Here is a 70,024-nt window from a genome sequence, read left to right as displayed (position 1 = left end):
AAAAGTAATGAGTTAACGGTAGAACTTAGTCTGCTTTGGGAAAATAGGGCTCAGAGCATGTGCCTATAGTGTTATTCCAGATTAGCCTGTGCAGTCCGCTCAGGCTTATCAGGGACAACACTTTCGCCTTTTATGTTGTTGTTTTTTCGTTTAAAGAAAGTCTCTTCTAAGAAAAAAATCAAGTTAAGACGGAAAGTGTAGTCCCTGCTTAGCACGTGCAGACTGCAATTGCTAATTTTGAACGACACTTTATACAAATGCATTAAGCCCCGTTTTGTCAGAGCCTGGCTTAATTATGAAGGAAAACATTACAAACTTACCTGGTCTATTATAACAAACACTATGGACTTTGTCAATAAGACTATTTTTGTCAACTTTATATAATCTCACTTATTCCTGATATACTAATTTCAGAAATGTAAAATATTGCAACTATTTTATTGTTGAATATTGCATATCCTATGTGAATACATCAGTGATTAAAAATCTCTAAAATACATGTACTACACTTACTACTGTAGCTACAGAACTTTGAAAAACTGTTGTCAGCAAATTAAAAGTATAACACAAAAGGACCAAACGCTTAAATGTTATCTCAGTAACTTCCAAAAAACAAAATTAAACATGGTGCAACTTGCATAAATAATAATTAAAATATGTTGTATTAAAACAGTTAAAGCCTTCAAATAATTCTGGTCACAAAAAAATAAAAATCTCCATGAAAGCCATAGCTAAATTTATCATAGTACCGTACATGTTTAAACCCTTTCCCCTGTAAGAAGCAAGGTGAAAATGGCTTTTGTAACCAGCATAAAACTAGAGTAGCCTTTGAGTAACTCGCAGTCTGTTCAGGTGTTTATGCTGTTTGATGCTCATCAGTTACTAAGGGTTAGAAATGAAGCCTTTAAAACTTGAATTATTATTTATTGAGAAAGGTTTTTAATTATATGCAACTTTCTAAGGGACTACAAATGCGTCAAAATACGTATCTAAGTGGTAAAGGGTTAAGAGCTTGTTGCAGACTAACCTCAGGTTATCATAGTAGTCGACGTGTGATTTGAATTCAGGCACCTCACTATCTTCCGGTTCCCAGGGGGCCATGTCGTAATCAAGATCACTCCACCTCACCAGGTAATACCGGGCACCGCGCTCAGTCCTGTAAATCAAGGGACAGGTGTGTGACTAGAGAAAATCCTGTTAAAAGTGTCACTGGACTGCACATGCTAATCTGGGACAACACATCACACATAAATTGCTCAGTCCTACAAATTAAGAGCGTGTGTGTAACTAGCAAAAAAACAGTTTTTGTGGAAAGTGTCGTCCCTGACTAGCTTTTGCAGACTGCACAGGCAAATCTGGGACAACCACTTTACGCACATGCATTGCTAAGTCAAGCAAATAAAGAGCCAAGTGTGTGACTGGTGTATCAATCAAGAGCCAAGTGTGTGACTGGTGTATCAAACAAGAGTCACGATAACTTTGTAACTGGTGTATCAGCTGGATGTTGTAGATAAATTTAATTTTGTTGATATGAACATTTCTGTGGATTCATAAAACCAGGCATATTCATTTTATCTAACAATTTATGGATTTTGTGTCCGACGATTTAATATACAAGTTTCACAGTATTTGTATTTTAGATTAAACAGTAAACTGTGTTAAGGTCTAAATCAAGCACATGAATACATGATATAGGCTTCATGTTGCATGAAGTGCTTGAACGTACGATTATGACTTAAAGTAAATGACAATTCTGTGAATTTTACATGACAAACTAATCAAAATACAATCAACAAATTCCAGAGATGGGAACTTTTTAACAACTTTGGGCTGAATATACCCCTACCCCTTTACTATTTTATTCAATACTTTTCACATGTATTCCATTAAATTTACCACCTGTGAAGCAAGTTTGACAATGAATAGCAGGAAATCAGGGGAAAGAATGATAAATCGCAGCCTAAAATAACTAACATCCCAAACCCTTCTTCCTTCTTATGATAATAAGTTACACCACATAATAACTAACACTAAAATAACTTCTTCTTGCTTATGATTTATTATTAATCCCGCCCCAAAATGTTGAAAACATCTCCGTACTTATGATTGATGATCCTATGTATCTGGAGCCATTCCGGTCGCACTTCGTATTTGTAGAACCTGTCCTCAAGGTTGTCGTTGCTGTTGTCATGCTTGCAGTCCTTCCCGCCCCAACAACTGCCGTCCTCCAGAGGCGGTGGCTCATCCATGTCATTCTTGCGGATGTACATACGCATCAGGTGTAGCTGATACACGTCCAACAAAGGAATAGTCCAGCAAATATGTATCAGAGAATCAGATTATCCAGTGACAGTGATTTTTTACCCGTTTGCTAAAATACCTGCACCTCACCAATAGGAGAAAAAGAGTGCGAAAACCCTGAAATAGGGTACATTTGTGTCATGAAAAGGACTTATCTTCAACCCTAAGAAAGTGATGAGAAGCAAACACATGTCAAATTTTAGGGGTCCCTAGGACTCTAGTAAATAATTTTCAGGGGTCCTGTCAATAAAAATGGGGGTCCCAATATAGCAGGGAGCGTTGTTTCAGTTCCACAGGAACCTTGTACTTGTTTGGCTGATTCCGCATCTTTTGAACTGGTTTAAAAGAATGATCGTAGGTCACCTTGTTTGGACATTTTTGCAGACGAAAAAGGGAATATTTAAATGCATGCCATTTGAGTTACAAGCAGCGAATGTATGCTAAATATGCTGGCTGTGTCACAGTCAATTAGTTAAAAGTATAGTAGTCAATTATTTACGTAAACGATAGCCGAGATTAACACACACCTATAAAATTAAAGATTGTATTTATTTTTATAGTTTAATCTTGATTGCCAGATAATAAGCTATCGTAACCTAATTAAGCTTTTCTTTCATAGCGGCATAAATAGCTGATATTCAATGTAATCTCAATTCGTGACTTTGCACCTAGCAACAGCAGGTGAGCAATAACACAATTGGTCGATAAATCAACAAGCGAGACAACTCGTACATCCTTCTAGAAAATTACGTACTGCAGTTGTCTTTCAGAGTTTCTTGTTGATATTATGAGAACTAATACGTCAAAATGCAAGTTACTCTAAGGCTATTCTGGTTTTATGCGAGTGGTTGCGATTTTCAATAAGCATCTGAGCAAGAAAGGATTTAAAACAAGTCTTGTTTTCAAGCCTGCAACACGTACCTGAAGTTCTGACACCCAGTCACAGTGCCACATGGACAGTCCGCGCCAGCAAACAAAGAATTCACGCTGAGGCTTATGATCCTAGAAACAGAATAGATATAAAAGGTCAATGAAAACAATTGTACTTTTAAACAATGCAAAATACTTTAAAATGCTGCTGACTATGGGCAAAAAATTGGTGATAAAATGGTAAATTTTTATGCAAATGAATATTTATGGAAATCACGCTTCAAAAAATATTCAAAACTGTTTGATTTAACCATTATCCAAGGAATGGAAGCAATATAAAAAACTCAACACGCTTTTTTTGTTTTAAGATGGACATATACTCACAGCTTAAGACTTTGGCTCAAGATGGTGTTCATGTGTGTGGTCCATCTCCTCCATAGACTTCTCAAGCTGGGGAGGCTTAGTCCAGCGCCATGTCAGAATCTTGGCCACCTGCAATGTTACATGAAACAGTATGAAAGGGATCTAAGCCATTCAAAGGGTTAAGAGAACCTTGCTGCCGTAGTGAAACATAAACTGTATTTAGCTGAAATACCAAGCTTATTATTTCTTTGCAATAGGGCTTTGAGCAAACTAAGAATTTGTTGTCAGGTTAGGAAGTCCTCACAGTCTTCAATCTCAGTTAAAATATAAAAAAAAACATAAAATGGTAAATATCGCCGCTGCTATCCAAACACAGGGGAAAAAATCACCCAATGGCAAAAATATCTTTCCTCAATAATTAACCGAACATTTCCCAGAAAGCCAATGAAAAAAATATGAACAAAACATCATCATTAAATTGAATAAATATATATTTAAGTAGAACTTTATTATATATACCAAGCTTCAGTTGAACATTTTAATTTGTATTTAACTGAAAAACTTTGAATAACAAAATAATTAATCCCTCTTGAATTATTTAATTTCCCCAATTCCTGGTTAATCATTCCGGTTTTTTCCAAATCCAAAGGCCAAAGGCTGTGAAAAAATAAGCAATATAAATCACTGCAACAACCAACCTTTCCTTGAGAGGAGGACAAGAGCATCGTGGGCAGATCCATTCTCCCTGCGGTACCTCCTCGACGGGCGGTTAGAGACAGTGGAGGTGGTAGGAGGAGGGGCACTGGTCACAGCACATCAGCTCTCCCCCGTCCTTGCACACACGACAGAACTCGTTGTGGTCATCCTCCTCCACTTCCTGCTGGGGACCTTCATTCTCCTGGAGATGGAGAAAGTAAGATTAGTGTGTGACATTACATTTATTGTATGGGTATACTTGAAATATTTAAAGATATCAGTGATATACAACCTTTTAATTGGGGAAAATTGAAGGAAAATTGGAGTTAGAAAGTATGTTCTTAAGGAAGCCAGTTTATTATCGCAGCAAAAAATATCCCCATGCTTGCTACTCTCAACCCAGGTGTATAAATGGGTAATAACCATATCTGTAAGAGAAACCCCCAAAATACATAAATACAATAACAATAAATGAAATACAACTAACAAATCCATCCAACAACCCAATCAACCAGACTGCCCTCTCACCTCATAGCCATCGGCATCAGGATCACCCCCAAACGAGCGGCCCTGTTTGAGCCTCTTCTTGCCCTCTGCAGCTTTGTTTGTAGCTTTAAATTTGGTTTCTCCTCTCGCTCCTGCTCAGCGATCATGCTGGCCTCCTCCAGCTGGCGTTCAAATTCCTCGTCCGATATATTGTTTTCCCCGTCTCCTTCGTACAACACACACATGCAGCAGATTCATATTCTGACCCTTAAGGTTTACAAAGTTACCAACGTCAAACATTGTCTTCTTACAAAAACTTTTATATTTGGTCATTAACCAACTCTATTTCTTCATTATTATATAAAAGATCATATGAACTGTGTTCTGGTAAAATGGGATGTAATGCATATGCGTAAAGTGATGTCCAAGTTTAGCCTGAGCCAAGGCTAATGAGGGACCACACTTTCCGCTTTTATGAAAAAAATTTTTTTTTAAAGATTAAACTAAAATTATTAATAACAAGTGCGTAGTGGAACCAAAAGTCATAATCAGAGCTAAAGTAACACTTACTGAGCTACCTTTTCTTCGTCTCTTTTTTGTAGTCAGTTTGCTTTTGATTGGTACCACTGCCTTTCCTTTCTTTTTCTTACCACTGGATTTACTTTCCTGTGAAAATGTTGGAAAACTCTAGTGATAAATATTGTCCCTCCACATTTCGATAACTCATATGGTTTAAACCTCTTAAATTAAATATTTCAACTCCATATTAAAGGAAACATAGTATAATAAACATGGCAATCAAAATTCTGTATAATTATTGAAGTCATGAAATTATGGCCAGATATTAAAGAGTTGAACTTAAATATCCATTTTCTTTTAATACAGCTAATGCTGATTCTTAAACCTAACTATTCACTAAGATCAAGAAATAAACACATGTAATGATGTAAATCTGCTACACATTTACAAACTTTAAAAAACTGAAGACACAAATAAGATGGATTTTATGAATAAAGTAACAAGCATTTGCTTAATTTCTTCAAGCCAAATAAAACTATCCTGGTTATAATAAAGACGTGAAATTCTACAAAGCCATCAGATGATTAAAGTTGTGTGCAAGCTGGGTTTGTTACTTTATTGTAAAATTTTGCGCGAAACTCAGCCTATTCCCAATCTTAAAATAAAATATTTTTCACAAAAGACTGGCTAAAATTCCTTAGTTTTTCAAAATAACAAGAGCTGTCTCCAAAGGATGACACATGCCCCCGAAGATGCTCTGATAATTGGAAGATGCTTAGATGGAAACATTAGTCTAAAACAGGATATTTGTCTTTTATTTATGATATCAGTACCATTACAAATGGTTTATTTATTTGGCAAATATTTGACATTTTGCCCATATTTGTGATATTATCATCTTATTTTGACTAGTTATCAACTATCAATTCATACGAGTTTACATGAAAGAGAGTACATGGGAGCTAGTCAAAACAGCCCCAGCCAAAATGGCCCCTAGTCAAAAATAGTCAAAACGGCCCCACTTTGGTCAAAACGGCCCCAAAGACAGTTTTTAAGTTGGTCAAAACGGCCCCATTGTGTAACAAAGAACTTTGTTCAATATTGTATTTATTTGAAGATATGCATGTTGAATTATCAAACATAACAATTGTTGTTAAACATAATAAGTATCAAATAGTTTATAATAATTGTCAAGAAAGAATGAAAAATGAGATATATAAGTAAGATTTCTTTGAAAAAATGAGTTAATTCTATTTGTATCAAGTACATTCTAACATAATAATTGACAAGAAAGATATTTATGAGTAAGAATATGAGCATTTTTTTATAGTAAAAAATAATAATTATCAAATAGTTTCTTATAGTTGTCAAACATTATAATTGACAAGGAAGAAAAAAAAAGAGATATATAAGTAAAGATTTCTGTGAAAAAATGTTCTATTTGTATCAATTACATTCTAATAGTTGTCGAACATAATAATTGACAAGAAATAACGAAAATGTTTCAGTGTTTGACACTAGCAACACTGTAAAACAAATGCACAAACGCCCATCTAAATCAATATCTTGATTGCTTTCAGTCATTAATAAGTTCATCACTCATTCATTTCAACTTTCTCTGGTCTCTTGTGTACCACTGGTCTGTAGAACATACTGCACCTCTTCAAGAGGCCATTCGTGGACATCGTCCCGGCCCTGTATCTGAAATAACAAAATTAAAACCATGATACATTTCGTAAAACCATACTTGAGAGAATTAGTTACAAAGATATACAAATTCTGAGGAGGTCTTTTCCCTTCTGTGAGCCACCGCGTATCAGCGTGAAGGTTACTGCCACGTCCTCAACATGGTCCCTCCGTACTGGGGTATCAAGTAGAGACGCTTCTAAATAAATGGACGGTTGCACAAAGGGCAGTGATAAGCGAACAGAAGTGTCCGGAACCTCCTTAAAACATAAAACATATTGATATATTAGTAATTAAATAATAGTGTAGTCGGTAGTATATTTCATTACAAGTGCTAAATATTGAATCAATTAAAATTATAACATACGTCTTTAAATTTCATTCAGTTTATCATTGCTATATGAATGAAAAAAAAATGAATAAATGAAAATGATAACATACATCTACGTCGTTGTTCACTGACGATTGAACATCTGTCATCTCTGCGTCGACGTTGCTGTTCACTGATGAGTAAACATCTGAAACATCTGTCATCTCTGCGTCGACGTCGCTGTGCACTAACGAGCTTTCCTATATATAAAAAAAAAATTGCGGGAAATAAGCGTATCATTCATTTTATAACTTCTCGGACCGAACTATATTACTACAGCGTTTGAAATTTCACATAATCACCACATAATAAACCTTTACGAGTTGGATTATTGCAACTAAATCAAACCTTGACAAAATTGTATTGGATTTGGAAACTCAAATATAAAATTTGTTTAATTTATTTTGTCACAATACATTCTATTCACATTAATTTTTATCTTTACAAAATTATTACATGACCAAGTTTTAGAAAAAAAATGCTATGATCAATAATAAAGGAGATTTTGACTTTTCTCATTCTTGTTATCTTTACACTTAACAAGAACCACGTGTCCCTTTAGAGAATTTTCACTGCAAAAAAAAACGAAACAACTTTTACAAAATTATCTAATTTTGTAAAAGCTTTTTCGTTTTTTCTACGATGCATACTGAGAACACATGATTTTTGCCCACCACTGGGGACACCACTTTGCAAGCATGATAAGACCTTCAACTTTTTCTTACATATATAAAGTTGTTGATTTCCTACCTATCCAGCCATTTATTTTTAGATTAACCAATAAGGATAAAACATTGAATTTGACAGCTAAATCAAGGCAACATGAATAAAAATTGCGAACTATTTCACAACTTCATCATGTGCATAAATATTCATAGTTTTTATTTAAGACTCAAAGGAACAATATAGCGTATAGACCGTTATATTAATATCATTATTGTCATTTAACATCACGTCCATTATAGTGTTGACAACACTAACATGGCGTGGTAGAGTAAAACAATTTTCTACCAGAAAATGTCTCGAATTTTAGTTATTCGTGTTAAAAACTCGGATTCAGACTCTTAATGTTAGTGAAAGGGACGCAAGACCAAGAAAAAATGTTTTTTATTTTTTAGCAACCGACCACTAGGGACAGTGTGACCCATCACTGAGGACAGTTTGACCCACACCTGAGGACAGTGTGACCTGTCACTAATGACAATGTTTGACAGGTCGACATGTCTATTTAAAAATGTCTTAAGTTAAAACATGGAAATATGCATATGCAGTTGCAGAGTTGACAATGAAGCCAGCTACTAACGGCCGCTTAACATATCCTTATGTGTGTTGGTTTGGTTGCTGCTTTCTGTCATCTATCTGGCGTATACTGGTAAGCGGGTTTGAAGGACGCCAACACAACACGCCGATGGCTCCGACCCTAAAACTTTTCAAGCGCGTCTATGCAGCGCTTGCAGAGATGAAGATGCCAAAGATGTGCTGCTACGGCGTTCCAAACGCACTCTCTTCAGTGCCTAGTGCAGACTTCATATTCGATGTATAAGAAATAAGGTCCAAATAATCGCGGCGACATGTCACTGCGCAATAAGTTGCTGGCGGCTGCACAACGAGTACCTTGGCGTTCGTCATATATCTTTAGGTCGTGAGTGCGACGTGCAGACGCCTATATACTGTTACTTGGGTTTAATGATTCAGCGACATTAAAAGAACTATTTACGTGAGTATGCGATAGTTATCACGTGCACACACAATAGTTATTATGTGCGTTACGATATAATAACATGCGCTCTTCATAGTTTTACTTGCGCAGGCGATAGTATTAATGATTTCGCAATAGAATTACAAGATCACGCTATAGTAAATGTGTGAGAACGATATAGCTATTACGTGCGCATGCGAAAGCTATTACGTGTGCACGCAAGAGTGATTACGTGCGCATGCGATAGATATTACAGACACACGCGATAGGTGATCAATGGGAATAGGTGTCTGATGATTCGTTAATTTCTACGTTAGCATGGGAAGTATTTATAAAATGAAAATGACGGAACGATAACGCGAGATTACGATGCAATAATGCCTAATCTCGCGTTTTAGATCTTGTTAATAAAAAGGTCAAAGCTTTGAAAACATGATGGGAGATTGCGATCGTAACCTATTGTTCTTTTGCGATTTTGAATCGTGTTCTCGCGTAATCGCGTCGTTATTTTGTGTCTTTGAATCGTGTTTTCGCGTTTGGCATTTAATTTAACGTAATACTGTAGCCTAGCCTTAATGCTTTACCCAACGCTATTGAATGCATATAAAAGTTAACAAGAGCTGTGATGTAATCTCCTTGCTGGGAGTTCTTTTAAACAAACGGCAGTGACGAATGCCACTGGGGCCGCCTTGCTCAGGCGCCGTATCTTTTCCGCAATACATTAAACTATCTGAAGGAACAATAATTTAAAATCGCGAACTATATCACAACTTAATCATGTGCATAAATATCCAGAGATTTTATTTAAGACTCAAAGAAACAATATAGCGTATAGACCGTTATATTAAGATCATTATAAATACATCACGTCCATCATATAGTGTTGACAACACTAACATGACGTGGTAGAGTAAAACAATTTCCTAGCTGAAAATGTCTCGAATTTTAGTTATTCGTGTTTAAGTCTCTGATTCAGGCAATAAATGTTTGTTAAAAGGGACGCAGGACCAAGAAAAACTGATTTTCAATTTTTGGCAACCATGCAACCACTGAGGACAGTGTAGCCCACTTCTGAGCACAGTGTGACCCACAACTGTGGACAGTGTGACTTGTCTGCATATATCTTGGAGGTCGTGAGTGCGCCGTGCGAAGGCCGATATGCTGAAACTGAGATGTAATGGTTCAGCGACACTACGAGAGCTATTTCATTAGCGATAGTAATAACTTAAATACGCGATAGTTATCACGTGCACACACGATAATTATTATGTGCGTTACGCTATTATAACGTGCGCTCTTGATAGTATTACATACGCAGGCGATAGTATTAATCATGTTCGCAATAAAATTACGAGCGCACGCTTTAGTTACTATTTGGAAACGATATAGCTATTACATGCGCATCCGATAGCTATTACGTGTGCACGCAAGAGTGATAACATGCGCAATAATATTACCCACCGCTATTAAATGCATTCACAAATTAAAAAGAGCTGTGATGTAATGTACTTGCTAGGAGTTCGTTTAAACTACCAGCAGTGACGCATACCACTGGGGCCGCCTTGCGCAGACGCCGTACCATTTCCGCATAGATTGCAATATATATAATATTTTCTGCACACATAAAAGATTTTATGTCATTGTACGATTTCTTAATTGTTGAACATTATATTGGTTCAAGCCTTATATTTAATTACTTGTGTATAACCTCAGGGTGGGGTCACATGGGCTCTTTTGACCAATCAAATTCAGTGTTGGCCATTGTGGCCCTTTGTATCCTTTTAGACTAACGAGGAATCCAATATGGTCGAAATTAACAACCCACCTCCACCCCTTCTCCGCCATAAGGTTTTGACTCCCGTACTATGTATGTTTTTACCTGTGTGTAAAACACATTTGTTTCTTATTTTACTGTTATACGCATCAAATATTTTTCTTTTATACTTATTTTGGGCGTGTTTTTCCCGCCGTCATCACATTCAAATTCATGTTTTTGTATGTGTATATACGCGTGGCGTGTTTTTACCACCCATTATGCCTTTCTGGAAAGAATCTGTTCTATTTTTATCTTTTTTATGGCATTTTTTACCACCCATTATGCCTTTCTGGAAAGAATCTGTTCTATTTTTATCTTTTTTATGGCATTTTATAATAAATGCCCGTTTTCAATCAACAATATTGTGTTTGTTCTTTCCTTCAAGTCATACGAGTCCGTCCGGTCTATGACCTTTTCATTACCACCGAGGACAATACATAAAAAGGCAATATGATTTAAAATCACGAACTATTTCACAACTTCATCATGTGCATAAATATTCAGATATTTTTATTTCAGACTCAAATAAATAATATAGCGTATATACCGTTATATTATTGTCATTAAACATCACGTCCATCATAGTGTTGACAAGACTAACATGACCTGGTAGAGTAAAACAATTTTCTAGTTGAAGATGTCTCGAATTTTAGTTATTCGTATTTAAGTCTCGAATGCCGACTCTTAATGTTTGTGAAAAGGGACACAGGACCCAAGAAAAGCTGATTTTTATTTTTTGACCCAACACTGAGAACAGTGTGGCATGTCACTAATGACAGCGTATGACAGGTCGACATGTCTATTCAAAAATGTCTTAAGTTAAAACATGGAAATATACATATGCATTTGCAATGTTGATAAGCGAGCTTCTAACGGACGCTTAACATTTCCTTATGTATGTGATTTGGTGGCTGCTTTCTGCCATCTTATTGGCGGAAAAGCGGGTTTGAAGGACGCCAACACAACACGCTGATGGCTCCGACTCTAAAAAATTTCTAGCGCATCCATACAGCGCTTGTAGAGATGACGATGCTAAAAATGCCTTGCTACGGCGTTCCAAACGCGCTCTCTTTAGTGCCTCTCGCAGACGTCATATTCGATGTACTTGAAATAAGGTCAAAATATTCGCGGCGACATGGCGTTCTATGCCTAGTCACGCCGCCAAGCGTTGCTGGCGACTGCATAACGAGCACCTTTACGTTCTGCGTATATCTTGTAAGTCGTGAGTGCGCCATGCAAAGGCCCGCTAAAGTTACTATGTGAGAATGATATAGCTAATACCTGCGCACGCAAGAGTGATAACGTGCGCATGTGATAGCTATTACATGCACACGCGATAGCTGTTCAATGAGAAAAGGTGTCTGATGATTCGTTAATTTTTACGAACGCTTGGGAAGTATTTATTCAATGATTGCTTATTGCATAGGGTACGATTTCATAAACGAAATATTTAATTTCCTAATTGTAAAGAATTGTTAATGTGACACTTCGAGTGCATAGAACATCATTTTCAGTAGTGAATCGCTATGAATCAAATATATATAAAGAAGAAATTCAAATATCGTCAATAACACTGACTTGCGTATAGTTTTCATTTACGTTCACGGTTATAATAAGTGTAAAATTCAAGATCGACTGCAGACGTCTATCGAAAAACGGACCTTATGCTTATAAATTCCTAACGATACCTTTTTGACGATGCTGCGAAGCAGCTCGTCTAAGTTATCAAACCATGAAAAAATTCTTCACAATGGCGACCTATGTAAAACACCGAACCAGTCCGATTGAGATAGCTCGATTTTTCTAATCGGCATACCTCGCTGATTATCATTGATAAAGGTAAATATTAATAGAACAGCATATTCTTGGGAAACAGATTCAATAAGTGTATCAAAACGTTGATTTTAAATTAGTTATTTTACATCCATTTTATCTTTATGGACCAATGAAACAACTATATATTTGCTCTATTGTGTTTGATATTTGTTCTCGATTTTGTAAATAAATTGCGAATGAAAACATGTAAAATTAACTTTTACGCGATCACAAATCTAAAGAATACGAACAATTTCGAACTTGTAAATTGTAAACGCTGCACTGCTATGATATATATATAGATAAAACAACATTTCTTTCAGTAGCTGTGCGTCCCGCTTGCGCAGTGGTCAGCACGTACGCTTTTTAACCTCTACGACACCGTTCGATTCCCGCTCCCGGCGCAATGTTTTTTTGTTTGTTTTGTGGTTACAATACCGGAAAGGTTGGGTTTTCTCCGGAAAATCCTATCCCCCCGCAGCACAAGACCATATCTAAAATTTAAAAGTATTTCAGTAAAAAAAAGTAAATAGCTGGAAATTGCAGCTATCATTTTAAATTGGTCCCAACTGTCGTCAGTCTAAGCTTATTAGGTAGGAGTGCTGGACACACGTAAATTGATGCTTTTATATCCATCCTCTTCAAAGCATCGTCACACCAGAACTGTCATCATTTGATTTTAAAAACGTTTCTACATTTGAAGTACCCGTTTATTCTATTTAAAATATGCAATCAATTAAATGTAAAAGATTTGGAAACATCTGGCATGCAAGAAATGTCCTTCATTTATAAACTTATAAACCTATAAACAGGCTGCATCGTCGAATGAGCAACCAACTGTACAAGAGTTATATATATATATCTGACTATTAATACAATATGAAATAATGTATTTATTCTTGATTTTCAGATACAAGTAAATTATACAATTGTGTACATTAATCAGTAGAATGCAATAATTGTCAAATTCAAAATAATATCAATTTGTAATTCAATACTATAAGCAATTGTATAGAAATAGTGTATAAGTGTAAAAAAGACCGAATAGCCAAAACATCAATTATTATTCAACTAAAACTGTTTTTATTAAATATTTATTTAATTACTGTTGAATCACTTGAATTCGAGAGAACAAACATTTTGCGCAATACATATGAACTTTTGAAAACTGGCCCAGGATATTATACTTATGACAAGGGATTTTAATTTTTAAAAAGCCATTAGACAAACTTCATCTAAGATATTTTATGCATGTTAAACAGTAATTTTATTCTATGCAAAATGATTAGAAAAGTTCACTGTATTTTCTTAAAAACTAACTTGGTCAAAAAAGCATCTAAACTGATAATCTAAACTCAAACATAAACTACTCAAAGAAGTTACTGATCAGAAACGGTACATACTTTTTGTGCACACATTTAGTTATGAAGCTTCATATTGTGTTATTTTAATCAGGCCAGCAGTAGTTGTACAAAATATTGAATGCACATAATTTCATAGTTGTGCAGGTCATTTTATATTGTATATTCATTAAAGCAGTCAACAAAGCCTCATCCTTGAAAAGAAGCACTTTAGTGTAGCATTTAGTTAAGCGACCAGTGTGCCATCACACTGGCATAAGGCAACAACATATTTTGTTTTTGTTTTGATTTTTTCACTCATAATACGATTGCGTTTAAATGTTACATCACTATCCATGAGCTGAATCGTAAGTCTTCAACTTGACGTTTAAGCTCTGCACACTGATGTATTTCAGAAAGTTGGCCTTAATGAGGTCGCCTTTAGTGCTGCTCTAGATGGGGAACTCATGTGAGTGAGTGGTTCCCATCTCCGGGGCCTCTAGCCTTTTCATGGGCGCTTGCAGTGACTCGGTTCCAGCAAGGTCAACTCCTTGCACATTCCACGAGCACTGCACCTGAATTCTGACAAAAATACTATATGAAAATCACATTTTTTTCAGTATTTGCCATTTATTATGACACTGAAAATATGAATGTCGGATTCAGTAGTAGAAACAAAGATGCACACTTGTTGCAAACAAACCGTTTTCTTTTTAAAGTAAACAAGCAATGTGTTTGTGAAACATTATGTCCCCATATATTTGACCTTTGACCTTGAAGGATGACCTTGACCTCAACCTTTCACCACTCAACATGTGCAGCTCTATAAGATACAAATGCATGCCAAATATCAAGTTGCTATCTTCAATATTGCAAAAGTGTACAATAAAATTAGCGATTTTGACACAATTATTTGACCTTTGACCTTGAAGGATGACCTTGACCTTGACTTTTTACCACTCAAAATGTGCAGCTCCATGAGATACACATGCATGACAAATATGAAGTTGCTATCTTCAATATAGCAAAAGTTATTGCAAAATGTTAAAGTTGGCGCAAACAGACCAACAGACAGGGCAAAAACAATATGTCCCCCACTATAGTGGTGGGGGACATAAAAAGGGTAATAATTATAATTAATTGCCAGGTCAGAGTTATGGGCCTTTGTTGTTGACATCTAATGTAGTGTGAAGCTAATGATGGTGACCTTATACTAATTATAAATCACATCAAGTAAAAATATCTATAAATACTGCGTATGTATGTGTGTGTGATTGAGAAAATCATAAAAAACTTAATATCTATTTTAATATGAATATTAAATATCATACACTATGACAACACATGATATTCTTTGCATAATTTATATGTAAATTATGTGAGTTGCTGCTTATATGGGATCCCCACCAGGATTTGAACCTGGATTTCCTCTCCTAATGGAAAGGTGTGTTTGCTTACACTATAAGGATTTTTCCATTATCAGCAATATTGCTTACAATTATTTCAGGCAACAACATTAACTATTTCCATTAGTCTTGGTACATAAATGTGTAATACATGTTTGAAGCTTTTTTAAACGAAATTCATTCATCATCTGCTTTTTAAGGCAGCTGTCACTTATGACATGTACCATAAAGGCTCGCCTTAAGAACTGCTCTGGATCAATAATTCGTGTGGGTCAGAGGTTCCAATCTCCAGGGCAACTAGCCTTTTCATAGGCAATGGCACTGACTAGGGTGCTTCCTATCGAGTCACTTTAAGGGCGAGTCCCAGTTCAAGCAAGATCGCGTCCCTGTTCTTTCCACAACCACTGAACCTGAAATCAGAAAAAGAAACTTTTATAAAATCACATATTTGCTATAGAAACAATGAAATACCTTTATTATGTTAATTGGTTATTGTTAGGGATTGAAAATCTCAACAGATAACCCGTCGTATTTATTTACATGTGATGGAACAGTTGAGGCCATAAGAAACTGCAACAAAATAAAACAAATATTTAAATAACTGCCCATGCTAGAGATCAACAATTGTTTCTTGTTGCACTTCAATCTTATTAAAACATTATAACATTACGAACAGCTCCATTGAATTATGGTCTCGCAGTGACACATGTAAATATAACAACTATTTATTCATTGTCTTATAAAATGTACCTTGAGGGAATGATATGCTGCACTCTTTAAAGGCAAACTATTGGCGGCTTGTCAGATCTGAACCCAAATCTTGGCACAGCAGCTACCTCATGATTCTCGATCACAGCTCTAATGATCTGGCCTCTAACAATGTGCCGGAAGGCTGCCTGGGCTGAAAATGGCAACTTTACGCCAAATCATATGTAGCTGCCCAGAGGGTAACCGATGGAACTATAGATGCAGACTCATGACTGTGCATGTAACAACATAACATAAGAAAACAGATTGAGACACATACATTAATTTTAAAATGTAAACATTGTGACTGCACTGACATCAAACATGTGCATGTGAGATTGATCAACCAGTTCCAAATTAATCAAACTAGCCAGATGTATACGTAAACCTTTTTTCAACATGTTCCACAACAATGAATACCTTGCCCCATGCTGTTTAACGTATGCCGTATACGCTCTGAACACTGGTGTTTTCCAGAAAGGTCGCTGGAAGTAGGTATCCCAAACAACACAATCTTCTTTTCCCCTTCAGTCCATGGCCTTCTGTCACTGGAGACTTCAAATAGAAAATCACATCATTATAATATTTTTCCAAGTCTTGAAAATAATTCATCTTAGTTGTCCTCTCATTTTATAATAAACTTTTTGATGCTCCAACATAAATAAAAAATACTTTATTGAAAATATAACATTGCTAGAAAAATTATTTTATGCTGCGAACCGTAAGTTGACTGTACATTGCAAAACCCAAATGTACCTTTAATGATAAATGCATCATTTCCGTTTTAAGACTTATTATGACTAATTATAATTAAAAGACCTTTAAGGCTACTCTTGTAAAGATCAAACTTCTGACTGTTAGACTGACAGACGGGCATTCTTCTTTCTGCATAACTGCATTATCCAAATTATTCCTATAAAAAATACTTTCCAACAGATGACACAAAAAAATACCTTGCTTAATGTTGCAATCTCCATTTTGTTCTAGTTCAGGTTCTTGCTTATCTGGTGCAGCAACACAGTCACTGTCAATGTGTTCATCAGTACTGTGCGAATAAAACAGTAATATCCAATCTTACTGACCCTAAATAAGGACAGTGTGAACTTATACTCAGGACAGTGTAACCTACAAATGGGGACATGTAGAAACACTATGACAAAAATTACATTTATATACATATTTGTTAACAGAATTAAAACTTTAGACATTCTATTCTGTTGATTTAGGTAATTTAGGGCAAAACAACAAAGCAACCAATCAGTATTTTTGGTTTGAAGTAATCATTCCTCCATGTTACAATAGCCAGCACTCAGTAAAAAATAGTGCTTGAAGTCCACAGGCTAAAAAAATTAAACATTATTCATAAATAATTTTACTGCTGCTTTTCTTGGTTACAATTATACATTAAGTAGTTGGTTAATATAAATTCCTTCTTTATTTGGATCTAACTTGTGAATGTGGGGTTTATAGATCAATTCCCTATCAAATGAACTTGCCTGAGGTACATAAAATCTTTTATTTTCAGAAGGTTTCACACAAAAGAATACCTTGCACAAAAGAATACCTGGATCGATGTTGTTTTGAAGCTCCATCTGTCAGTTCAGGATCTAGGCCATCTGGTTCAACATCTTAGTCATGGACACTGCAGCCATCATGAACTGTATAAAATAACAAGTAATATCTAATCTAACTGTCACCAAATGAGGACAGTGTAAAGTAAAACTGAGAACAATGTATCATTGAATCGGGACATGCAGCAATGCAATGAAGTGTAGTTCTTTGTGACCCATCCAGTTCAATTTAAGTGAATAACTGGCACATATTGCAGATAAAAGTTTTGATGAGCCCGACTCTACAGACAATTTAATCCCTTAGCCAACACTATACATGGCATAAACAAATTAATTCATTGAAAAGCTCAAGGCCTTATAAACATTAGATAAAACTTTTTTACGCATGCCTAATTGTCGAAAGAAAATTTTCTACATAACAAAATGACAAATATCCAAAAAATATGTCACAGATTCAAACAGGAATGTGTCCGAGAGACACGGGTTCCCTGAATTCCACTTACCTCTGAAAGTTCCAATAATGTCATCTGAAAGTTCCAATAATGTCGAAAAATGTATAATTATTACTCGCATAGTTTTTAAATTTAGCTTTCGGTTTTAATTTCTGATTGTCTCAGTGCTAACATATTTGATTTTGTTCCCAAAAGTATATAGTTAAATTCAAAATTCCCTAGACCAGTTTAATTAAATACAGTAATTATAGTCCTAAGCTATGACAGATTTCAACAGTCTCACAATAGTATCCATATTGCCTTCAAAAATTAACACACTGCTTAAAAACCCTAAAGCTCTAATTCACTATGATCCATACAAATTATTTTTACCTCAAAGTCCTCACTTCTTTGAGTATTGCAGACTGCCTGAGCTGGGCAATGTAGTCAAGCGGCTTTTCCCAAGCTGCAACATCAGTGTAGCGAACTTGTACTGAAGATTTAAACATTTACTAGTAAAAGACAAACAAAATACGTATTAATACTTAATGAATAGCTTGAAATCTGTTGAGATGTACAATTGCGTCATATTTTTAGAATTTTTAACTTAAAGGTAAATTGTATCATAAAACAAGAGTTCCGCGGTCGGAGATGACCGCATTGAAGCCGGATTTTTGATTTAAATGACAGGAAAGTACCTTTCGTGTTTTTGTCAATGCAATACTTAAATTACTGAAATATTGTTCAAAGGTCAAAATGAAATGTAAGTACTTTTCAAGGCATGAGCAAACCTTGTGTTATGTTTTGAATGCATATAACAATTTTAACATTTTAACATTGAAGGTCACAGTGACCTTGACCTTCAAATGAATGACATTGAAATGAGCAGTGGTGATCTTCTAGTACTGGCCAACCTTTATGTCAAGTTTGAAGACTCTAGGTACAAGCATACCAAAGTTATAAAATGGAATAAGAACTTTAACATTTTTACCTACCAAAGTTATAAGAACTTTAACATTTTTACATTCAAGGTCACAGTGACCTTGACCTTAGAATGAATGACCTTGAAATGACCAGTGGTCATCTAAGTGTGCTTGCAAACCTTCATGTCAAGTTTGAAGACTCTATGTCCAAGCATACCAAAGTTATAACAATTTTAACATTTTAACATTTAAGGTCACAGTGACCTTGACCTTCAAATGAATGACATTGAAATGACCAGTGGTCATCTTCTAGTACTGGCCAATCTTTATTTCAAGTTTGAAGACTCTAGGTACAAGCATACCAAAGTTATAACATGAAATAAGAACTTTAACATTTTTACATTCAAGGTCACAGTGACCTTGACCTTCAAATAAATGACCTTGAAATGTCCAGTGGTTACTTACTAGTTCTGGCCAACCTTCATGTCAAGTTTCAAGACTCTAGGTCCAAGCATACCAAAGTTATAACAACTTTAACATTTTTACATTCAAGGTCACAGTGACCTTGACCTTCAAATGAATGACCTTGAAATGTCCAGTGGTTACTTACTAGTTCTGGCCAACCTTCATGTCAAGTTTCAAGACTCTAGGTCCAAGCATACCAAAGTTATAACAACTTTAACATTTTTATATTGAAGGTCACAGTGACCTTCACCTTCAAATGAATGACCTTGAAATGACCAGTGGTCATCTGTTAATCCTGGCCAACCTTCATGTCAAGTTTGAAGACTCTAGGTCCAAGCATACCAAAGTTATACCATGAAATAAGAACTTTAACATTTTTACATTCAAGGTCACAGTGACCTTGACCTTCAAATGAATGACCTTGAAATGACCAGTGGTTACTAACTAGTTATGGCCAACCTTCATGTCAAGTTTCAAGACTCTAGGTCCAAGCATACCAAAGTTATAACAACTTTAACATTTTTTATATTGAAGGTCACAGTGACCTTGACCTTCAAATGACCAGTGGTCATCTGTTAATCCTGGCCAACCTTCATGTCAAGTTTGAAGACTCTAGGTCCAAGCATACCAAAGTTATACCATGAAATAAGAACTTTAACATTTTCGAGCACGCCGCCACCCCGCCCGCCCGCCCGCCCGCCCGACAACATCAATCTATAAGCCGAGATTTTTTCGAAAAAAATCCGGCTAATGAGAAATCAAACTTAAGCAGATAACTGTATGCCTGAAAACGTAATACAAATACTGCTATGAGGTTACACATCAGCAAATATGAACTTGAAATAAACATTTATATTTAAGTGGCAACATTCTTTTTTCTTCTTCTTAAATTTAAATTATAAATTGAAAACAATAACAATATTTGAATATTAATTTAGGTTCAAACCAAATTTATTAGGAAAGCAAGCCATTGGAAAGCATACTAACTCATTTCCTGAACAGGTTCAATGTAGGAACGCATCTTATCACAAATTCATACAAGGGTGAATATGACACACATATCTGGAATATATGTACATCAATTCATAATCTGAAAGGTACAAGAAAAACAAATATGCATGTTTACTCAATAACATGTAAATGGGAATATTGCCTGTATTTCTCACTAAATATATGAATGCATTAATTTTAAACAATTCATATTCCCTCTTTCAAAGGATACATGTATCTATTAACAAAGTTATATTCCTTAAAATTGAAAAAAAGTATACAATACCAAAAATTTGTTTGATTAATAAGGCTCATTGGGTTTGAACAATTGGATACAAATAAGTATCCTGTAATAAAAATTTAACACGAAAGATCTGTTATAGAAAGCGTGCATGCCTATTCAGGGTACTAGATGAACATATCATTAATAAAGATTTTCCTTTTACTGCTGATTTTCCTACAGCTGCTCAAAGTTACCTGCAGACAACTTTTTATTATAAGAAAAATTAAATATTTAATATAGCATTTAAAACAAGTCATTTGCCTCAAGCCACAATTCAATACGTACTCTTAAACATACATGTATCATATTAATTTACAAAAAATAATCGTGTCTTTATTTTGAACCTTTGAACCGCGTTTTTGCGTTTTGCGAAACAATGAGTGGCATTAACAGAATACTGCAACATACCCTTAATGCTTCACCCACTGCTATTAAATACATACAAAAATAACAAGAGCTTTGATGAAATCCTTTGCTAGGAGTTTTTTTTTACACACAGCAGTGACGAATACCACTGGGGTCACCTTTGCCCAGACACCGTACCTTTTCCGCATACATTGAACTATCTGAAGGCATTATAATTTTAAATCATGAACTATATCACAACTTAATCATGTGCATACATATTCAGAACAATATAGCGTATAAATTGTTATATTATTATCATAAAACATCACGTCCATCATAGTGTTGACAAAAACTAACATGACGTGGTAGAGTAAAATAATATTCTAGCTGAAAATGTCTCGAACTTTAATTATTTGTGTTGAAGTCTCAAATTCAGACTCTAAATCTTTGTGAAAAGGGATGCAGGACCAACAAAAACTGATTTCTATTTTTTGTCAACCGTTCACTGAGGACAGTGTGACCCACAACTGAGGACAGTGTGACCTGTCACTAATGACAATATATGACAGGTTGGTTCATGTCTATTAAAAATGTCTTAATATAAAACATTAAAATATATGTGTGTTTATATAAACCATGCCGTTTTGCTGTTTCAGGTCAGGTTCTAGGCCATTTGAATCAACATCATGGTCATGGACGATGCAGTCATCAAAAACTGTATACATAAAAAGTATTAAATAAATATAATGTAACAGTCACCAAACGAGGATTACTGCAACATACCCTTAATGCTTTACCCACCGCTATTAAATACCCACGGCTATTGTAATCCTTTATTGTAATTTCACAATGATAATCGATTAAACATGTTTGATAGAAATACCCTACTAAACTATCATTAGCAATTACCAACATATACATGTAATTTGGCAAAACATTTACTCTGGACAAAAAAATGATTTCAGAAAGAAAGCACATTGTAAAGCAATTTTCTAGTTGCAAATGTCTCGAAGTTTAGTTATTCCTGTTTAAGTCTCTGATTCAGACTATAAATGTTTGTTAAAAGGGACGCAGGACCCAAGAAAAACTGATTTTCATTTTTTGGCAACCTACCACTGAGGACAGTGTAACCCACTTCTGAGGACAGTGTGACCCACAACTGTGGACAGTGTGACCTGTCTGCATATATATTGGAGGTCATGAGCGCGCCGTGAAAAGGCAGATATGCAGAAACTGAGATGTAATGGTTCAGCGACATTTAGAGGAGTATTTTCATTAGCAAAACTTATAATGTGAGTACGTGATAGTTATCACGTGCACACATAATAGTTATGTGCGTTACGCTATTATAACTTGACCTCTTGATAGTAATATATACGCAGGGCCTATTATTATATTAAAGTATTAATCATGTTCGCAATAAAATAAAGAACACACGCTTTAGTTACTAAGTGAGGACGATATAGCTATTACATGCGCGTGCTATAGCTAATATGTGTGCACGCAAGAGTTGGAACGTGCGCAATAATATTACCCACCGCTATTAAATGATACAAACATTAATAAGAGCTGTGATGTAATGTGCTTGCTAGGAGTTCTTTTAAACTAACAGCAGTGACGCATACCACTGAGGCCGCCTTGCGCAGACGCTGTACAATTTCCGCATAGATGGCACTTCATGAAGGCAATACGATTTAAAATCAAGAACAATTTCACAACTTAATAAATTTCATAAATATTCAGATTTTTTATTTAAGAATCAAATAAAAATAAAGCTTATATATCGTTATATTATTGCCATTAAACATAACGTCCTTCATATTGTTGACAACACTAACATGACGTGGTAGAGTAAAGCTTTTTTCTAGGTGAAAATGTTTCGATGTTTACTTATTCGTGTTTATGTCTCGGATTTAGACTCTAAATGTTTGTTTAAAGGGACGCAGGACTAAGAAAAACTGATTTTCATTTTTTGGCAACCGACCACTGAGGACAGTGAAACCCACTTCTGAGGACAGTGTGACCCACAACTGAGGACAGTGTGACCTGTCTGCATACATCTTGCAAGGTAGTGAGTGCACCATGCAAAGGCAGATATGCTGAAACTAGGATGTGATGGTTCAGCAACATTAAGAGAGATATTTCATTAGCGATACTAATAACGTGAGTACACGATAGTTATCACATGCACAAACGATAGTGTTTATGTGCATAGCACTATTATAATGTGCGCCCTTGATAGTATTACATATTACGCAGGCGATAGTACTTATCATATTCGCAATAAAATTACAAGCGCACCCTTAAGTTACTATGTGGGAAGGATATAGCTATTACATGCGCATGCGATAGCTATTATTTATGCACGCAAGAGTTGGAATATGCGCAATAATATTACCCACCGCTATTAAATGCATACAAACATTAATAAGAGCTGTGATGTAATGTGCCTGCTAATAGTTCTTTTAAACTAACAGCAGTGATGCATACCACTGAGGCCGCCTTGCGCAGACGCCGTACCTTTTCTGCATAGATTGCACTATATGAAGGCAATACGATTTAAAATCAAGAATTATTTCACAACTTCATAATTTTCATAAATATTCAGATTTTTTATTTAAGACTCAAAAAAATAATATAGCGTATATACTGTTATATTATTGTCATTAAACATCACGTCCATTATAGTGTTGACAACACTTACATGACCTGGTAGAGTAAAACTAATTTCTAGCTGAAGATTTTATTTTAATGTGGTGTGGTATCTGCCAGTATGAACATATCTGAACCGTCATACATCATAAAAATCAAGAGCAGTGTTTGTGAAAACACAATGCCCCCTATTGCACTTTGAAGCCGAACGGCAGCTATTTTAGAAACAAGGTTATACAGTTATACTTTAAATGTAAAGGTCACGGTGACCTTGACCTTTGACCTATTGATCTAAAACCATGTTTGATGGTAGATCTCAATGAGATGCATGCACATGTGAAGTTTAAAGAACATAGGCCCAAGAGTTTTCATTTTATGAGCAAGGCTAAAGTTTTGGGACAGAATGACAGACAGACAGGCCAAAAACAATATACCCCTGATCATTCAATCCAGAGGGCATACAAAGAAGAATTCAGACATAATGCAGTAAATTTGGTTACAGATAATTTTTATCCAGAGGGAGTCTTGAAGTTCACAAAAAAACCTTCACTTTTAAAAACATACAGCGAAGTTAAAAAAAACAACATTTTTTTATATTTGAGAATTGAGTGCTTACATCTGATATGGGGTATGAAGGGGGCATGCCTAGAGGCCTGGGGGAGTCGACAGAGTCATCGTCCTTCTTTTTATAGCCCTTCTTCTTGCTATGAGGCTTTTCCTCAACTGGACCCGCTAGCATCACCCGCCTGTACACCACACAAGTAATAAGTTAAAGGTAGAACTTAGTCTGCTTTGGGAAAATGTGCCTATAGTGTTATTCCAGATTAGCCTGTGCAGTCCGCTCAGGCTTATCAGGGACAACACTTTCGCATTTTATGTTGTTGTTTCTTCGTTTAAAGAAAGTCTCTTCTAATAAAAAATCAAGTTAAGACGGAAAGTGTAGTCCCGGATTAGCACGTGCAGACTGCAATTGCTAATTTTGAACGACACTTGATACAAACGCATTAAACCCCGTTTTCTCAGAGCCTGGCTAAATTATGAAGGAAAACATTACAAACAGACCTGGTCTATTATAATAAACACTATGGACTTTGTCAATAAGACTATTTTTTGTCAAATTTATATAATCTCACTTATTCCTGATATACTAATTTCAAAAATGTAAAATATTGCAACTATTTTATTGTTGAATATTGCATATCCTATGTGAATTAATCGGTGATTTAAAAGCTCTAAAATACTACACTTACTACAGTAGCTACAGAACTTTGAAAAACTGTTGCCAGAAAATTGAAAGTATAACACAAAAGGACCAAACGCTTAAATGTTATCTCAGTAACTTCCAAAAAACTAAATTAAACATGTTGCAACTTGTATTCAAACAGTTTGAGCCCACAAATAATTCAAATAATTCAGGTCACACAAAAAATTAAACAAGAGCTGTCAGAGGACAGCGCGCTCGACTATTTGAGTGCTTGACAGTATAAGCCATCATGGGGTAATTGTAAAATTATTCAATAAGGTCAAGGTAATAGTTCGGGTATATTTTCCACAATCTATTGAACATTTATAAAGACATAAAACAAACTAATAAGACTTTATTTTAAGTTTGATAGCAATAGCTTGGGTGGGAAGTTTGGACAGTCCTTCAAAAATAAAGCAAATAAATATTTATTTTTTTTTAACCATGTTTCAAGAAAAAAATATTCTTTTTGGATTGGGTGGGGGGGGTTGAGAGGAGGGTTTAATGTGGGGTGTGGTCATTTATTAGACGATCTTTCAAAAATAAAAAAAGGAAAAACAAGGCTATTGTCAAGCAATATGGCCCCCCACCGGCTCCAGCATTGTCAGAAATTCCACCATTTTCATAATTTTTATTTATTTTATTTATTTATTTCGGTTGCCATAGCAACCACAATTTTTGACGAAGGAACAAAATGAAATGACGTGCGTAATGTCCATATTGCCATCTATCCATGTTGCAATTTTCAAAAAAATTCTAAAAACTTTTAAAGTTATTAAAAGAAGTTAAGAAGTTTGCAAAATATGAAAGCAATATGTCAAGGGACATTGAAAATATAAGAGGTGGTACGCAAACTTTAACATAGATTTATCAATAATATGCATATTCTAAGTGAAAAAAGGGCCATCATTCTTACAAAATGCTGTGTCATTTCATGCGATCTTGATAACCACGACTCAACAAGAACCCACAACTAAACCAGAAACTACCATATATTATCCTCCAATTACCTTGAGTCGAGCGGTTAAGGAAACAACTAACATAATTTCTGAATTAATTCAAACAATGCCACAATTAACGATGTACCTTTAAAGATTTATTTCATTCCCCTTCAACCCATGTCAAAATTGTTTATTGACAGCATGTTAAACCACGCAAAGCCGATAGTTCCATACACACCCGCAAATGACATACACTACGCGCACATTGTTTACCTTGAGTCGAGCGGTCAAATCTTAAAAGCAAGAGTACCCGATTGCAATAGGCAGGAGGTCTACAAAACTTCGAAAATTCGATTTACTGAACAAATTTAGAGAAACTGAAAGACTAATTTAACTTTTTTCATAACTTCTATTTACCGTTTAAAAAGTTTCTGTTTTATCGGTTGATCTTTTTTTGAGCAACATTGACACGAACAAGTGCTCAAGAGTTGAACAAGAAATAACATTCCAAGTTTGTTCAAATAAAATTTTGGCATATATATGTTACTATTAAAAGACTCGATAAAATTATCATCCACTCGGGACAGGGTTTACCCACTGAACATTTGTATATGGTCATGTAACCTATTTTCGCGATGTGCGTGCACAGTTCATTCCATGCAACAGTTTCAAGGAATCATGAAAAAATAAAATAATTTTTATTAAAATAAATCAAATACATGAAAGTGTAAAGTTTAAACTAGGACAGTGGGCTGCAATTTATGTGCAAGTTTAATTAAGAGTACGGAAAACATGCACGAAATAAGCATAAATTTTGATTACATTATTTTAGTTGAAGTAAGATTTTTAAATACCATTAAACTGGGTTTTTCCTCATTTTAGTCGTGTCTGTAATTATTTTCATGCTCAGTAATATTAGTAAAACAAAATACTCTGAGCGCATGCCTGTGACGTCATCACGAAAGCCTCATTCTTAATGTTAACAAAGTGATAGAAATTGGGTTATGCTCGAAATAAGGGAATTGCACAATAATTTTTCATTTCATCAATAATACATAAGTGGGCTAGATTGAACTTACCGGTACGCAGTTGTTTACCACTATCGACAAAGTGGGGGTTTGGGGGCGGTAGCCCCCGATACTAAGGAAATATATAGGATAAAAAGGAATATAAGGTGTTGCATTAGTTGTTATGTGTTAGGTGTTAAAGGTTAGGGTACGCTGTTTGATGTTCAATCGTTCCCATAAGTGACTGAGTGTGTTTAAACAAACAATAAATAAAATATGCATCAAATCTGATTTTAACCAATTCGCTGACACGTAAATCAAAACCATGTTTGTTACTTGCCTATTTTGATAAAGTCTGTGAGAATTTCTGGAAGTTGAAGACTGTCATTCCAAGAGGGTGATGGTCGTTTCGTCCCACTACCTGTTCGAGCCACTGATATTTGTGTAGGGAGGGATTGGTCGTTTCATCCCACTGATAAGATATAGCCAGAATCTGAGATGGTGTGAATTTTTGCTGGTCAGCAGCGACGGCCACTCATACACCGAAAAGGTATGTACATAATAAGCAATCATACTAATTAAATGTTCACTTTTGCTTCTAAAATATAATTGTAATAATGAGAATACCATTTTAAATGAGAGTACCATTTAACACGAAAATATCATTGTACATGAGAATACTACTACTAGTATCACTATCAATTATTATGAATGATTACTTGTAATATATATAATGTTAATACTTATTGTCTTGATTGTTTCTAGCGCAGTAATGGTGGTCGCACATACTGGCAGTGCAGTGTCAGAAACAAAGCCACAAAATGTTATGCTAACGTCAAGCAGTTCGGTGACATCTACACTGCGTCGTTGGGTGGGCACACTCATCCCGCAAATCCTGGCATGTCCAAGGGAGTTAAGGCGCGTGCAGAAGTTCGGGAACGTTCGAAGAAGGATGTGTTCGCACCTGCGGCACTCATTGTGGAGGACGTCCTCAAGGAAATAATCACGGCAGACGACATCAACCTGCCTAAACCGGCGAACCTGGTCAGGATTGCCAACAGATGTAGACAGCATCTGAGGCCCAGAGACCCAACCGATCTGGACTTTGTGGTAAAAGTCATAATACTCAAAATACTCTTAATAATCTTAATTATCTTAATTCTCATAATGGTCATTATGATCATAGTGATCATAATAATCGCAATAATCGTTAGAATCGTTATAATAGTCGTAATAATCATATTAATGGTAATAATCATAATAATCACAATTATCAAAATAAACATAATTTTTTTTTGTTAAGGTCGACGTAGATTTCATCGGAGATTACTTCTTGGTCGACGACGTGCGGGTGGGAGATGCGCGTCAAGCCCGAAGATGGTTCATCGACGGAACGTTCAAGCTAGTAAAATCTCCCTTTTACCAGCAGTTCAGCGTCCACGCCTTCGTGAAAAAGGGCGACGACACCAAGCAAGTACCGTTGGTGTACGTTTTAATGTTGAGGCATTAAGGAAGACTATGTGAGGGTGCTGTCAGCCATCCACCAACGCCTGGAGAATCCACTCGTCGAGTGGTTCATGCTGGATTTTGAAGCAGGTAATTGAATTAATATTATATCGATTAAATGATTATTTGAAATCAGAACTGACATTATTTAGTGCTTCGATTTTAACACCCGGATGATGTAATAACTATAGCTATACTATTTGTGTTGTGGTTTTCAGCAGCATGGCAGGCGCTTTGCCAGCTGTACCCCACAGCGAAGCTGAAGGGCTGTGTATTCCACTGGAACCAGCGCGTCTATCGGAAGGTGGTGAACGAAGGCCTCGCAACGGCATATGCGGCAAAGGGCGATAAGTTCCTCTTCTTGAGGAAACTGATGCCGTATTTGCCGTGCGAACACATCGTTCCTGCCTTCGAACAGTTGAAGACGCAGGCTGAAGAGGTATATACATTTGTGTTTATTATTATTTAAAATATTATCGTTTAAGTAATCCCGATAGCAATTCACAAAAAACTAATTATAATTAATTTTTATTATAAATTAAAATAAATTAAATAATAATAATAATATATTACATGATGTGCGAATGTTGTTACTAGCTTATAACAATAAATGATTATTCTAGGTCGGCGGTCCTCTTCTTCTTTTCATTCACACCTATACGGTATTTTTCACACCTACCCGGCTATATATTATCAGTGGGACGAAACGCTACTCCTTTTCAACAGTTATATCAGTGGATCGAACTGGTAGTGGGACGAAACGACCATAACTCTTCCAAGATACACTTTCACTTTTGTTATGATTTCCATATATTTTTTATACCTTAAAACATTTGCAACGGTTGTTGAGCAAACGCATCTGATCAATCCATAAATTTTATAAGATAGTACTCATTATTTGAACAGCTATTTGAAAGAGTCACTGAACAATGTAATGTCATTATTATTTTGTCCACTCGATCCACCATATTGGATGTTTGCATGGGGAGCAAGTCAAAACGGCCCCACGTCAAAACGATAGCGATCGACTGTGTGCTAAAACTAAAAAAAATACCAGGTCGTGGATGAAATAAAAATAACTTTATATCGGATCGACATGTTTAATATTTCTAAATCCAGTTGTGTTCCGTCTTTCAAGATAATACAAACAGCCATTAGCTTTTTTAATTTCCGACAATGTTACAAAAATGGATATCTATACTATGGCCGCCATACAAATACATAGATTCTTGTCAAATACTTCCTGTATAGAGAAGGGCTGTCGTAAAGGAGACCCGATCAGTGTTTATATTTTCATTATATGTGCAGATATTATTGCTATAAAAATAAGGGAAAACAAGGAAATAAAAGGCATACCGATACAAGACAGTGAATTAAAAATATCTTGATTTGCTGATGATACATTATAACATCTTGACGGGTCAGAATCATCCCTTTATTGTACGCTAGATATGCTTTATGAATGTTCAAAATATTTTGGACTAAACATTAACTACGGAAAAACTCATTTAATTTGGGGAGATTGTATGACGTACAGTACTTGACCAATAAAAACTAAATACAAACTGACACGGGGAGCTCCTACTTTTAAAGTTCTATGGATTGTTTTTGATGTTAACTAAGAAAACATGATAAAGCTAAACTTTGAGAACAAAACTAAAAGTAATAAAAGAACAATAAAACATTGGAAACGTAGAAATATAACACAGCTTGGAAATATAACGATTGTCAAATATTCTACGCTTACTCACTCACTTAATTGTATCACTACCTACACCAAGAATAGACACCATAAAACTAATTAATAAAAAATCGTAAATGCCATGTTTAATGAAACATACACACTAATGAATTGATGACTTAAGCCAAAATTATATGACTCGTTATAAGATGGTCAGTAATAAATTAAGTAATTTCTTAAAAGGCTTTATAATACAATTTCACAATATAAAGCCAATATACAGGGTATGAACGGATATCATTGGCTGGTATAAAGGATGCATTATTTACAGTTTATTAACTAAAAGTGTTAGTAGAGAAAAATGTTATCCGTTTCACCGCATAAGTACAATAACGTATAGAGGTACCTTTCGATATCATGAAACAAATGTCTTAATAATCATGTGGCAAATAATCAGAAATACATGTACATAATTCCTAAACTCAAACAGATCCCTTTTAATGTAATGGGCCCTACATTCTATACGTTGTAGTCAAACAAAAGTTCACTTAAAACATTTAAAGTTGAATTATTTAGAATAGTATTTATTGCTTAACTACATGGGTTGAGCCTTAAAAAGTCGTTTTTAACGAATATGAGTCACTATACACTTATTTAGCATACTCAATAATTAATTATATGCCTAATCTGTCAACAATTGATACAAATCATTAAATAAACGACTTGCATGTACAAATGTATACCCTTGTCTCAGGGTTAGTACGTAAATTACCCGTGCGAGCAAAATCTAAATAATATTTGAACCGAGCCAGCTGTATTGTGATTGCTCAAATATATATATAGGAAATTCAGCTGCGTACATATACAATCGACCGAGATATGATCATCCACTAATGGTCGGTTGGTCACCTTAATCGGATGTTTTGAATTTCTGCTGTAATGAACATTGCAGTCTGACATTTAGTTGTTGGTCGCTTGTTCAATTTTACTGTTTCTTATTATTTGTGTTCATGGAATAATATATTTTTAAATGTTGCTTTATGTGCTGACATTTCACCGAATATACCGACAAATCACCTTATAGTGTCTTTTTCTACCAATCCAAATACCCAAATTACCTCTTCCCTCTGTGATATTTACGCTTTCCAAATTTTACTCAGCTATCCGCAACACACCATGACCCCTACCTTTTCAAATTCGAATTATCACGTCTATGATTATGAAATACGACACATTATGGTAAATTAGTGGTATTAATATTATTTCGCCGACTAACTGATTAACTGACCAATCGTTTGGCTGACCAATGTACCAGCGCATTTAAACACATATACTTTCGGCTAGTGCTTCATAATATCAATAACGAATGGTTTCAGGAGACATTGCTTTTTAACACTCAACGTGACGAACATGCAAAAACTAACCAATTCATTAATATTCAATAGTAATTACTTCTAGACAATGAGATCATTCTTGAAAATACTTCATATTAGTCGGTTACTAATATAATTATGTTAAAAACAATAATAAATTATATAGTGTGACATATTATCTCAATTTTATTGTCACAAAACTACCTCTTTTATCCATCCAGGTTCATATAAACTTTCTCAGAAAGTTAAAACCGTAAATCAATACGCAGTACACTACACTTGCAAGACACAATATGGATGCAAATGCATCGGTTTAGGTTCATATTTCGATCAATTTTGAAAGTACGCATCTAAAATGTCAAATATGATTATTCGAGCAATAATTAAATAAAGGGATTGGTCGAGTAAAGTATTTCAATTATTTATACAGAAGCGTGTTTAAATTGATTACATGAAGTTTACATTGTGTGCAAGCGGGTCGTTAATTTTATTATTTTTATCCTTGCTTGTTTTTAAGGCATGCCTTGAATATAAATAAAGAGAACACCAGAAGATATACTGTACATGGCTGAATCGCTCAAAATTGAGATCATAATCTTGCAATATCCGGTGAACGTTTCCAGTTAGTGTATAGGTTCTGTATTGATTTTAGCAATTTTACTGAGGCGTGCGCTGTTAAACCATAATAAAATTATACGGCCAACGATGGGTAAAACATACGCATGATGCTAACTTAATTTTCAAAAGGAGTCATTATTTATGGAAGGGAATATCCGCCGGTCCATTTATGTTGCCAAATGACAATTACATATTGCTAAATGACAATTGCATACTGCTAAATGACAATTGCATTTTGCTTTATTTTATTTGTTACAAAATAACTGCGTCTTCCTTGCGTCTTTATGCTTGTTTCTATCAGTTAGTGAAATATTGTTTGCATACTTCTTTTTAATGTTTACTCGGTGTATGTTAATCATGTATTCTTGCGAGTAAATGACAAATGCATTATTTCTGTAAAAATGTTCATGTGGCTAACTTCTTGTTGCTGAACTATTATCATTTCAATACTTAGTAATGCTAGAAAATGGCATATTGATTGTAAGTTCTACTAAGCGAAATGAATACGCACAAGGCATGTGCTTCGGTAGTTTTCGTAAAAGGTTAATATTTATAACGGTGTCGTATTATATATCTACCAGATGAATTACTCTACAGCGTCGTTTCGAACGTATTTTCAACTTTTCTTATTCAGGTAAAGTTTACTTGTTTATTGTACTGTTTTATTAGGTAAATTGCATACGATTACAAGTAATCCCGTTCGGTAATTACGGGGATTTCGGTATTTCTACACACCGAGTAAGGGTGAATCCCCATTTCAAAAGTTGAGTTGTCATTTGGTTTGTGATTTAGTCCAAATAATTAGACGTAAGCTACCCCGCTTACGTCTAAACGGCTACCGTCGTTTTCCTTTAGCAAATTGAGTTCAACTAAAACTTCAGTTTTTCTCGTTAAATCTTTGCTAATGCATAAAATTATCATTAATTAGACATATATGTGAGCGATTACCTCTTAAATGTGTAAAAATTGTGCTTTTAAACCACTTATGTACATTTTTAAAAATAAACATACACAACACACTTCGTGTGTTTGTCGTTTATAGAATTACATTGAATTATCTTGAACGAAATTATTTTTTGAATAGGTTACACATAACCAATTGTTGTTGTACAACAAACCACATCACTTATTAGCTTTCTGTACTCTTTAATTAAATGGAACCTATATGTGTGTGTTAAAACTACCAGTTGTATCACGGAGTGTATATTGTTAGGAGATGAATCGAGTATTTGACCCTTACTGTAGTAAATTCAATCTTATGCAAAAACTATTCATCCGATTTTATTGGTTTATACGTTATCTTGTTGCTTATTAATTCCTCTTTCAAAAATATACGTTTTAGTATATTCACGTTGTTATTAATGGATTTATAGCGAGATAAACACAAGAAATAAACATTTTATGTTTTACCACCGCGCGTTTTACCGTATTGTGGCTATCGATTTTGTACAATTAGCGTACAGCGAAGCGCCGAGGTTATACATTTTGATGTACCCACTCACGTCTTTTGTTGAATTATAGTTTCATTTCTCGGCCGATTTTGACAAATTATATATCATTAGAAAGCTTACATTACGTAGTAAACAGATATATAAATATATATTAAGTTTTTCTTCTGATTTCGACAGCCCGGCGAGTTATAACTTTAACTTTTTCAAATATCATACCGTTTTGGAGTTTTAGAATCTAGATTTACGGTTGACATGTTCGTACTTAATACCAATTTGTAGCGTTTATATTTGGAGTTCAGTTTTAAAAATTACATCTTGCTTAGGAGAATAGAATTCTGTATACGATAGAAAAAAATTGTTTAAAAACGAAAGTAATTAAGGAATGAAGGCGGAAGAAAGTAGCGCTCGTTCCTAACGCACTGAACTGATGCTACGGTCTCGGCGATTATGCTTTTGTTTAGAAACCGGCCATTGAATTTCCTTTGCCATGATTATTATATTTTTTATGATATATTGTAGTATTTTGTTCACGAAACATATTAATAAAGCTTATTATAAATAAATCTTAATAAATTAACTATTTCAGCTCTTGTTTATAACACAGAAAGGGTGTTAAATTTATGATGAAACAGCGTATATAGCGGACCCTCTCGATTTTATTCGGCTTTGCATGCATACTTGAAATAAAATGGGTGTCAAAAACATTCATCGTTTGCTGTTAATTATCAACGAGGGAATTATGTATAATTATATGAAATGTTATTTACCTTAAATTATCAATTTATTAAAGATTCTTGAAAATCACGGTCGGTGTTACGCGGGTCATTTCGTATTTTGACATTAGGGCATCATGTTCAACTATTCAAAATCAGATTTTGTTTCACTGGGACGATGACGGCTTTGATTTAGACAGGCAGACAGATAGTTTATTCAGACTTATACAACAGTACATCGTCTTCAACTCAAATATATAAATTATTTTTAGACGAATTGTTAGGTGATTACACATATAGCAGTGATGATTCTGAGAATGTTGCCATGTTTCTTATCCGTGTAATCTAGAGTCCGTGGTTTGAGCATTTTTATCGCGGTGTTCAATAAAAGATATCTCAATAAACTTGTTTATTGATAGATCTGTGGTTTTATTGCCCCTGTGTTCAGCACAAACCAATTGTCTCGTTATGATCAGATACTGTGCCGACCAATACTAAATAACACTATGGTGTCATACGCCACAGCAGGGACCTATACTTGTGATCATGGAGTCTAAGTGCAAGACTTAAAAAAGTATGTTGTTTCGCTTGCGGTTGTTAAAGCCAAAACGGGGCTCCCAGCTGGCACAGCTGCTGATATTCAGATCTGAATACTAAAACTTATTGAGACCTTATTCTTAACCGTTGCGCGTTTTACGATATCGGATTTTAGGCGGGAATAAAACTCAGTGAAACTATTCAATTTCTTACACAACATTAAGCATATTAACAGTTATTGAAATTAACAATATCAGCGACATCTCTTTAAAGACTAAACACCTTTTCAAGTATCGAATTTAACATGTCAATAAAATATATTAATACCAAAAAAGGTTTCATTTAATATTGTTTAAATGAAAGTGTCGCTTTAACTATTTTCCGTGTCTTATTAAGCCGCGAATCGTTTGCTAAAAACAGTTAACAAAAAGGGCTACACGTTCTAATTCTTAATGAAATACAAAAATAAGTATAACATAATTAATAACGTCCATAAACACACACAGCAAGATCAACGTTTTAATGGAAAACTAATATGACATTCCACGTAAATTATTATTTTCGTCTAAATCGAATACTATATATCAGGGGTGTCAATTTTCCGGATTATTCCGGAAATCCGGATTTGAGCCGCCCAGGGTTGATTTTGAGGTGAATGTAAATCCAATGAGTTTGTTTAAGGCGGGTGGGGGTAGGGACAAAATTCTTTTAGTGCGGGATCATTTCAGAACGAATATTGTTATAGCATCCTCGGCATTCTGGACATTAGCGCTTGGTACCAATTTTATTTATTGATTTCTGATTGGTAAGCGGCTGGCACTGACATAAGCAGGCACTGGCAAAGTAAAGCACTGCAATATCATATTTTAAAACAATATGTTAATCAAATTATATATTGACTGCGTATTTGCTAGGTTACTGGTTACTGGTTTACATTTTCTGCAGTCAAACGATATGCATATTTTATTTCATTTGCAAATGATGTATCGGGACATGTTTTCGGACAGTCGTTTTCGGATACGGTATGGTTTGTCCATTTTAATTTAATTTTGAAGTTCTTAATATCATTTGTTTAGAATGACAAATACACATGCGTTGTTACGGATGGTTTGGTTTATAATATTTCGCATTGTACTCACCAGAAAATGCACCTAGAAAGACTATAAAAAAAGAACAATAAGCTAGGGCTCGGGGGGTTGGGCCCTCCTACGTCCTCAGACTCTCGGCTTAATTTTCCGGATTTCAAATTTTGGACAATTGACACCCCTGATATATAGAGAAACAATGTATTTATAACCGACCAATGAGGTAACATTATGCAACTTTCAATTTACACAGTGCTATATGGCAACAATATGGAATTTGAACAGTGGTAGTGTTTTAAGGTCTGGACTATCATTACTTGTAAGTTTGTATAAACATTTTTCTAATGCAATTAGTAAAATAATGTTTATATTTTATGTTTAATAATTTATTGCATGATTATTCTGTGCTGTTATATGAATTTGATGCCGTTAAAGCTTCCGACATGAATTCATTTTGGAACGATGCTATTGCAAAATAACGTTAAACGATATGAGGTCGATGTAAATCGACCTCATATTTATAGGAGTAGTTTGTGATTAAGGTCTATTTGAAGTTAATGGACGTAATATTGTTTTCAATTACTTGTCAAACGTCCCATACTGTAGTATCATTGTAACGAAGGTGGGTTACGATGATCAAAACGTCTAACTGTTGGCATGTTTTAATTTAACTATTACTTTCATACTATTTTCATCGCATATCTTCGTAACACTGTCTTTATCTAATCAAATCGTACCTAGGTTGGTAAAATTGTATCTTATTCAAATTATTCATTATAATTGTTTTTTTACTAGTTTATCCCCAATACGGCATGGACATTCATATATAGAGCTAATTAAAAGGAATAGCAACGTGAGAAAATAAGTATGCACAGTTACCTCATTAACGAACATTTTTTTTATGTATTTTTGAATTAAATGGTTTCTCTTTTTCATTTCAAATAATTATATTTCTCATACTGTTTTATACTATTATCAATATATGTTGACCATCTTACACCTATTTCTGTATATTGGGTAAGCGATGACTTTGGATAGGTACCAGTTGACCAAAAAAAGGGTAAAAGTTGACCAAAATGGGTTTGAGTTGACCACAGTACGAGTTGAACAGTTAGTTACCTAACAGGTGTCTTCAAACAGACACATTTAATGAAGATTTTTCTTTTATACGTTTAAATGGCAGATCGATCTTGTTTTTCTTTGCATCTAAAATGTGTAGCTCAGTGACTCAGTTAATATTTACGGTTTGTAACTCAGGGGTCCTGGGTTCGATTCTCACATGCGGTGCTGATTTTTTATCATAGGAGTTTCCTCTGGCGAGACTGCAGAGCCCTAGCCTAGTACTGGTTAAACCCAGGAAGCATAATTAAGTGAATCTTTGCCTTAATGTAAGTTAAATACACGGGCATAAACACCATACAAAAAAAACACATAAAGATGTTAGTACATGTAGGGCAATAGTGAAGATTTCCCATACAGATGGTACTTAGATGATTGAAGCAGATAAGATCATATTTCTGTGAAAAAAGTGTAGAAACTTAGATCAGCAAGTGTAATATCTGACTACGTAATAGTTATTATCTCTCGAATCTATCATTATTCTACATACTGGTGACTTGTTTTTATAAATAAAAAAATAATTCACATGAATACATTTTCAGATATGAGCTAACAGCAAAGAGCAGCTGCTCTTTTAAGGCAAGCAGCAAAATTGTTGAATGTCAAAACAAGTGACAGGAGTACACAATACCAGCACCTGCATCAGTAGCCTCTGTCAGAAGCACTAGTGCTGCAAAGGCAATTTTTGCTCCCGACAGTAAAAGAAGGAGGCATGGACATGCAAATACAAGAACTGTGGCAGTGCCAGCACTAGACTATTATACCCAGGAGTAATAAGGTAGGCATCACTAAAGAGGCCCTGGCTTGTGCTAGATATTTTGGAACTACAGTTTATACCACACTAATTCTTTTTTAATGTAAAGATGTCTATTGTATCATAATATTCATGCATATACATCTTATTTTCCTGTGTAAACTTAAAGAAGCCATTTATTATTGAATACTTCCTAATTATTGTTTACAAGACCTTTCTGTACTTTCAATTTGTTCTGGTAACCTCCTACATAATTAATGATGAGGAAAAAATGCTTTTAGCAGTTAACTCTAAAAAGGTTTATGGTTTGAGTTACATAGTTTAGGATATTTCAAACAATTTCGAATTAAAAAAATTAATTCCCAAGTGTACCCGTCCATTGCTGCAATATAGAAAATCAGATTCCACAACACGGCACTTATAAGTACTGTATACAAATGAACATGTGTATCGAGTTGAGTCAGATTCAAACTGCAAAGGTTATACCGGTAACTCTGATGGTATCAGTTATAGAATTAAAATGTTTTTTGCCCTTAAATCCAAGGCCAATAACTTTAATAAGTTATCAGTTATAGAATTGCATATACTTCATGTTTCTTAATAAGGCCTAAGCTCTTGCATAAGTCAAGCTAAATATTAAATTATTTCAACCTTAACAAGGCAAATGTTTTGCATTCACTTCCCTACTGTAAATGCAGGTCCCTGGTTACAACTAATGACCACCTGTTGAAGGAGCTAGATGAGACCCGGGAGAGACACCAGCACAGAGGGGAATCAGATTAACTGAAGCTACAAGCAGCACAAGAAAAACCTTCAGAGACCAGTCTAGATGTTCTAATAATGATAATAGAGTGTGCTTTGTGTTTTATTGCTAAAAATTTGGCTGCTCTGTATCCAATATCTGAAGTGGTATTTTATTAAGATTTAGAAAAAAATAAGGCTTTATGCATGTGTGTGAAGTGTCGTCCCAGATTAGCTTAAGTTGTCCACACATTGTTATCTGGGACAACACTTTCAGCCTAGACTGGATTTTTGTAATAAATACTTTCTTTAAACAAAAAATCTCATTAAAACCAGAAAGTGTCTTCCCTGATTAGCCTGTGCGGACCGTACAAGTTAATCTGCGACGACACTTTAGGAACATGCATTAAACCCCATTTTCCCAGAGCAAGGGTCAATTGTATTTATTTCCTTTCATTATTCGCAACCCCTTTATTTAAGGATCATACTGATTCTAAATGCCTATTTATTAAGCTCAATATTCAGTCATAACCAAAAAGTGTCATAAGATCTTTGTTAAGACAGGACCCTGAATTCTAGCATTTAATGAGGTTATGTGCTTTTCCGCACTTATTCTATGTCTTTTATAAGTAAAAGGTGAACACTAGCAACAATATAATTTGCTACCAAAAATGTTTACCATAAATTACTTCTTTTACATGAAAGAAGTTGACGTGTGTAAAAAAAGTTTGGCAAACAAACTGACAGGTAACAATCAGTTTATTTATTGTGCATCCAGGCATTTACATATAACCAGACAGTAGTGCAATCTCACATGTATATGTAGGTTTTTAACTTATATTGCACCAGTTTATAGATTGTTTTGAAAACAAATGTATGATCATGGTAAAGTTACGTATGTCTAGTCATAAGCAGTATGTGTGTGATACACTAGCAACAGCACCGGAGGAATCATTTTGTTTTCAGATGATCAGTCTTCGAAATTAGCTTTGAAAAGTTACATGCCAGTCGGGCCAGTTACTTAAGAATTTTTACATGCCCAACATATTTTTTACATGCCCAAACTTTTTAATCAAAATTATAACAAATCACAACATTTTAACACTTACATGCTACACATAGTAAAGCAGAACATTGTTTTCAATAGTAGTGAATACAATTACATCTAATCAGTCACTAGAATTAAGACGGTCGATCGTTACACCAGTGCTCTTGAAAAGAGCGTTCTCTGGTGTCCTCGTACCATTTCTTGGCTTCCTTTTTCTCTAAATCATTGTCAATTTTCTATTTTATAAGTGCTTTATCGGGCTTAGCCCCATCAACATACCTAAGATACTGCATAGCCTCTATGTCGACAATGGCATTTGTTTACATTGACAAAAACGGAAGCGTATTACTTGATTGAAATGATCGATTCAAAAAGCATCTTCTCGATTAATGTCTAGATAAACCGTCGATAAGAACCGAATGTGACCGAACTGCATCGGTCAAAAACAATAACGATGACGTGTGCAAGCAGGTGCATGTTGTTAAACCAATGGAATTTCATTGTTTTACAACTTACGGCAAGGTGTTTGTTAGCAAAATTGAAATAAATATCTGCAAATATCAAGAACCGCTTACGATTTTTTTTATAAACTGTCAATAGGCTTCAATAATTTACATGCCCGGCGGGCCACAAACGTGAATTTTTGTATGTGCCCGGCAGTAATTTTACTCGCCACGGGCGATCGGGCGTGTGCTAATTTCGAAGACTGGATGATGTTTATGTAATGTGTGTTTCATCCCAATAGTTATTTAACCAGTATGTCATGTAATACATATATTTTCTAATAAAATTGTAAAAAAGGTTATTCATTATTTAGATTATTTTGACAAGCTATTTCATGATGGATGGCTTCATCTACAGTCATTACAAGACACACAACAACAACATAATTGAGCCTCGTTCTGGGAAAATGGGTCTTAATGTATGTTTGTCGAGTGTTAGTCAGGGCAAATCAGTGATGAAATTTTCGCTAAATGGAATTTTTGGATAAAAAAGTCTCTGCCGGAAAGTGTTGTCCCTGATAAGCCTGTGCTGACGGTACAGGCTAATCTGAGAAAGCATTTGTAGCACATGCATTGAGTCCAATTTTCCCAGAGCCAGACTCAAATGTTAAAGCAATGCCCGTTAAATTAAGAAATATATTCAATGACAAAATAGTGGTTTGCTATTTATTGAAAATCTCATTAGTGTTCAAACAAAAAAGATTTATTCATTATTTACAACAAGCTGCAATTATCTTTCAAAAACAACAACAACAACACAATTGGCATTTCATGTAAAAGCTATTCACACTAGATGATAAATTAAACTGGTTTTTATGATAAACAATACCATACTAAAGAAGCACAGACAGTTCTCACTATTCCATTCATAGCAATTTATATTGAATTCAACAGCAACTAGAAATGGCGCGGCAGAGGCCGACGCGTATCCCCACGCCACGGGAGCAACCCAGCGTTGGTAATGGGGGGCCATGCATAGTTGAGATTGACCGTATTGTCATGAGAGATATTCAGTATCAATTGGAAGTGAATCGGTGAAGGAATTAAAAAGTAAATGTCTTCGTCTGAACATGGCATATCTTTTTTATTGCATAAATCGATTCCTCTTAGAATGGCCTTTAAGAAAAGGTATGGTTATGGGGGTCTCTATGTGCAAAATGCTGCATTTATTTTCGCTTAAAGTTGTTGCTTTTACATTGAATTATAAAGGGAAACTATTTAGTATATTATGACCTCCAAGAAAAACAATAGGCATTATGTAGACGGGTAAGTGTTTTACCCTATCACCGCTTTTTTACGGTAGATTCCAGAGATAGTCGATGTATCACGGTTGATGGCTTATTTTCCATGGACAGGAAAAGAAATAGTTTTTCTTGTTCTTATTCATAGCGATAAAACCTGTTGGCATTATTTAAAAGACAGTGCTAGTTGCATTGTAAACTAAACATATCTGGTTATTAAATAAAGTATGTACATTTGATCTTTCCTATCAGTTATTTGCAAAATAATCAGATTTACATGACAATAAAACTTGAAAGCAGACATGAAAGCATTAAATGAGGAAGAAAATGCTTCCATGCACAATAAATAAACAAGTACTGATGTCGATTTCTTCCATCGTTTATTAGGGTTATGTACTTTAAACCAACTGTCAATTTAACTTGTATATGTTCAGATGAAAACAAATCGTTGCTTTAAAACAAGCTTATTGTGCATTTGAAAGCAATAATTGAACTTGTATTCAATTTTAAATTGAAATATGTTTATTAACTTTATTTAGTTAATTTTATTTATGCCACTGTATCTGATATAAAACTCTACCCACTCTGAGGTAGCGTTCCCCTCTCATCATTCTGTTTATACAAGAAATGCAGTTATAAGGTTAGAGCTCAATTCTAATTTGATAATCACTTTAAAAAAAATCAAATCATTTGCATAAAACTTCCTGAAATATTAGATTGTTGTTTGATATTAACTTAGTCTTTAAATTAAGTGTTATACTTAATTGACCTAAAATGCTCTGTAGCTGTAGTATTTGCTACTAGTAATTCTTATCTACTGGTTTCATTTTCTGTCCTTTTGGGGGACCTTTTAACTTGCTTTCTTCATGAAATTACATTGTTATATTTATCAATGCTTAAATGTTATGGTGGCTCCCAAAGTGATAACTCATGACAATGCAGGCTTTAGTGGCTTGAGTGTTTGTACACACACTCTACATGCAAGTCACTACACAGTACTCACTCTGCAAGTCAGTACACACTATGCAAGTCACTACACAGTATACTCACTATGCAACAAGCCAGTACACACAATACAAGTCACTACGCAGTACTCACTATGAATCAAGCCAGTACACACTATACAAGTCACTACACAGTACACACTATATGCAAGCCAGTACATACTATGCAAGTCACTACACAGTACTCGCTATGCAGCAAGCCAGTACACACTATACAAGTCACTACACAGTACTCACTATGCAACAAGCCAGTACACACTATACAAGTCACTACACAGTACTCACTATGCAAGCTATTACAGCATAATCAATTAATTGTACATCTATACAGTTTTCAAGCTCTTCATTAAGTTCATGAGTATTAATTTGTATTTTTTATGTGTTTTAATAATGATTGTTTAAATCTTCAGGACATGTTTGCTTTATACACTGATGTTTGAGCTTGGGAAAAGCCACTTGACTCCAATACCCAGCTCAGGCAGTCTGCAATACTCAAAGAAGTGAGGACTTTGAGGTATATAGAGAATACTAGCAACAGCAACTAAACGTTAAACTATCTTTCTTAAATGTAAGTTTTGGAATTTACTCATTGAAATCAATTAACTGTAATAATATTGTGAATGTTATTTTTATATTGATGAAATATTTTATCCTTAACATGAAGTACAAAAAACAAGTACCAAATTTTAATTGTTTTGTCCATAGTCTTAAACTAAAAATCCAGATTGAGAAAGAAATAGCCCTCAGTAATGACACATTACAAATCTTTGAACAAAAATGGAATCGGATTAAATTCTCATAATGTTTGTCCACTTATATACATTTCACTCTAACGTTAGTTTATCTTTCTAAAATATTTTTGTATATATATATTTTTTCAATCTTATAAGATCATTGTGAATATACAACAAAACACACAAGTCCAGTATGCTTTCTTCCGACTTTATACAACTCATCATTTTTCATAACTATTCTTCTGTTGTTCTTTTCTTTTCTCTTTAAAAAATATATATTGGCATATCTTGTATAACATGTCCGAACTTTATTGCTTTGTACAATCACGATGCTGCATGATAATATACATGTACACATTGTATGTATTATATTGAATAAAAAAAAAGAATACTAGGTCGGTGCCAAATAAAGCAAAGTTTATTTTGCGAGGCTTAGAAAAGATTTTCGTGCTGAGCAAAATAAACTTTGCTTTATTCGGCACCGACATAGTATTCGATTTATCCCATCAATTTTCTTAGTCGTAAATTATTTCTTTAAAATAGAATAGGAAAATCGAACTACACGGAAAATCCCAAAGTTATTTTAAGCAAACATTGTTTTATTATTTTAATCGTGCCGAGCCTAATACATTACAAAAAGATCAGTAACTTACTTGTTTTTCTGTTTATCATACCTCTACGTCCCCGATTTTTAAGAAATAATGAAAAAAAAACACACTAAACAACTGCAGCTTTAGCGTGAAAGAACCGGGAAAGAACATGCATTGTGTCGTATGAGGTGTTAATAATGACGTCACGAGTACGCGAACTTAATATTTGTAAATAATGTTTTTTTTTGCTTTTTGAGTTGCATTATTATTAGCGCTATGATTGTAGCAATTTTATAGATAATTTGATAGAAAATGACTGTTCCATAACACTATTTAGTGTCTGTTCATGTCAATCTAGTCAATTAAATTTCATAGTTTTGTGTTTAAATTATTGGAGATTATTTAATGCATGTTATATCAATTAAAACGTGGTATTTCTTACAGTACAAGTAATCCAACTATTTTTCTCGTAAAGTGTAACAACTCTGTTTGTATATGAATATTGAAAAGTCATATAGATCTAAACATTTTATGCGGCACAAACTTAGTGTAATGTTGAGTTATTTCTGTTATTCCCTAGTGTAAGAAACATACAATTGTAGATCTATTTCATTGGCAGTAATTTAAATATTTGTTTTGTTTTATTTGTTGCAGTTTCTTACCGATGCAACTGTACCAACACATGTAAATAAATTTGCAACACGCTGCTAGGTTATCTGTTGTGATTTTCAATCCTGAACAATAATCAATTAACATAAAAAGGCATTTAATTGTTTCTATAACAAACATGTGTTGTGTAAAAAGGTCAGTTGCCCTGGAGATGGAAACCTCTGACCCACACGATATCCTGATCCAGAGCAGCTCTAAAGGGGAGCCCTTATGGTACATGTCATTAATAAAGTGACATCTGCCTTAAAAGCAGATGAAGAATGAATTTTGTTTAAAAGAGCTTCAAAACATGTATTTACTTATGGAAATAGTTAATGTAGTTGACAGAAATTATTGTAGGCAATTTTGCTGTTACTGGAAAAATACTTATAGTGTAAGCAAACACACCTTTCCATATGGAGAGGAAATCCAGGTTCAAATCCTGGTGGGGATCCCTTATAAGCAGCAATTCACACAATGTACATATAAATTATAATAAGAATAGTATGTGTTGTCATAGTGTATGATATTTAATATTCATATTAAAATAGATATGAAGTTTTTAATGATTTTCTCTTTCACACACATACGCAATATTTATATGTATTTTTACTTGATGTGATTTATCATAAGTATAAGGACACCATCATTTGCTTCACGCTACAAAAACGGCCTATCACTCTGTCCTGGCAATTAATTATAATTATTACCCTTTTTTACTTTAAAAAGAAAAGGGTTTGTTTTCAACAAGTGTGCATCTTTGTTTCTACTACATAATCTGATATTCATATCTTCAGAATCTTAATATAAGGCAATTACTGAAAAAAAAAAGATTTTCATGAAGTATTTGTGTCAGTTTTCATGTGCAGTGCTCTTGGAAAGTGCAGGGAGTTGACCTTGCTGGAACAGGTGCTCACCCTTCAGTCGGCTCAATTGGTAGAGCCAAAGTCACTGCCAGCGCTCATGAAAAGGACAGACGCCCTGGAGATGGGAACCACCGACTCACATGATCAGTTTCCCATCTTGAGCAGCACTAAAGGCAACCTCATTAAAGCCTACTTTCTGGAATACACCAGTGTGCAGAGCTTATACGTCAAGTTGAAGACTTACAATTCATCTCATGGACAGTGATAAAATATTGAAACAAAAACGTATTATGACTGAAAAATCTAAACAAAAACAAAATGTGTTGTTGCCTTATGCCAGTGTGTTGGCACTAAATTGCTTCTTTTCAATGATGAGGCTTTGTTGACTGCTTTAATAAATATATAATGTAAAATTACCTGCTCAACTATAAAATTATGTGAATCAAACATTGTGTACAACTACTGTTGGCCTCATTAAAAAACTCAATATGAAGCTCCATTTCTAAATATTTTCGCAAAAATTATGTCCCGGTTCTAATCAGTGACTTCTTTGATTAGCTAATGTTTAACGTCTGTTCAGTTTAGTTGCTTTTTTGATCAAGTAAGTTATTTAGCAAATACAGTGTACTTTTCTACTCATTTTGCTTAGAATACAGTTACTGTTAAAAATGAATCAGATATCTTAGATGAACAATGTCTAATGTTTTTTTTAAATTAAAATCTCTTGTCATAAGTATAGTTTTCAAAATTTCATATGTATTGCGCAAAATGTTTGTTCATTCGAATTCAAGTGATTCAACAGTATATAAATTAATATTTAATAAAATCAGCTTTAGTTGAATATATATTGATGTTTTGGCTATTCGGTCTTTTTTACACTTATACATTATTTCTATACAATTGCTTATAGAATTGAATTACAGATTGATATTATTTGACTAATTTTACAATTATTGCATTCTACTGATTAATATATACAATCGAATAATTTACATGTAACCGAAAATCAAGAATAAATACAGTTACTAATTGTTACGAGTTATTACGGATTAAGTTCATATTGCATATTTATGTACATATATATCTTGTATAGTTGGTTGCTCATTCGACGATGCAGCCTGTTAAGCTTATAAAAGAAGGTCACTCGCTGAATGCCAGATATTTCCAAATCTATCATTTACATTTAATTGACTGCATATCTTAAATATAATTAACGGTACTTCAAATATAGAAACGTTTTAAAAAATAAAATGGGTATCGTAAGGAAAAAATAATCATAAGGTCCGTTTTGCGATAGACGTCTGCAGTCGAACTTGAATTTTATTATAATAATAACCATGTAAATAAAAACTATACGTAAATAGTGTCATTAACGATAATCGAGTGTTTTCTCTCTCTATATATATTTCATTCAAAACGATGTACTACTGCAAATGATGTACTGTGCACTCGAAGTGTCACATTAACAATTATTTACAATAATGAAGTTAAATATTTCGTTTATAAAATCGTACCCTTTGTGATAAACAATCATGTTATAAATACTTCAAAAGCTTAAGTAAAAATTAACGAATAAACAGACACCTATTCTCATTGATCAGCTATCGCGCGTGCATCTAATAGCTATTGCATGCGCACGTTATCACTCTTACGTGCACACGTAATAGCTATCGCATGCGCACGTATTAGCTATACCATTCTCACATAGAAACTAAAGCGTGCTCTCGTAATTTTATTGAGAACCTGATCAACAATATCGCCTGCGTATGTAATACTATCAAGAGCGCACGTTATAATAGTGTAACGCACATAATAACTTTAGTGTGTGCACGTGATAACTATCGCGTACTCGCGTATTTACTATCACTAATGAAATAGCTCTCTTAATATCGCTGAACCATTACATCCCAGTTTCAGCATATCGGTCCTGTATGGCGCACTTACGACCTCCAAGATATACACAGAACGCAAGGGTGATCGTTATGCAGTCGCCGGCAACGTTTGGCGCAGTGACTAGGAAAAGTACGCCATGTCGCCGCGATTACTTTGACCTTATATCAAACAGGGTCGCCTTTCAAATACATTGAGTATGACGTCTGTAAGAGGCACAGAAGAGAGTACGCATGGAACGCCGTAGAAACACATCTTTGGCATCGTTATCTCTGCAGGCGCTGTATAGACGCGCTAGAAAACTCTTAGGGTCTGAGCCATCGGCGTGTTGTGTTAGCGTCCTTCAAACCTGCTTATACGCCAATAAGATGTCAGAAAGCATCCACTAAACCAACATACATATGGATATATTAAGCGTCTGTTAAAAGCTTGCTTATCAACATTGCAAATGCATATGTATATTAATATGTTTTAACTTAAGACATTTTTAAATACATGTAAACATGTCGACCTGTCATACGCTGTCATTGGTGACAGGTCACATTGTCCTCAGTGATGGGTCACACTGTCCTCTGTAATCGGTTGCCAAAAAATAAAAATAAGCTTTTCTTGGGTCGTGCGTCCCTTTTCACAAACATTTAGTCTGAATCCGATACTTAAATACGAGTAACTAAAATTTGAGACTTTTTCAGCTAAAACATTGTTTTACTCTACCAGGTCATCTTAGTGTTGTCAACACTATGATTTATTTGATGTTTTTTGACAATAATATAACTTTATATACGCTATATAATTCATTTGAGTCTTAAATAAAAACTCTGTATCTTTATGAAAATGATGAAGTTGTGAAATAGTACGTGATTTAAATCATATTGCCCTCAGATAGTGCAATATATGCGGAAAAGGTACGGCGTCTGTGCAAGGCGGCCCCAGTGGTATTCGTCACTGCTGTAAGTTTAAAGGAACTCACAGCAAGCAGATTATTTCACAGCTCTTGTCAATTTGTGTATGCATTTAATAGCGGTGGGTAATATTATTGCGCACGTTATCACTCTTGCGTGCACATGTAATAGCTATCGCATCCGCACGTTATAGCTATATCGGTCTCACATAGTAACTAACGCGTGCGTTATTGCGAACATTATTAATACTATCGCCAGCGTATGTAATACACACACTATGTAAGTCATGAAATTCATACACACTAGGCAAGTCACTTTACTGGCATAAAACATTGGAAGTTACTACATTTGCATAAAACTTTGCAAGTCACTACAGTGGCACACACACACTATTTATGTTATGAAATTGCCAAATTGGCGTGCATTGATACACACTAGGCAAGTCACTACACTGGCATAAATCTTTGGAAGTTACTACATTGGCATAACACTATGCAAGTCATGAAATTGCTATACATTGATACACACTAGGCAAGTCACTACACTGTCAGAAAAAATATGGGCGTTACTACATTGGCATACAAACTATGCAAGTCACTACGGTGGCACACACTCTATGTAAGTCATAAAATTGGCATACACACTAAGCAAGTCACTACACTGGCATAAAATGTATGGAAGTTACTAAATTGGTATACAAACTATGCAAATCACTACAGTGGCACACACACTATGTAAGTCATGTAATTGGCATACACACTAGGCAAGTCACTACACTGGCATAACAAACTATGGAAGTTACTACATTGGCCTATGTATGTACGCACACTTTTTGGCAGTAGTATAGTGAAGTTCGTTTTTTTTCAGTAAATCTAAGTGCGTTTCGTAATCAAGAGATGTGTTGAGTACCCTATACATATCTAAAACTGAACTTTTATTCATATTGCCAAGTCATTCTTGTTTAAATGAATCTATAATTCTACATTTTAATTTACATAAAAACGATTTTCTACTTACCGTATTTGCATTTTCTAATATATAAGAAAATCCATAATCATTTTACAACTTTTTTACATTAGATACCCAATTTGTATACCCTTTTTTTATTACAAACATTGATTGCTTGATTATACACAGTTTGTATGATAACATTTTCTCTATTAACAACTTTAAGCCAATATTTTACAATACGCACATATATATTTACATACACTGGGTGTCTACCTAATTCTCCATACAGCGCGGTATTACATGTATTGATTTTAACATTTAACAACCTTTTGCAAAATTTTAAATGAATGCGTCAGTCTGTTTACACTGACAGAACGACTTATCGGGAGATCTGCTATGCAGCTTTTTACATCGTGAATTACAATAAAAAATGTATTCACACGCATTTTAATGATACAAAATACTACGGTAAATAATTTGAAATTCAGTGCACAGTAATAAGACACGAAAACATGGTTATATCGTTTGATACGTATGTCGATTGAATAAAAGAACAATCTAAAATATAAAAAAACGCTTGCCATTGATTCATAATAAGCTCGTGAGTCCGCCATATATCGGTAGACGGCTGTATGCGATGGACATCAACTTTTCAAACAGAACGTCATGGAGAAGATTTAGTATTGCTTTGTTTGTGATGTCCATGGCTCTCAAACATACTCCGGAATAACACGATATTACACGCAATGGTTATGAGGGATGGAATACCTTTATCCCGATTTTTCGTTCATGGCCATTACCCTGCTTAAGATTTCATTTTAAAATAAAGATCGCAACTTTGTTAATAGTAACAATTAACACACTTTTTGGAAAATACTTACGTCCATATGGGCACCATAAACTAATATTATATGTCCAGACATTCAAACAATTATTAAACTATAGCACTTCACAAAGAAAAAGAAAAATGTTGTTAAAATAGGTAAAAATAACCATACATTTTGAATAAAATCTATGCCCATTACTTTTCGTTCTAAAATCGAAATTCAATATTCATTTTAAACACATATATTTTACCCAAATTGTTTTGTAAAATTTACAGATTTGTCCTGAGAAGTTTGCAAATTAGTGTTATTTTATGAAAATCTTTATACATAGTTGATATGCGCATGACAAGTTACAATACATAGGATAAGGATAGGCATCAAACAACTGCAAATTAAAAGATTTCTGATCGGGGTGTTGCCAAATGATCGTTAACTAACTAAACTTTGGATAAAAGAAATTAACACGTTAAGATTAATGAAGAACGTAACTATTTTATCCAGTAAATTCAATTACACATTTTAATTATTGGGATTTTTTAAAATAAATACTTTGGCCAGATTGTTATAGAAAAGAATGTTTTCACGCCTTTTTATTTGCAATAAAATATTTAATGGCAAAACATTTAATGGTTATTTTTGTGTGAAAAACAATTGACAGTCATCAGCAGGTATTCGACGCTGGTTAGGATGTTTGAAGAAATTACTTTCGAACCGGTATTAAGAAGTCACAATAATACGTGTTATTTGTATTTTACGTGTGTTCAATATTTATCAATAGTTGAGTTTTCTCTTTAATGTGCAAGAGCGAACAGTCCCTGCAAGTGTGTTATGTAGTCAAGCCTAATAAATGCCATTTGCGCACCTAGTCCGAAATGTGAGTTTACGCTTAGTTCCAGTTTTTACTTACAAATCTACTTGTAAATAATTATGCAAAGATAATGTTAAAAAGCGAAATAAAAATACTTTGTGTAATGATAATCAAATATAACATATACATGCAGTGCTGATTGTGGACCAAGGTTCTATCTTAACGTTTTTCACATTATAAAGTTATGTATGCTTTCCAATTTATTTGCACGTACGTACATTAACTTATTTGAATAGTTTAGAGATTTCAGCTCTCTTTATTAAAGGTACTTCGCACCCGATTTTGCGCCCAAATCCGATTTGTTTATATGTGTATAAAAATAATATATACTGCATCGAATGGATTATCAATATATGATGTACATCAAATGTTTTTTTTTATATAAAGTATTTTAAGAAGAACATTTAGTTGCGAAAAAAACAATTGAATAAAATGAGGCTCGAAATCAAGATCTTTGGATCTGCGGGCAAATGCGTAACCGCTTGGCTTAATTGCTAATAAGTATGACTGTATAAATGTATGAGCTACAATCAAGTACATTAAGTTACATAAGTGTGTTGGTAATCCTCAGTATCCACGACTCAGCGACACAAGCAAATGAATGCCAGATCAATGTTGTCGGATTTTACTTTTCTACGCAAACAACAATCAAAGCGACTCAGGTTGTTTAAATATGATTTGATTATTTTCTTTAAAAAATACTACACGTTTATCAACATCCTGGCATCAAACGTTATCCATATCGGCTTATGGATTACCGGTTCAGCTTAATGGGTTATTTCATCGCCCAGGTAATTGGAGTTGAAAAACGTAGGATGACGTTTTAGGATATGGAATTACAAAAATATCAATGACGTTTTAGGAATCGGAACTGACTAATATAAAAATATCAACAAAATGTCCCCGTTTATCAACTAATCCTGAATGCAACTTATCTTTTTAAAGTTGTGTTTTACCTTGATATAAGAATGCGTGTTGTATTTGTCACGTAATTACACATTGTTCCTTGATAATACACAGTAACAACCAAAGTTCATTTCTGTTTTCATCGAGATTTATTTCTGTTGAATATTTTCTAACACAACGCTTGCTAATGTTCATGAAATACAATTTTACAGCGCGGCGGCCGACATGGCCACCACGTCAAGAAACGTGACAAATCTCTAACCTAAGACCCCCCTTGTCCGTTAAAATATCCCGCTTTTATACTAGTCCTTATATAAAATGCTTATATAAATGTTTATATAAAGGCTTATATAAACGGTCATGTTCTGAAAAATGTTCTGAAAACGTGATGGTCCCAGTAAGTAAACAACCTCCCCATCATCCTTTAAATAGTATCTTAACCCAAATCAACAATAGTTCGTGGCTTGGTCAAATATATTTAATTATTATATTCAATGCATTAGTTAAACCGACCATGATTTTCATATTGTATGTGCTTACAAAAGCCATCATTTGAATACACTGGTTGCTGGGGGTAAAGAATTAGTTCTTATTACACAAAAAATGATTATTTTGCAGGAGAAACAAAAACAAAATATGTACATATTTGACAAACACATTGTAAAACATGTTTATAATCAGTGATATACAGCTCCACATATATTTATATAAAAGACTGTACGAAAATGAATACAAGATAACTGTACGTGTAATAGTACTACATGTTCTTTTTAATTTTTCGAAAGATTGAATTTTTTACAGTGTAGTGTAGCCCGCATTACTTTGAACAATGTTAACATCATCCGTGTAATTCATAACTGGAATACATAAATGGTGGAATAATCTTAAATGTGCAGGCATTTTGCAGATGATTACCATTGATACAATGAGATATCGCTTTTTATTGTTTTAAACCGTAAAAACACAATTGTATTACACAATTCTTCACCATACATACCAAACATGAAACATAACAACACATTTTCACAAGTACAATTTGTTTACAATACCAAAACAGTAAATAAACACAGATGCCTTTTCTAAAAAGCATGTACTTGTTATTGAGATTTACAAAAGATGAACTTGTTATATTTTGGTAGACATTAAAAAAGGTACATTTTTTAAATTCAGTTTTAATTACTTAAACTATATTGTCATGAAATCGAATTAATTCAATCAACAAAGAAGAAAATGTCACAATAATGATTCTATAGCAATTCACATTTGTATTTTACATGTGTATGGGTTTCATAATCATGTGTATGATGAAGCTACATCAACAAATCTGACTATTATTCCCTGTCTTAATGTATGAACACACAACAACAATCATTTAATAATATGGCTAAATTTGTGGAATACTCTTTAAAAATAATCAAATCAGTTCAATTGCATTTAAAAACTGATGTGAAATTTTAATTGAATGGATTAACATAAATGTCACAATAGAGACATATACCGTCACATGTATCACTAATTATTCTTTGTCTGAAAAGTCTGACTTATATTTATTTTTTTCATTAGAATCTACAGAGACACTACTTGAAATACTGCCATACTTGGTGGTCTGTTTTTAAAAAAAGTTGGTCAACCAAGTTCAAATCTTCAAGGAAAATATCATCATGACCCTGGGCAATTTTATATGGATGGTTCTTTCTGAAATCCTAGAGACATATTTACGATGCAAATATTCTCGCCATTGCAAATGAGTTACAAACAAAAAAGTTTTCGAAGGTTACATTACACTAAATCATTTTATATCCTTCAGTGATCCGTGCAAATAAGTGAAAATGGGCTGAATATTTCATTGGTTAATATGATTTATGATCGGATTTAAGGTCGCCAAGCGTTCATTATGAAGTTGTCAATGATGTCCTTTCCTCTTCTGGCATAAAAGAACTTTAGCGATCGCAACCATGCTTGTGAGACTCTTTCCTGTATCCTATGTGTGTCTGCAACATTTTGGTGCATTTCATTGGGGACTTCGTTGAAAGATGAATGTTAAGGGTGCGTTTATAAAGTACGGTGTTTTTGTCGAAATCTCACTGTCGACACCATATTTCCGAGGGTGCTTGCATTTGGGCGATTTTTACTTTCTTATAAAATTCGATAATATATGTGTTTGACAGCATTTATGGAAAGAGGACAGTTTGATCTGTAAAATGATAGCATACCTTGAGATTGTCAATGTAAAGGAAAGTAAAGAAAAATGCTTTTAAAGTTGACAGTTGTATAATGGAACCCTATGGGAATTAGACGTGTGTAATCCAACCGTGATAAGAAAAGTATGGTAGTTCTTGTTGAGTCGTGAGTTCTTTGTGAGTTGTGGTTAAAGAGATCGCATGATATCACATGATAAAATGTTTCCAAATGATGCAGTCGTTACGGAAAAAAAGTGTTGACACAGTCACCATCGTTTTGCTGATCAAAAAATGCGCCAAAAGCAGATCAATATTGTAATTCATCAGAACTAACGACGTTCTTTATATTTCCTCTTTTATTTACTGTTCATATAGTGCTCTTAAGTGACATAAACTCATTTATTTATGAGTATTTTCAATACTACATCGCCTGTTGATTTTTGTTTTCACAAGAAATTTACCTCATTAGTTTATAAAATATAATTCGGAAATAAAAGTTACGTACCACGCTATACAATAAAATAGCATAATGGTTGTCATTTTGACGACTGTGGCGTTGCAGGTTTTACAATACAAAATGTACATGTCTGTATTGTCAAGTCAGATGGAAATTGATAATGAAACAGTGAATAATTGTTCCACAATTATTCCGAATCATTCATCATCAAGTATTTCCTGTATGAAGTTTATATGAATTAAGTTCCGTGTTTGAGTTTTAGCATTTAACGTGTTTCTTTTGGGCGGACATCGTTTCCATAATGGAGTTTATGAGAGTGGCTGTTGGTATAATTACAATTGGCTATATAGTCGGTAAGTATAGAATATATAAGTATACAATTACAGTTATGGTTAGGGGAAAACGGAATATAAACAGGTTTAATGTAAATGCTTATCGGTTGCAGCTCTATCACCATGGATGACGGTCCTAGAGGAACATGGAAAACATATGATGTTGTGTAATGTTTCCGGACTTGCAATCGACACAATCTACTTTGTAGTAAATACTGAACATGTGGCCGAAGTTTCAAATCAGTTCAATAACTGCAATGTTACAACTTCAATGAACAGTTTGCACTGTCGATGCTCTGCCGATTCGGTTATTGCTTGCGTTTTAGCAAATAACGAGAACCAATCTAATTGCTTCACTTGGAGGTGTGATGCAATACATGAGGGTATTTTAGCGCAAAGTAATTCGGTGAATGTGTGCTTGAATGGTACGTATGCCTACGGACTATGGGTATCAATTATAGCGAAACAATATTCGTATGTGTTCAACCATATTTGTTGAAGGCAATTAGTACAAGGATAATTTCCAAAATGTCATTGCTTATAATACAACGGTTAAACCAATTTGTTTACATATGCATCATACTAATTTGTAACGTTGACACGAATGTAATGGTACATGTTCGTGTGATTAGATGCAATAACAGTTCCAGCGTTCGTTGAGCCTTCTTTTTAATGCCAAAGAATATATATATTGTGACGTTTCAGTCGAATACAACAACTCGACGAAAACACCGAAATCAGATTGTTCAGCTGATTCAACCAATGTTTCCATGGATACTGTTATATGGGTTGTAGATAAGATACGTGATTTAAATACAGGCATATTATTTCCAACGAAATTTTACAATTCAGAAAATATAAGTTCGCTGATAAACTCAATTGAAAGAGAAGATAATGGCTCTATTGTCGTTTGCAAAGTTCAAGCACAGGACCAACTGCAATGGAACATAAAAATACTCTGTATGTTAGTATGTTCATGCATTGCTCATTATTTACATACTTCAAAAATAAAACATTTTGTACATTTATATATTTTAACATTATGCATAAACAGTTTTGCGTGTACAGACATGTTTCATAGTCGTGTTTATCGTGAAGCACCTAAATCCGTTTTCAGATACACCAGCACTTTGTTCTGCGTATGTGTCCATTCATTCAACGAATCAAACATGTAAATTGGCAAACGGTAACCCGTTAATAGAAGTTGTCAGGGCGGTCAATGATTCCTCAAAGTGTATGTCAGGTTTAAAGCTTTCAAAACCTGAAGCGTTGACGCTTTGCGATGCTGTTAATAGGGCAGACCTAGGAGCTAAATATTTTGTAGGCAATGAAACCGGCCTCTTCAAGTTGGACATTCTTTGTGAGTACAAATTACAATCCAATTAAACGTTGTAATTTCATTTAAAGGGGCCTTTTCACAGATTTTGGCATTTTTTTAACTTATTCATTAAATGCTTTATATTGATAAATGTAAACATTGGATCGTAAAAGCTCAAGTAAAAAATCAAGAAAAAAATTAAAAAAAGGAAAAGAACATTGCCCGGAGCAGGTTTCGAACCAGTGACCTCTGGAGTCCTGCCAGAGTCCTGAAGTAAAAACGCTCTAGCCTACTGAGCTATTCCGCCGAGTACAAATTCTTGATGTATTTTATACCTTATATAAGCAATCTTCGTAGTTTCACAAAATTTAACGACAAAAACAGAACTCTCCAAATTATTCAATCGTTTCGCGTTGCAACGCTTTATAATTTTTAGGTTTTAAAATCGTCAAAAGATGCATATAATGGCTATATTAGAGCATGGTTAATGTTCAGTATTACTGTTTCCTCACAAATATCATAACTAAAACGAAAAATTACGAATCTGAAACAACTTTTTTCAATTTTGTCAATTTACCAAAGCGTGAAAAGATCCCTTTAAACGCTTGTTCATGTTTTTTTTTTTTGCTTTTTTAGCAGGTTGTATTTAATTAATCGCGTGCATTCACATTTTTTCATTTCACAGTCAGAGCATCAGTAAAGCAATTTTATTTAGAAGATTTGTACAATCAGACGAACATCACGTTCAATGGAACCAGAACAATAACGTTCCAGTGTCTTGGTCATGGTAATCCACCTCCTGAAATGACATTAGTAAAAGACGGTGTGGAATACGGCCGAGGATATTCGCTGATAAAACATACCATGACACTGAATGAATCCCAAGATTGTGGAAATTATACATGCGTAGCTGCTAACGCATTTGGTGACCACAGCAAGGCGATATTTATCAGCTGTAATTTTGAAATAGATGTTCATCAAGGTCAGACCATTCTTTAAAAACGAATTTTCTAGTAAAAAGCATTAAGGAGTAAATTGAGACTAAAGTCAGATTTAGATTTATAGGCTTATAACAAAATACACATGCGCACCTTAAATGTTGAGAAAGTCTGAACACGTGAGTTGCCTATTCGCATGAAAACTGGTTTCGTATGTTTTCTAGCAGGTGAGACAGAGGATACCAATAACACTGATGATATTTATTCAATAGTCTTTGTTTGTGTCGGTGCGTCTGTTGCCATCAGTTTATTTATATTGACACTTGTGGTGTGTCTTGTACACAGAGGTTACACTTGCAATACCGGTGAGTATCAGTCTACGTAAACAAACACTACACACTTTTGTATTTGATATATCAATATAAGTGATAATTACAAATACTATGTATTTTTAAGGCTTTATGTATGTTAACATCGAACGGCGTTTTAAACGATAGAAGTAAACACAATTTGGTGTTTAAACTGTATTGTATGGATGCCAACTATTTACACAATAAAATGTCTAAAGTTTAATTATTGTTTCCTCATTTGTTTTCAGCTATTTCAGAGAAAATCAATGAACCGTAAGACGGGTTTGCTTAATTTACTTATAGTAATATTGTGTGTTTTTATTAAATAAACTTAAACGCACACATTTAGTTTAAAAAATGTGTGAATGCATGATATATGGCACAACAGTAGGTTTTGCTATAATTTACCGCCAAACACCATATATTCGGATTAAGCATACGAACATGTTCATTAAAAATAGTTGATTTGATTTTTCTGTATGCATATGTCTTAGAACGTTTATGACACACTATTTTGCCTTTTTCAGTAACGCACCACATTCAGATACGAATATTGGGGACAATAACGCGTTTGTTGAAGGTAATTTTCATTTGTATAGAGTTTTATGGTATTTTGTAAAAAAGACGGACCTTATGTCCAGACCTTGAATCCTCATACCGTTGGTGCAATCAACTTTTGCTAAGACATGTATAAGCGCGTCATTTTGTATGTAAGATCGAACACCATTGGACATTTTCCAGAGGACAATATACCCGATTCTGATCTTGCAAATGTGGATGCATCGCCAATAGAGATTGCGGATATGGCACATGCGTTCGGAAATGAAATTTATTATGGAAATATCCAAATATTGAATGAGCGTCTTGGGAACAAACATTGGACAGGTAACTGATAAACTGATAATATTCAAACGTTCTTAAATTTTGTGTCTAATTAAACTAAAATGGGTTTCATTGAACAAGTTATCTATCACAATATAACCGTTAAATGATAAAATTTCGTTTATTTTCAGGTCCGGATTGTAAAACTAGGTTTGAAAGAACAACTGGTTCTTAGATATTCAAATATATGCAATGATGAGTATCATCATGCAGTTTTAATCACTATGTTATATATATGTTTTGTTTCTATTACCAATCTTATATACTGAATTAATTAATAATGCACGTTAATCATAACGAAAACAACGTGCATGTATATGCATACAATGTCATATGGATAATGAATAGTAGTGTGTACAATGTGTTTGGTTTATAGTTCCAATGGAGTTAATCACTTATTATAAAATACAATAAACTGTAGTAAAAACGTATCTAAATACATATTGGTACATGTTTTTGTGTATGATAAAACGTATACATTTCACCAAAATATTTTTTTAAAAACGGGATATTAAGGGCATTGATTACTAACGCATACTTTATTTAACATGCTTTAATTGATCTATATAGTTCCAAACATGCTCGTAAATATGCCGTTGAACTGGATGAACTTGAAGACAACCCTTTGTACAGTGGCATCGTAAAGCCCAGTTTATCAGGTACACCGACACTGATATCGTAAATATATGTGGATCTACATGGTAACGAACGATTTCGATAACAAATTAAACAATGGTGTGACGATTATAGACAATTGCTTTAATTTTTATGCTGATTATTTATATGTAACATCCATTCTAACAATCAGTGTATAAATTGTTCGTGTTCTCATCGAATATCAAAAATACGTTTCGATTTATTAGCATCAGGAACTATATTTTTATAGAAACGATAAAATCACAACTTTTATTAGTTATGTTTTAAAATACATTTTGCTTGTGGACTGAAAAGACCTATTCACTGTACAGGAAGTGCACCAACCTAACATATTGCTTAATAATATGTTAAATTGATTACACACCCACGTTTTATTTTATCTTTTCAGTAACCAATTCGTCTTTCAAACACGCACCGTGAGTATCGAATTAAATGCTTTCATAAATGCAATTTAAAAGCACTTTGTTGATGCATGATTCACATTATGTTTTAATGTATGGTGGTGGTAAAACAATACAAGACTGCTACAAAGGTAAAAATATAACGCACATAATCTTCATCACGAATCAGACACAACATAATATTCCTTATATATTTTAGAACAAAATCGTCACCAAATGTGCGGTTATTCGTGTTTGTATAAAGTAATTTTAGTAATTAGAATGTGCCATTTATAACGCACTGAACATCAATTTCAGGGCGCATATTTGTAATCCTCATCTTAGTTCAGAAGCTATCATTAATAGCGTTGTCAAGAAGAAACAATCTAACGATACCACAGTTAGTGTTGGTATTACACAAGACGGCAGCACCGACAATGATGACAGCACACACTCGTGTACAAATGACTGCGCTTACAGCGTTGTCAAACGAAAGAAAACAGCAGGTAAAAATGTAGCTGATGTACAAACAAAGACATTATCAGATGACTGCACGTACAGCGTTGTGATGAAGAAACGACGACCTGACAATGCAACATTACTGGTCGGTAAGAAGCGAGATCTAAAGGAAAGAACTGATAGCGCCGAGAAAGTTGTCGATTCAACAACTGTCGGTACATACAGCGTAGTCAACAAATTAAAAAAACCGGGCCAATTATCGGAGAATGTATTCAATAAGGATAATATGCCAGTAGACTACATATACAGCTTCGTAAATGAAAAGAACATAACAGACGATCCAAACAACAGTATAATGCATACAGCGACAGGCATTATTACAGGTAAGTTAATGCAGTTAGTGTTCACCCACACTTGATAAACAATAATGTTCACATAAACGTAAGTCTCCTTAACTGTTCGCAACTAAAACAAATGATTGTTAAAGTCTTTTTCAAAGTTGCTTTCATAAATTATATACACAGTTATAATGCTTTCAGAAGAGTATGCATCTGCAAACACGTCGTAAGTGAACAGTTTTTTAAACATTTATTAGAGGCCCGTTTTTAAAAACGGGACGTATTATAGTTTCACCCTTGGCGGGCGGGCGGCGGGCGGGCGGCGTCCACAGCAGTGTCCGCCCTCTAATTCAAATAGTTTTCATCCGATCTTCACCAAACTTGGTCACAAGTTGTGTCTAGACAATATCTAGGTCAAGTTCGAATATGGATCATGCCGGGTAAAAAACTAAGTCACGGGATCACTTAGTGCATTTCAGAATTAATCATGGTGTCCGCTCTCTAATTGAAGTAGTTTTCACCCGATCTTCACCTAATTCGGTCAGAAGTTTTGTCTAGATTATACGTAGGTCAAGTTTAAATATGGGTCATGCCGGGTCAAAAACTAGGTCACGAGGTTACTTAGTGCATTTCAGGCATTTAGCATGGTGTCCGCTCTCTAATTGAAGTAGTTTTCATCTGATCTTCACCTAATTTGGTCAGAAGTTGTGTCTAGATGATATGTAGGTCAAGTTGGAATATGGATCATGCCGGGTTAAAAACGAGGTCACGAGGTCACACAGTGCATTTCAAGCATTTAGCGTGGTGTCCGCTCTCTAATTGAAGTAGTTTTTATCTGATCTTCACCAAATTTAGTCAGATGTTACATCTAAATGATATCTAGGTTAAGTTCAAATATGGGTCATGACGGGGCAATAACTAGGTCTCGAGGTCACTAAGTGCATTTCAAGCATTGAGCATGGTGTCCAAAACCTTCGAACGGACGTATCTTGTGACAGTTTGGAGCTCTTGTTATATTTATGCTTGCATGCATTAGTTATGTATGGATAAGTGAATATACGATAGTACATATGCTTGCCTGGTTTCAGTTTACTAATATTATATAGAATTGCATAAAGTGAACGCAATCATGTGAAATATATAATAGCATATGCTATTTATTAGTCACTTTCCGATGTCTATGTTATTTTAACATTTCAATCAACTTGTTATTAAGCTGTGTTATCTTTTATTTTGGCTACGAACCATAAGGCGAGAAGAGAACTGTGAAGACTATATATACAGCGTAGTCAACAAGAAGAAGCGTGAAGAAAAGGGTTCGATTAATATCAAATAGTCATACAAAGTGTTTCCAAGATTGCTTCAATTATTTACGTTCTGTATTCATTAATCATTTTCCCAAATATAAACGGTGATTTTATGTTGATTGTTACACCTAGAAGCGTGTTTTTTTCCAGAGAAGTAATACAATATCGTTTGACAAACGCCGAATTCAATGGCTACCTAGTTTTAGGTGTTTGATATTTTAAGGGAACATTAAAATGACCCGGTAACATGTTAACGTCATGAATTTGTATATATTGTAAATTATTTTAATATGTGTTTTAAAATACATACCAAATAGGACTCCAGCTGCACCAGCAGGAAAAAAACCTGTAGTATACGATGTGGTACTTTATTAATGGCAAGGAACCAGTCGCCAAACAGTGAGGCATAAAACACATGCACTAAACTTGACACATATTTGTGCACATAAAAAATAACATACACGTACATAACTAAACGTGTTGGACAGTATCATGATTTTGTTTTTGCGTACTGGGTTGACAGTGTTTAAAATTACTGTTTGTGCTGAATTTTAGACAGATCATGTATAGAATACAGTGTTATCCAACATTTAACGGTGTACGTATTAACAATTCCACTTGATTACTTTATTATATGTTATTGACATTTGTATAAATGAGTTCTTGACACTTGTATGAATGTTCATTTATTTGCATTCGTGTCTGATAATATCTGCGTTATGCGAGATGCAATTGATACACTCTATATAGTGAGTACAACTTATGGCATGCAAAATGTTCGAACAATGCCATTTGCAATTTACCGCCGTATAAGTATGCTAGTGACATCGCTAAGGAACAAGAATACACTATTTTTATGAAGCATTATATTATTTTTACGATTTTCATTTTTATTATAAGTGTACATACTATGTATATGTCTCCACTGTTCTGGATAAAAACACGCTGTTAAAAAACCTTATCGCAGTAAATAACTACATGTTGCATACATGTTATACAAACATTTAATATCAATTTATTAATAAATATTCGCAACGGAATTTCGCGATTCACTGGGCCAGTTAGCAACGAAACCAAATTAATACGAGACATTGTGCGTTATTCAAATCTAATTGCTAGCTTTTAATTTTACCCAAGGTTCAGACTTCATTTGCGACGTCGTTTGTTCGGTATGCTGTGGATTTGGAAGAGGGAAAATACTTGCCTTTTAACTTCTTTATATTGTTACGTTTAATATATGCATAATGAAACTCTAGAGGAATCATACCTATTTAAAAAACTCTCATAATCATCCGATAATTTAGGGTATCGACGTCTTTCATATCCAATGTTTAGCAATTATAAGCGCAATTATTTACCGATGAATCCGAAACTAGACTGGAGATGCAAATTTCATTTCAATTGATTGCTAAATTGCCGCTGATATGAACAGAAGTGCAATGTTGGCTTTGTCCTTTTGGTGAAACCGACAGTCGACATATTGCTTAACCATGCCATATTAATGTTAGATACTAATCCTGCATAAAAATGTGAAATTTTTGTTACCAGACGTGCATACTTGGGTCCTAATTCTGATGTAACACGTGGCAAATACGTTATCCGCACATAAGTATGGTGTCAATCCAACACATGCAAAATTACACGCGGCAAAAAGCTTTGACACTGACCTCAAGACATATATATGTAATAAAGCAGTTTATAAGTTAAATTTACAGTTAAACATATATAGTTTTTTTTTAATTTGGATTTAGTTACCTTGAGATAATTGCATGTGGTTTAACGTAATAGACTGCACGATTCGTGTCTTAGAGGAAACTTATATTTCAAAGCTAATTGGTGTAAACTATGTCTTAACTTATATGTCTGGCGCCTTTGACGCTCGCGATTTTTAACGAGTTTATCTTGTGTTACCTTTTAACAGTGAAACGGTGAATACCAAGTACAAAATCTAGCCATCATCGTTAAATTATATCTATAAACTATTCGAAAAGGATTACTATGCTTGTTGAATAAAATAGTAGTATTGTCGTTCATAAATATACATGAACTGAAAGATGCGCATTAACTGACAATATGGCTTGGGCTCCTTTTAAACGTCATGTACAATGTGAAATGTACCCGATGTAATCAACATGTGCAATTTCGTAACTCTTAAAGAAACACCTCCACATTATTTATTTATTTTATTTTTTCACCCTTTGGTTCGAGAGACGATTAAATCGGCATGTTACAATGGTCATACTACATTCTTTTATGTGAACCTGTATACATATACAAAAATCAAAATGAACTGTAAGTTCATATCATATTAACACTTCAACGGAAAAAGGTGATGACTCTTAAAAAAGCTTAAAAAGAACTAAATGTAAACGATATATTGGCGTGTCAAATAGCATTTCTTAAGAATATTACTGTTAAGTAAAATGAAACAAAATCCATGTATTGTTTTCGAATCGCCAAATCTTTTTGAGAAAAAAAGGAAAATAGTTGCACCAACATACTCCGTTTTCATGGTTTTTAAAAACGTATGTAATATAATAAGATTTTATCTTTAAGAACATATTGCTTAAAAATATTTCGTCCAATAACAATGTTCGGTTTATTGAAATGTTTATTCCGAGTCCATTAATACGCATCGTCGCTATTGGTAAGCAAAATCAGCAATACTGTGAACTTTCAAATTGTCTAAAAGAACGTATCATGGATCAACAGTTTTATATTTTGAATTTGAAAGTTTTCCGTACATAGTACCTTTTGATACATGAAAAGAATTGTAAAAATATGATTAAGAAAGGAAATATAATATTAAAATAATTATATTAAATAGGTGTATAATTTTCTAGTGTGTTTAAGTGTTTATATGAATAAACTACGTTATACATAATTTATATTATATGGTTTGCATTTGAATACTTATTATCACTATCGACAAAAAAAACCCGTTTATTTTAATGTTACATCTGACTACGAGATACTGGCTGACAATGGTGTTTTTATGTGAGTCATGGATCAAGCTTAAGGAGAGCAATTGAGTCATTGTTAAAAGAACTTGTTGACAAATTGTAAAAATGACAATGTTTCCATTTTTTGTCGCCATTACACAAATTAAAAGAACGCTTTATACAAAGGAGCAAAATACCACTGATAACGTAAAACGAAACTACAAATAAAGCTTCGTTTATCAATTATCATCATCAAAAATTGATAAAATTAGAAAATGTTTCAAACGCAAAACGATTTAATAATTAAGAGTGATTCTTTTGTTCGTTAAATTTTATTACGTCACGTGGATCTCTCATATGAAATGTTTTGTAGTATTTAAAGTTCGGATGGCGAAATATTTAAGCATTGAACTTTTAATACAAAGGACTCTATTTCGAACCAGCTAAGCACAAACTATTCTTCTTTGTTTCTTCCTCAAATTCTATTGTTGTCATTATAATGAAGATCCATAGAGTCGTGGTTACAATCTAGCAATTTAAGGCATTTACTGACACAATACAAACATGTTAAAATTGTGCCTAATAATAATCTTTAGTCGAATAAATCTTCTGATTTAGTGTTAACATTGCGTTGTCATACAGGAGTATCATCATCATCATCATCCTTAATCTCATCCTAATCCTCCTCCTCATCATCATCAACAACAGCAGCAGCAGCATCAATTGCAGTTTCATCATCATCATCATCATCATCAACACCATAATCATCCTCGTCGTCGTCGTCGTCATCATCATCATGAGCAGCAGCAGACGAAGAAAAAGAAGCTGCATCATCATCATCATCATCATCGATGACTATACACCAATGTATAATGACCTTCATGAATATGAATTTGTCTGTTTTTGCATTTCCGCTCTAACGAGATGCTTGAAAATTGCTCATTTCTAATATGGTTGAATGAATGTATTCTATACAGTAAAACCTGTGCATAATCGACCGGTCAGATAAATTGCTAAAGTGGCCGTTGTAGGCATGTTGCCGCTTTTAAATGGTTGTTTAGATAATAGTATCGTTACCCTTTCATAATTAAAGAGATTTCCACATAATTATCCCACGAAAACAAACCTTCACAACACCTAATTATGTGTTTTCTCGGAGTGGGCCGCATTCGGATTCTTAAGTCGCAAAAATACCGATTACACTAGGACGTTAAAGCTTAGAGACAAAAGCGCAGATTGATTTGAGATTATACTTTTCGCACCTCGAAACGACGACCTTGTGACCGCTTAACGCAGTTGAAAATGGCTCGGGGTTAAATATACGGGTCAATGGCCGCTATATCCAGATGACCATTGTACTGAGGGGTTGTGGGTAGGGCAAGACCGACCGCTATAGTCAGGTGAACGCTAAACTCAGGTTACCACTATACTCAGGTGACCGCATAGTCATTTATGACTGTTTTTTCCTTTTTAGACAAGCTTCTTTACGCCTTGTAACAGAAATGTTCGCTATGCAAAATTACTATAAAATTCCCAGGTTGAACGCGAGACGTAAATAACCTGTTTTCTGGTAATTGTATGCATACTGTTTTACAACTCGATCATTATATATTATATAAATATAATTATATCGAAAGAATACATGTTATTTGTATGAGTGAGATTCAATTAATTTAGAAAAAACGTATTTAATTCAAAGATGACTTCTGTAAAATCATTTGCACCACAATGGTACACATTTGGAATATTAATTAGAATAACTTAAAATAACAGAGGAGAATTGTTCTTTCTTGCACCAAGAAAAGCGTTCTATATTTATTGATATATATATTAAACTGTAAGTGTATAATACTTAAAATGCTCGAGTTCTGTAAATGCAAATAATTTCGTTTGTAGGAATCAGTATATTCTTAACCAAGTGAAAATCCCATATAAACAGTACAGATTTTATTTGCTCAAAGCTGTGACCACAAGGAAAGTATAAGCGACATGGTGTATTAACTTCCATCGGACAACAATTATCTTATAGTCTATACAATTACTCATTGTTGCAATTAATTTCCTTTCAATTGATTCGATCGTTTGAATTAATGGTTTGTATCTAAACTTAATGACCTCCTTCCTAAACCTTTTGAAAAAAAAAGAATAAGTTCAATTCTGTATACGAAACAATACAATTGAATAGTTTTATCTGCTTTTTCTACGCCATATATCAGTGCTGTGGTACGTCGACCTTGGCTCGCACATAGTTAGACAATAAACGCCATCGGTCTCTGTTTCGCGCGAACATGTTAAGATATACGGACCCTTAACGTATCTTGAGAATGCTACCGACATCCTTGTTGTTCTGGGACGTTCGAATTTGTTTTTCCCGCCCACTCTTCCGTGTAGAGCAATGTTAGAAATCCTGTTATTGTCTATTGGTTTTATCGTACATGTACTTTTACCATCGTGTCTGTTTAGTTGAGGACCTTTCTGATGTCGTACTTTTACATATCTTATCCATGATGCGAACTCCAAGTATATTTTTGAGTTCTCCCATCTCGAACACTAGCAGATGCCTTTCTCCAGCTTTTCTAAGAGTCCACGTTTCGCATCCGTACATGGCAATCGGGACTATGGGGGAATTGTAAAGTCTCATCTTAGTTTTCTTGTTGATGTTCTTGATCTACCAGATGCTGTCCATGTCGCTCGTTGAGCTCAATGCTATGGCTTTTCTCACTCTGGTGTATTTCTATCAAATATTGTAGTAAAGGTCCGAGATACTTGAAGCTGTCTGTATGCTGTAGTTTCTTTCCTTTGAGAAGGATTCCCTCTTCCACTCTGGTCCCCGCCCAAATTAAAACAACTGAAACTAGGTCAGCCGACAAGCAGCCGACGGTAGGTCTGCTACCACTGGTCGCTTCATTAGGATAACTACTCTTCACTACTTCTCATCGGAAATGATGCACTGTAAATAATCTGCTTAATCGGCTCATTCTGCCTGTAAGTCTCTACATCGTACATTATTATTTAAACTAGCTTAATACGATAACAATGCTTAACAGAATGTTAAAAAGGCTAAACATGCTTAAATAGTGTTTTTTTCATCCTATTTAATTAATAAGCGAAATATGACAAATATGTTATGTATCTTCATCCTTTAAAATACACTTGTTTAATGGGATATATAGATTGAAAAAGCTGCTAAAAAAATGAAAAGGATGTTAGTATGAACCTATTAAACACACTTGCAAAATAAACTAAATAGACTAGACTAGCTATATATGCTAAATGTGATGTATGTTTCAACATATTTACAGTCTTGCTAATTATGCTAAATAAGATTCTAAATAGGCCAAAAATAGAGTACTTAAGGGGATGCATGTTTCAATCTACTTAATAAACTAGCTGTATGAGCCAAATATACAAATGTACTTGAAAAGGCTGCTTATTGGGCTAAAGATACTGAATAGGATGTTTCAACATGTATATAACACGTGCTTAATCAGATAAATGGGCTGCTAAGTAGGCTAAACAACCATAAAGGATGTATGCTTCAAACCGTTTTATTAAGCTTGATACTTAGGCTAAATAGGTTCAATATGATAAAAGGCTAAATATGGTCTATGTTTCAAACTAGTTCATAAAATTTGTAAAGGGGCTTAAAAGCTACCAATTAGGCTAAAAATAGGAGGTTTTCCTACCTTTTACACAACTTGCAAAACTTGCTAAATAGGCACCTAAATAGGCTATAAAATAAAAAGTGTAATAGAAAGTAACTTTCAACCTTCAATAAACTTGCTGAAAAGACTAAATTAGCAGCTAAATATGCTTAAACAAATTACAAAGGATGTATGTTTTAACCCATTTAATAAATTTACTAAATATGCTAAATAGGCCTTATAGGCTAACACGTTCCACTAGGTAAAATTTTGAAAAGTTTACACTTTCAATAGCACACTTCATACAAATATAATAATAGTGCAAATAAACTAAGCACTAGACACTAGTTGAATAGCGAGGGTTGATTTTGTACGTTTGATTTATATTTCAAATTGACCATGTTTCATGGTTTAGAAAACACTCTCTTTGAACTGGTCCGCTCAATGTCAAAACCTAGCCATTCGTGGTCAAAATAGACCCTGGTAAAGCAACAGTTCTACATCATTTCCTACCATATTTTTACCATTTTTAACTGTGGTCAAAACTATTTCAAGGTTTTCATAACACGGGACAAGAATGACAGGGATTATATCAGTGTTTTTGTTACTTAAATGTCTTTTGTTACTTAACGAGGCCGATGTGTTACCATTTTTGAAAGTTTTACTCAGATTTAATCACATGAGCTCTTCATGTCAACCAATTTAGAAAATTTCAAATGTGATCCGAGACAACATGTAAGTGTCATCACTGACAATTAGTTGATACCAAAAGCAGACACGCGATAAATTGATGAATTGTGACTTTTAATTGGTGGTTAGTTGTTAATATTGTAAACATTTTGGAGAGGGCGTTTTAACATATTCTTGAATACAATAAAAATAACATATTTTATATGTGTGAATGTTGTTATAATGCAAGAACATATCGTTGACAAGATGTATTGTCTAGATATGTTAAAATGTATAATTAATAAATATGTTTTCTTACGGTATTCTTCTGCATGTAACTGTAATAACGTGTACTGTATAAATCTAACTGTTACAGTAACAATTGTGTAAACTCATCGGCTATGCAGTGAATTGGAACGCTAATGCATCTGTATAAGTTATACGAAGAATACTTATTTAAGAAAGTTATCATATTTCTTAATATAACAGTTACATCATAACAGGGAAGTAAACAAGATTTACCCGGTTATTTACGCAATCATATGTATCTAATAACATTTTAATATATTCCTTTACATTCATTGAATGTGATAACGATGTTTTCAATGAGTAACTGTACTGAATTGTCCCCAACTTAAACCGGCATTACATATTGGAGTATTCCCTTCGGTCCGTTTCGAGTCATATATTCCATACACTCTTTTCTAAAAAGTATCCCCATAATTAATCATAAACATTATACATATTGATTTTTGACTATTTTTATTTCAAACATAACCCTTTCTTAGTTTGTTAATTTGCTGTACTGACAATAAAGATGAGTGACATAAGCATGGCGAAAATATCACTTTTAAATGACGAAACTGCAGTACATGCAAGTCGAGTTAAGATAAGGACTCTTCATAAAGCATTTTATTATTATAAACGTTTCATTTTAGTTTTTTAAAAATACAAATTTTTACTATTGTTTGCAGAAAACGAACATACTGAGTACATTTGTTGTTTGCGTTGACTTGTGTCTTCTGACACGGAACCCTAGTTCTGTCATTGAAAGCTCTGGGTAACGTTGTTGAGCTATAGTTAGCTTATTCTGTTGTTAAATTATAACGAGAACTTTGGTCTTCTTCACCTTAATAGTTCCATCTCAGACATGTTTCTGGTCTTCATCGACTTAAGACTGAATAATGATAGTTCTATCTGGAATAAAATAGCTCAGAAGCCAAGTAAAGGATGGACATTGCATCTTTGAATTTCTCGTAGCCATTCTAGCCATTTTAATTTATGAAACTATCAGCAATATCTCGTTTCCGGTGTTTATCTCTCGCGGGAAACATCAATGAATAATTTTGTACATTTTATCCAGTGTATTACCGTTAACAGTACCTATACTAGTTCGGTGGTGCATCTACACTAAATGCGGTTTATCTGAATAGTACTCGTCTTTCTCGACAAAACACGACTGTAAAAACACACATTACATAAAAGTAAACTTCAAGCCGGAATGTTATTCCTATTTTTACTTTCGGTGCTGAAAATCGAATATTCGTCTTTTGTGCGAAAGTGGTATGTCAGATAAAACACTGCTTAACGATATTATACCACTGTGACTCCTTAAACACCAATATGCTCGTACATAGCTCTTGAACA

General features: G+C 34.2%; 3 long non-coding RNA genes across 4 annotated transcripts; 2 read left to right on the top strand and 1 right to left on the bottom strand.

Moving 5' to 3' along the window:
- Nucleotides 1-13,982: 13,982 nt before the first annotated feature.
- On the bottom strand, nt 13,983-29,451 carry LOC127858880 (uncharacterized). 2 transcript variants are annotated; one of them, XR_008039163.1, is made up of 11 exons: nt 29,298-29,451; nt 24,394-24,523; nt 21,186-21,840; nt 20,492-20,566; nt 18,510-18,609; nt 17,679-17,772; nt 17,068-17,159; nt 16,535-16,669; nt 16,118-16,281; nt 15,592-15,777; nt 13,983-14,543 (listed from the first exon to the last, which is right to left on the bottom strand). It is a non-coding gene; the product is annotated as an uncharacterized LOC127858880 (long non-coding RNA). The 2 variants fall into 2 exon arrangements; XR_008039164.1 differs by lacking the exon at nt 21,186-21,840.
- Nucleotides 29,452-35,466: 6,015 nt separating this feature from the next.
- On the top strand, nt 35,467-40,327 carry LOC127858884 (uncharacterized). The gene is made up of 3 exons (XR_008039170.1): nt 35,467-35,498; nt 37,594-37,829; nt 38,504-40,327. It is a non-coding gene; the product is annotated as an uncharacterized LOC127858884 (long non-coding RNA).
- A 618-nt stretch (nt 40,328-40,945) lies between these two features.
- LOC127858888 (uncharacterized) lies at nt 40,946-44,385 on the top strand. The gene is made up of 3 exons (XR_008039175.1): nt 40,946-41,563; nt 42,753-42,856; nt 44,321-44,385. It is a non-coding gene; the product is annotated as an uncharacterized LOC127858888 (long non-coding RNA).
- Nucleotides 44,386-70,024: the final 25,639 nt, after the last annotated feature.

Source organism: Dreissena polymorpha, chromosome 14 (genome assembly GCF_020536995.1).
Source record: "Dreissena polymorpha isolate Duluth1 chromosome 14, UMN_Dpol_1.0, whole genome shotgun sequence".
Lineage (NCBI taxonomy): Eukaryota > Metazoa > Mollusca > Bivalvia > Myida > Dreissenidae > Dreissena > Dreissena polymorpha.
The sequence above is the reverse complement of the archived record's forward strand: the minus strand, read 5'-3'. Positions and strand labels throughout refer to the sequence as shown.